Source organism: Scardinius erythrophthalmus, assembly GCF_964197995.2.
Source record: "Scardinius erythrophthalmus genome assembly, chromosome: 15".
NCBI classification, from domain to species: Eukaryota; Metazoa; Chordata; class Actinopteri; order Cypriniformes; family Leuciscidae; genus Scardinius; species Scardinius erythrophthalmus.
In genome coordinates this window covers 12,660,869-12,732,957 of record NC_138235.1, presented here as the reverse complement: position 1 = coordinate 12,732,957, position 72,089 = coordinate 12,660,869, and the positions used below count along the sequence as shown (strand labels likewise).

Sequence of the window (72,089 nt, the reverse complement as noted above, 5' to 3'; positions counted from 1 at the left end):
GTGAACAGTTTCTGGCTCGGCAGACGTGACGTGAACGGTCTCTGGCTCGGCAGGTACTGTAGGGTTTCAGGGTTCCTCGTCCGCCAAACCCACAGTTGAACCACTCAAGGAAAAGGAAAAGTCAATATAATGCTCAAGAGTCCAGCTAGGGTCATGTAATGGCATTACGGAGCTGACCGGCTCGGATAGTCCTCCACGAAAAAAGATCATAAGACATACCTTGTCCATACCAGTCAGGTGAGCCAGCTCTAAAAAGTCCATCACAAAGCTTTCAATGTGTCGATCCCTTTAACGGAGACGCATGATTTTCGCAGCTGGATACATTAACGAAGACGGCTAAAGCAGATGCAGAAGCAGGATCCAAGTGCAGCAGGTTTTATTAAAGAAACTCAAAAGATAGCAAACTCAGACAGAGACTCAGGAACAGGAACAGCCAACATACAACATTAATAACTCACAAAGACTGAAACAAGACACAGGGCTTAAATACACAGACAGACAAGCTAAACAAGATAACAAGAGGGCGTGGCTAATGAAAAACACCTGGAGAGACTAATCAACATAACGGGGAACTGCTAAACATAGGATGAGACAGGGGAACACAGGGGACAGGGGAACACAGGAAGGATCAAGTGAAAGAGGCCGAGGAACGCATCTCTTGAGTGGAGGATGAAATCGTTCAACAACGAGCTCACACGAACTCGCTTGAGTCACAAGTTAAAAAACTGACAGACAAGGTTGACGACATGGAAAACAGAAACAAAAAGAACAACCTAAGGTTGGTGGGTTTGCCGGAAAAAGAAGAAGGAAACGATGCGTGTGTGTTTTTAGAGGCCTGGGGCCTCATGTATCAATCTTGCGTACGCACTAAAACTTTGCGTACGCCAGCTTTCACGCTCACGGTCGTATGTACTAACAGTGAAATTAACGCGAGAATGTGCGTTCCTCCACGCCAATTTCATGTCTGGCGTACGTACATTTCTCATTGTTTTTGTCCGTTGGCGACTCTTACAGGCAATGAAGTGAAGTTGCAAACATTAAACAACAAATTGTTCTACAAGTCTAAGCATTGCTATAAATTTGCAATTTATAAAATAATTGACATATATTGTCACACAAGCCTTATGGGAAAATTCTATCAATTATGCAATTAAGTAAGAACATATAAAAGCATGCAAACTGATACAACCCTTAGTCTATGGTAATGTCCACCTTTATATCAGACCATTTCTTTTTAAGGTCATTTAGGGTGGACGGTGTACAGTTGAGACATGTGTACAGTTGAGACACCTTAAATAACTTGCGTTCGCAGCAAGCACAAGTTGTGATTTTTTGCTGTGCACGTGCGTATTAGTGTCCTCTTTGATCGTGGGAAATTTGAACAACGGACGCATTTCTCCGATCCAAAGATATCGGGAAAAATTTTTTTTTTTTTTTCTAAGATATGACGTTCACTTCACATGCACTCTCCACAATGAATAGCTTATTATCCTTATGTGACTGTTAAATGTAACTGGTATCACCACAAACGTTATTCTGTGCCCTAAAAACTGGCATATTTCATGACATTGTATCATGCAAGGTAATTGCAAAATTTAGAGAAATATGCTAGGTGGCCAGCGGGGGATAGTTGAGACCCATATCTAATAGAGAGTTCCGATAGAGTTCTATTAGGAAATACACTGTTTAGTTGTTCAGTGTTATGATAACAGGTTAAACGTCGTAATTAGCCAGCATAGGACGCAAATGAAAATAGAATTTGATATTTGTGATATTTAAACTGTGTATTATTAATAAATATTGTTTCAAATCTTGTTCCTGCTTTATATATTTTAACCAGTGCTAATTTAAATAAAATGAATGAATATAAATGGAGGAATAAACAAAAATTTTGCCCAACTGTTATTTTCTTTATTTGTCTTTATTTTTTATATTTACAATGAATGGTTAGTTACCTTTACATCATTAAAAATGGGTGTCTCAACTGTACCATGCACTGTCTCAACTGTACCACATATGGGTACAGTTGAGACAAAAAGCACCTTATTTTTATGAGATAATTGTGGAAAATATAAACTACTTGTGGGTATTATTGATTGATAATATCTTAGTCTACAAGCTAATGAAATGTCATGTGGCGTGTCATGTGGAAATTCACTTTTTTTCAGTGTCTAATTTTGTGTGAAAAATCAAAACGCAAAAAGTGTCTCAACTGTACTGTCTACTACAGTGCGACTTTCAGAGCCCATCGCATTGACGGCATCAGCCAAACTCTCCCACTATTTTTTTTTTCCTTTTGTTATTAATTCCGGAGGACAAAGTTCCAAAGTATTTTTTTGATTTTTTTCGTTTCTACCTCCGATAGTAGCACCTCCAATTCACTTTCTGTAAATTTTCGTTTCTTGCCGCCATTTTCTTACTGCTTTCTTTTGCCAAAGTGGACTCATTATTATTTAAATTAATTTAATTAAAGGGAGGAGACTGGGTGGGGCATTGTGCTCGTGCATATAAGCTAAATTTTACGTTAACTGGCATGTACAAAGAGAATATGCGTGGGATCCTTCGTACGCAGAGATACATACATCTGGTTTTTTTTGTGCGTACGCACATTTACAGCTTTGTCCGTACGCAATGTTTTAGTATGAATTCAACGCAAGTCTTTGTACATGAGGCCCCTGGATTCCAAAAATAATGCAAATGGACTCGAGCACATCTTTAGTCATAGAGCGCACACATAGAGTGCGTCCACAACGAAACCTAGGTGACCAGAACACAAGACGAGATGCCAGTACACCATCAAGAACACTAATAATGAAGTTCATGAACTAAAAGAACAGGTGCTGAGAGTGGCCAGGTCCAAGGGGACGGTTTCATATAAGGAGCACACTCTTCGTTTTCATCCAGATGTTTCTGCTGAAGTTCACATAGAGCTTATGATGGTGTGAGAGAGAGAGGAATCAGTAAACATAGGAGCATCTACCCTGCTCGTCTACTTGTTACACACCAGGAGAAATCAAGGGCGTTTGGCACACCGACTGCAGTGGAAAGCTTCATTGAAGAACTAGACAAAGAATAAGTGGGCTCAGTTCAGATGGACTATTATAAGTATGGACGTCTGTAAAGTAGGTTAAGATAATTCAGATTATAGGCTATTCCACAAATATCGTTATCATCTTTTTGTGGTGAGGACTGAATTAACAGTAATTTGTTTGATCTTGACTATAATTTAGCAGATTCAGTTGTTATTGTTCTATGGAGGTGTGAAAATATGTGTTTATACTTTAATATAAGTGAGAACAATTTTACAAAGAGGGTTGTGATAATAAATAGATATAAGTACCTGATGTTCCTCATGGTTGTGTGGACCAATCAAGGCCATATAAGGAGTGTAAGGGGTGGGGTTTAAATGCAGTAGCATGGACGCTACTGGGGAAAACGGGGATGTTGTTGGATGTGTAATAATAGTTGTTTTGTTCATGATTGTTTTTATTTGTGTTTTTTGCTTCTCAGTATTTAAAGCCACACCGCGGGAACTTTTGCGGGCGCTAGGGGCACTAGACCTGGAACTTTCACGTCTAGCGCCCCTAGAGGCCACAAGCGCCGCAGCACTGTCGCAAAAGTCTAGAAGACAGTATATCAGAGCCCATGGTCACGTGACGGCCGTAAAGCGATACGTTCTCCAGGTCACATGACCTGTTCAACGACGGTCCGTCTCCTCCAAACTTACATAGGCGGTATTTCAAGAGGGCAGCCCCGCTCGGAGCATTAATAGTGTCAAACGCTGTATATTGGCCTGAGGAATCATTTAAAATAACTCGTATGCGTCAACTCTTTAGGTCACAAAGTCCACGGTGTGGCTTTAAGGGTTGTGTGTCTATAAAAGGGAACTTGCCTCCTAATAGGAAATGTAAAAGATTATGGGGGAGTGTGAAATTTTTAACCTGTAATTGTAGAGGACTGGGTAATATTAATAATAATAATAAAGCAGGTAATGGACAGGATCAAACAATTACAGGCACAAATAGTTTTTCTTGAGGAAACCTACATGGTAAAAAGTGCATGCACATTCTAATGCATGAGGATTAATGACTTTAATTCATAAATCAGTCCCAATACAGGTTCAGAAGGTAACTAAAGATCCATTAGGAAGATATATTATGCTACAGTGTACCTTTTTTTTTTTTTTTTCAGAAAATATCAAATTAATAAATGTATATTATGGTCCAAATGATGACAACCCCAATTTTTTTAATCATTTGCTTTTGCTAACTCCTAGTTTGCCTGGATACTGGATCGCAGGGGAAAAGAATTGTGTACTAGATCCTACTAAAGATCGTTCCTCAGGGATTGATAAAACGCATACTAAAGCTAGGAAGTTGATACAGGAATTTATGAAAGACCTCAATTAGATGTTTGGAGGCATCTTAACCCAGCAGCAGTATCATATTCATGTTACTCTGGTATGCATCAGACATACTCACGTATAGATTATTTTCTAATATCGGTACAACTGCTTAACAAAATAACACTTAATAACACATAATATGGCCATATATGTACTTATATTTTAGATAGCATGACATATATCTATACATATCACAGTACATTACAGTACAGTACATTACACTGGTTTCTCGCATATATGGACAACATTAAGTATAAATATGTGACATACATATTTGTTTTCCACTTATTTAATAAATGTATGTAAACATACATGCATGTGATACTGATGCAGTTTTAAAGCTGTGGCATATGGTTATGGTACTTTGTGGATGTATTTGTCAAAAATGACAAAGAAAACACTGCATTATTGTATTGAAAATACTATATTTAAGTGAATAATACAGTAGTGAAAGTATGTACTATGGAAATAAGTACATATATGCATGTATACATATATGCGTCTTACATATTTATTTATATTTGAGTGCAAGTTCAAAATAAAACTCTATGACCCGCTCCATTGTTAACGTACGGAGCTTTCTGAAACACCGACAGCAGGACATTAAACAGGAAGTGTTTGTCCAAACTATAAACAGGTTTTGCGAGAGAACGCACAGTTTCTCGGGGGAATTCGCAAAAGTAATACAAATATTTTTTCCTTCCATAACATATTTTTTCCACCACCATGCTTTAGGGTCATGTTGTGAGTTTCAGGTACAGTTGGTTCCCGTTCCCGGGGTTCATTCTCTTGCCTGATGGTATCTGAATTGACACAGCCAAGGTTAAGGCAGTCGCTGATTGGCCAACTCCAGATACACGCAAATCAGTCCAGTGCTTCCTGGGGTTTGCCAATTTTTACTGGTGGTTCATTCAGAATTATGAGTCACTTTGTTTCAGCCCCTATTCTTTCTAATCCTGAGGTTGATGCATCAGAGGTGGTGGTAGGGGTCATTTTGTCCCAGAGATCTCCCTCGGATAGGAGGATACACCCCTGTGCTTTTTTTTCTCTGCTTTCTGCAATATTTCTATCTCTGCGAAGTGCCCAGGGGGCCTGTTATATGTTCGTGATCCAGTCCAAACATTAGATGTTATGAAACATTCTTTTTCATAAATAGTATTTTTATGCATTCATAGGTCCCACTTTATATTAAGTGTCTTTAACTACTATGTGCTTGCATTAACTTTAATCATTTGATACAATGCACTTTATGTGTGCGCACATGTTTTACATTATACTTATATATTAAAGAATATTTGCATGTATTTACAGCTTTAATTTTTTTTCATTCAGGTTTATGTTTTCTTTGGCATGATTTTAACCCATGCCTGTGTTGTCTTCCTGCAAAATGTCTGATACACTTTTTTGTTAACGGGCCTTAGTATGAGGCTGGATTGAACCTCCACAGGTCACGTGATGTGGTAACAAGCGGAGCATGCAACGTCTCGTGCCCTTGCAAATGTTTGTTCGTGTCTAAAACTTTAAACCTAACTTTTTCCTAAAAAAAAACAAATTCAAAGTGGTGAATCTAACTTTCTGGACTGCATGCTGCTGAGCTGATGTGACAATGCCAAAAGCTAAAGCCGTGCAAACCGACTCAAACGCCGAGGCGGTCACTATGACGTCCCTCACCCACTTGCTTGAGTCTCATCGAACCGCCATCTCCGAGGACTTCAAACAAACTTTTTCTGCTCTTGAGACCAAGTTGAATAGTGTCATAACTACTGTGACAGAACACGCTGAAAAACTTGAAATTCTTGAGAGTGAAGGTGATGTACGAGAGCAATGTCTGAAGGTTGCCAAGGAAGCTATCATCAAGCTCCAGACAGACCAGGCTAAACTAGTAACAAAAATCATCGATCTCGAATCACGCAGTCGGCGCATCAACATCAGGATTATCGGTGTACCTGAGTCTGTGGAGGAGCCACAACCGACAGCTTTCTTCGCCAAGATGCTTGATGAGGTATTCGGAGAGGTCCTTGATTCGCCTGTGGAGTGTGAACGGGCTCACAGAGCCTTGGCTCCCAAACCTCCACTCAACCAGCGACCAAGACCGGTCATCATTCGACTCCTTAGGTTCCAGGTAAAGGACAAAATCATCCGTCATGCACGGTCCATGAGGGGAAGGCTGAAATTCATGGACCATTCTATCCTTGTATTTGAGGATTATGCTCCAGAGGTTGTGGAGCAGCGGAAAGAGTTTAAGATGGTCATGTCGGAGCTGTACAAGCGAGGATTCAAGCCGGCCCTGCTCTACCCGGCCAGGCTTTACATCAAGATGGAGTCGGGAGGTAGGAAATACTTTCCCTCGGTAGCTGAGGCTGAAGCTTTCATTGACTCATTGCCTTCGCGGAACACCTAGACTATAGTTTAATTAAATTTACGACGAGGATGGCAGGCCACAGTTAACTATCATCTGAGTAACGTTTTAGAGTTGTATGCCGTTCTCTACATAGACTGTAAAAAAAGATGGACGACGCCCCTTCGCTCTCTTCCATTGATGAGAACTGAAGCCGCCAGAGTCCCGATATGGCGCTGACATATTGGAACTTGAGTCTGCGCAGTAGCGATCTCGGGACCAGACCTGCGCAGTAGTGAGCAGGAAGTAAAGCCGCGAAGTCAACGCTCCGCCCTCACTCTCGCAGGGAAAGTGCATTCTGCACACTTTTTTAAAAATTGATTGCAGTACGACAAGAGGCTTGTTAAAATAAAGTAAATACAATCTCCTCAGTCCTCCGAAGATCCCGAAAAAAATGTCCGTTGGTGCTTCAGTGACTACTTCGCTCGGAGAACCTGTCAATCACAGCTGTCAATCATGACGTTACACCACCGCATCACGTAACTAACTAAAAACCAACTTATTTTCGAAACAGACACTTGAACTTACATCAGCGTGATAAAAACGACAGCAAATGAAAGAAACCACCTTTGGAAAAAGATATTTGAAGTGTAATTTAATTGTTTAGTTGGTCTCGCGTCCCGTTGAATAACACGGGGAGGCGGGGCTTATGACCTATACTAGGACCAGTCACCGGGGGGCGATCGAGACGTTTTGGCTTCACTTTTCAGCGCTTGTGCGGCACGCTTGGTTCTCTATTGATAGCGGACAATGGTGATCGGTTTACCTCTACTTCTTCGGATCATGGCCGAGACTCCTTCTATAATGACTTCCCTTTAATAGCCTAACGTTACTCTTCCTTTTTTAGATGGAGAGGTGAGAGACTTTTTCCTTTTCATTTCTATGACACCATTTTATTTATTATTTTATTCCTTTTGCGAGTCGGCGCGGACGACTGCGGCGTAGTACAAAATGTTTTATACAATGTTACTGGATTACTTGTGTGTGTGTGTGTCTGTGTGTGTGTGTGTGTGTGTGTGTGTGTGTGTGTGTGTGTGTGTGTGTGAGAGTTGTGTATGCGCATGTGTTTGGTTGCTCAGAATGTTTTTGCGACTATTACCGTGTATCCCAGAAAAATCCATGATCAAACTTTACTGGGTATATTATGAGTTTTGATGATTCTAATATCGTTGGAGATTCTCAGTTTTTCATTGATATGGGCGGAAATACTACTTGTAATGCTTTTGATCCCGATGACCTAAAACCATTAAATGATAAATATAATCATTCACTGTTACATTTAAATATCAGAAGCCTAAACAAACATCACTCTGATTTAGCTTCCCTACTAACTGACTCAAGTTGTCACTTTGATGTAATTGGGTGTAGTGAAACCTGGCTCAATGAATTTTCAAATGTAGAGTTACTGAATCTGGATGGATACAATCTATATATTAAGAACAGACCAAATAGAACAGGTGGAGGGGTTTGCCTTTATGTTAAGAGTACTCTCCAGGTAAGAAAATGTGAATTTTTCTTAGAGGATGATGTTTGTGAGTCTTTATTCATTGAGATTACCAATTATGATTAAACATTTATTGTTGGTGTACTTTATCGTCCACCTGACTCTGCTCTTAACACATTTTTTTCTAAACTGGAAGATCTACTACATAAATTGATTAATCAAAAAAAGATTGTATACTTCTTGGGGATTATAACATTGATATTTTTAATGAAGATGGGGCAAAACATAACTTTATGAATACACTGCATTCCTCCTCTTTTTTCCCCACCATAAATAGATTCACCAGAGTAACATCTACATCGAAGACTATTATTGACAATATAATTACTAATATTCAAAATACTAAGCTGGTGACTGGGATCGTGCAGTCTGACATCACTGATCATTTTCCCATTGTAATTTTTTTTGGTTCTGGAAAATTAGTTTCTCCTCCACTTACTAAAATTAAAAATAAAATCATTAATGAGAGATCCTTAAAGCATTTAACTGCTAACTTACAGGTTAAGTCGTGGGCCTCTGTCTATGACAGCAGGACTCCGGATGCTGCATATGACAGTCTGATAAAAATCATTCAAGATTCCATTAAGGACACAATCCCTGAGAACACTGTCAAATGTTGCACTACTCTCCAGAACCCTTGGATTACATAGGGAATTTTGAAATCTATTAAATGTAAAAGTAGGCTTTATAAATTGTATATAAAAAATCCTTCTAGCTTAAATAAAGATAAATATATTACCTATAAAAATAAATTAACACAGATCATAAGAAAGACTAAAAGAAATCATTACACAGAACTTTTAAAAGCATCACAAGGGGACAGCAGGAGGTCATGGAATGTGTTAAATGAAGTTCTCAATAGGAGATATAAACAGACTGTTCTACCTGACCTGATTGATCCTAAAGATGATCTGGCACTGAGTTTTAATAATCATTTTGCCTCAATAGGTGTAAATCTGTCGAAAAATATGTCAACCGAAGAGTATCAACTTTAAGCATTTTCTCTCTGGAAACTACATTCATTCATTTTTTATGAGACCAACATATAGTACTGAACTCCTCAAGATCATTCTTGACTTAAGGAGCTCAAACACTACTGGTGCAGATGGAATATCTAGTAAGATTATGAAGGCCATTGCGAACATCATGGTAGAGCCAATGGCTCATTGTATTAACCTTTCTTTATCTACTGGTAAAATGTACCTAAAATGACAAAAATCGCTAAGATAATTCCAATTTATAAATCGGGCGATCGAAATGATATGAACAATTACCGGCCAATATCAATTCTACCCACTTTCTCTAAAGTATTTGAGAAGGTAGTATATAATAGATTAAGTGGCTATCTTGACAAATTTGATATTTTAGTTCAGTCTCAATATGGTTTCAGAAAAAAAGAGCACAACCTGTATGGCGATACTTGACCTTATTGAGCAAATTAATGACTATTGAAGAGGGAAAATGTGGTGTTGGCATTTTCTTGGACCTATCAAAAGCATTTGATACCATTGATTTTGATATATTATTGCACAAATTGTATCACTATGGTATCAGAGGTTTAGCACTTGAATGGTTCAGAAGTTATCTATATGAAAGAACACAGTATGTCTATGTCAATGATTGTAACTCTTCCTGTAAGCCTATAACCGTTGGGGTCCCCCAGGGCTCTATCCTGGGGCCACTCTTATTTATCTTATATATAAATGATTTTGTAAATTCATCTAAAATATTCCATAAAATCATCTTTGCGGATGATACTAATTTGTTTACATCACATAGTAATCTAATTATTCTTCAAAATATAATAAACTCAGAACTAATTAAAGTTGACACTTGGTTTAAATGCAATAAACTGTCATTAAATATTAGCAAAACTAACTATATAGTATTCAAATCGAACAATCATTTTCTTTTTAAAAACACTGATCTCTGCCTGATTAAAATAAATGAACAATTGATAAAAAGAGTGTCTTCCACTAAATTTCTGGGGGTCCTCATTGACGAATCTCTTACATTTGTTATCTTGTTAACAAACTTTCAAAGTATGTTGGCTTGTTTTATAAGATCAGACATTTTCTCCCTCTGTCTGCTCTTCTTGTGTTGTATAAAACTTTGTTTGAACCACATCTTAATTATTGTAATGTGATATGGTGCAACACATCTTAAAAAACTTATATCATTACAAAAGAAAGCCATACGGGCTCTTTCCTGGTCAGAGATAAATTCTTCTTCATACCATCTATTTTATCGATTTGAGTTATTAAGAGTAGTTGAGCTAAATAAATTTCATAATGCTTGCCTTATCTTCCAAATTGTAAATAATCTGAATTCTAGATTAAATGGTCTTATTCCTATCTACAGCCCCCAGCACACATACCAAACGAGAACTAAATCACTAATATATGGTAAATATCGCCGATATTTGCGCACTATATGAGTGTTGCATGTAGGGGGCCCCAGATCTGGAATGGGATCGATGATGACATTAAGGTGTTGCCCTCTATCTCCAACTTTAAAAAACAACTAAAAAAATTTTATTTATCAACTTATAGTTAATATATAACTGCATTCTCATGGACTACTGGGATGTAATAGTATGAATGTTTGTGTATGTATTGTATGTATGTCCTCATGCTTTTTTCTTCTGTGCTCGGTTATCATTGTCTGGTACCAGGTGGTGACCATGTACCTTTACTGTACTACCTTTCTCTTGTAAAATTAAGGGCCCCCACCCATAAGCTTTATTAGCTTCTTTGGGGGACCCATTCATTATACCTATTTTTGATTTTGTTTCAATGATTGCATTATTATTGTGCTTTTGGTAAAATGAAATGAAATAAATAATAAAATAATAATAAAATAATAAAAATAATAATAAAAAACCTGGTTAAGTGGCACTTTAAAGCTAGCACTAGATTATGTGAAGTGTTGTCAGCTTAGTGTCAGGGTGCGGTGCAGGCAGAAGAAGATGAGGAGTCAAACCCAGTGATAATGATCTAAACCCAGGTGATACAGATGAACTGATAATGATGATACACAACATGAAGACAAGCAGACAAGTCCATTGAAAACAAACTAAACAGAACACAACTGTGACATTACTCTGTCCTCGCACCGTAGATATACCAACTGCGGAGGGACGGGGGGGGGGGGACTCAGGAGGACGACGAAGAGCAGGAGGGACCAGGGCGGAGGAGGTTGTGGAGGCGGCCAGGGCGGAGCTGACAGAGGGGGGAGCCATGGAGGAGGCAGGGCTGACGACTCCAGGGGGCCGACTGATGGGGGCGAAGCAGGTGGGAGAGGAGACCAGGAGCAGGAGAGCCGACGAGTCCAGGTGACGCCGAGGAGGAACTGAAGGGAGTGAGAGGAGTCCAATGGAGCCGTTAGCTCCATTGGACTCGTTAGCTGTGCTCCTACGCCTAGTGAGAATATAGTTCCCAGTACCTTATACACTTAAAATCAATTTAAAGAATTAGTAATATTTAGTTTATTTTTATAAAGTGTACTTAAATACTACTTTTGGGAAAATTTAATTTTTCACTATTACATTTTGAATATATTTTAAGTAAAATCAATTTAATTTAAACTTATAATAGCTATCTAAAAGTGCACTAACAATGAACTATTTTTAATGTGTTAAAAATGTACTTGTAAGAAATACACTAATAAAACACTTCTGTGTATTTTTTCAATAGTATATCTTTTTTCTTATGCACTAAAAATACATTTAAAATATCAATGTTATTTAGTATAACTAGTTGTTATTTTATTTAGTTATTTATTATTAAGTACTACTTAAGTAAAAATATACTTTTAATTAGTGTATTTAGTGTATAATTTTTAAACTTTTCTTTAGCACAAAAAATAGGAATGTACTACAAATGTACTTTCTTGTATTTAAGTGTTTTTTTTAGTGCACTCAAGTACACTTTATTTTCACCTGGGTATTTATACGATTAAAAATGGTCTCTGTCTCTTATAGCCTTGTTATTTGTACACACTGTGACTTTACAGATCACAACATGAAAATAGGAAAATGTTTGCATTATTTTGTCACTTATTAGGATTAGTATGCTACCTTATCCATTTACATCCAGTCTTTGTGCTAAGCTAGGCTAGCGGTGGGTGCGTCAAATAACACTTACAGAACGCACAGAAATGAAAAAGGTATGTATGGACTTATCTAACTCTGGGGGATACTGTGAATAAGCTAAAGTCCCAAAAAGTCAGAGTGTTCCTTTAACAGAACACAGGTGATGTAGATGATGATGATGATGATGATGATGATTAACTAAACCCAGGTGATACAGATGAACTGATAATGATGATGATACATAACATGAAGACAGGCAGACAAGTCCAATTAAAACAAACTAAACAGAACACAACTGTGACATTTAGTGGTTAAAACACCCCCCTAAAGGTTAACAAGTGACAGGTTGGAAAAAAGCTGTAGGACAACGATAAGACGTACAAATATGAAGCGGTGACTGTGTGGCAAGTAAAAGTGCTGCATGTTGGGAATAAATAGGTTGAAAAACAGGTCAAGGGACTTGTAAAAATAAAACCTAACTTTTGCAGTTCCCAGGTTTTTGCATAACACAGTCACAGTAGATATTCTCTTCAAACATGTTTATCAGCAACAAAAACTGCATTATCACATCCGCCCATGTATTTTTATACATGAGTTATATTTCAGATAAAAGCATCACTGAATTTTTTTATTTTTATGTTAAATGTCAGCAATTATTTAAACATATTTAAGGTACAGACACAGGCCCGGCCCTAACCAATTTGGTGCCCTAGGCAAGATTTTAAGTGGCGCCCCCTTGCATCGCAGTACAGTACTTGCACTGTTAGTGTACATATACTCACAAGAAACTTAATAGCTTTGTTTTAGACATGCTTTTATTTAACTAAAACAATTGCACATTCAAAATACTAATTATAATAATAATAATTAAAGAAACAAATAAAAAAATTGAACTCAATATATGAAATACAATATAGATGGCTTACTTATTACATTTTAATACCCCCGAAATGAAAAGTGTAAACAAGTGACATTAACTTATATACAATAGAAACACTGTGCAAAATAAGACATTAGTACCTTATCTTATCTATCTTATATATCTTATCTATTTGTATCTTTAAGTAGGCACAGAAATACTACAAGGATTTGAATAAAAAAAATGAAAAGATGATCTTAAAAAGAGCTCTATTGGTGTTTTTGGTCCTGCCTTAAATTACTAATATTTACACATTTGTCAGAGGAAGGTACTCATATTACTATTTTCCATAATAATAGCGCTAGGCTTATCTGTTAGAACCATTGACTGTTAATATTTTGGTTAGAACTAGCAGATAGCGCTGGTTATTTATAGATTAACGTTAGCTAACCACCATGTATGCTAATGACTAATGGCATTATTGATCATCTTTCTGTAACATCAAAATAATATCATTAACATCATCTTTACTGTAACATTACCTTTGTCTTTGTCGCGTTTTTCCTCCTCTTCTTTTCTTTTTTTCCTCCCCTGGGCACCAGATAATTTGGGACGCTTTGACATATTAACTTTTTTTGACGCAATAAAAACAAAAATCGAATGGCGGCCACGGGTAAAAGAAGTCTGATTGGTGGAAGTGTATGATCCCTTCAACTCCCCCCTGGTCACGTTAAAGTAAGAATTTATAAGAGAAAGTCAATGCCATTAGAAAAATTTGATCACAAAAAAAAGAAAGAAAGAAAGAAAGAAAGAAAGAAAGAAAGAAAGAAAGAAAGAAAGAAAGAAAGAAAGAAAGAAAGTCAATGCCATGTAAATCCCATCATTGTTCCACTCGTTGCAGTGTTAATGAAGTACAATAAAAGCGGAAGTATAATCCTGCAGCCAATAGAAAACAAGACAAAACATTTTTTACACGGACCCAAAACCAAAAACCTGAGCTTACCTAAAACATTAATACTATTAAACAGTAGAAAAATCTTTGAAGACCCTCGTTCCATTTGTCCTGAATGTTAGACCCAGCATCGCTGATCATCCAATATTCTGTATCAATATTTTTGATTGAAATTTTTCATTCAGTATCTCGTTTTCAAAAAATCTGCAACACTTCTTGAGATAACTGTTACCTTTGCATTAGGTCAGGTCTGGAAATTATTGCTAGTTGACAGAACCTGTTGTCCAGATTGATAAGCATCTCTGGATGAAAGTCATTCTCTGGAATAGAGAGTGCATCCAGTTCAGCATTGTCCATAGCTTGTCCTTCATCCGCGTAGCAGTGCGGCTCATAAACAACAAACTCCTCATCACGGGTTTGGAGAGCAAGTAGTTTCTGAAGAGAAGAGAGGGGGGGAAATGAAAATGGTTGACCATCCTGTCAAACATTTGGACGTGTTTCTTATGATCTAAAGGTTCTAAAAGCTTCTAAATGATTAATGATAAAGAATGAGTAGATGTGTTCAATCCTCTGATTAGTAGTCTATGTTGAAAGAAGCATAAAATCACCTTGTTGATGATAACAGCAAGGCTGTTGCTCAGGTAAGCCGCATTGCCGTAAAAAGCACTTGATCTGATACTCGAACGCTGCTTAAAAAAACACAGATTATGATGTAAGAAAGGCTGAGCTGAGCCCATGTTTGCATATGTTATTAATTATTACTGTCACTTCATTCTTACTTTGAAATTTTCTCTGTATGATCTTGTGGAACTCTAGAAAACACACATAGCAGAAACAGTCCATCACAAAACCAATGAAATGACCAAAACATTGGTAACTTGCTGTGGTTGTAATACTCACCCTATGTATTGAGTGTATGATCATCTGGTCGGGGAAGTCTAGCTTTGGAGCCTCCAGTGTTTTATGTATCATCTGGAAATTTTGAAGCAAAAAGATATTTTTTTAAAAAGTTACATCTCCTGTTTATGATAGCAAACAGGATGCAGAATTTCACTTTAAAGGAGTAGAAATAAAATTGGACTGCTTTTAACTGAAAATATTTTTTTTCAGTTTGAATTACTCATGAACAATTAATCATACACATAACATGCATAATGGAAAAGGAAATGTTAGATGATATTATTTATGTTTGAAATAATTTTGAAAGATAAATATTATTTCCCAGAATGCTCTAATTAACCCCGAAGACAAACATGAGGAGTTTTATTGTTACTCACGGTTTGTGATGTGAGCTTGTGGCTTGAATTTACATTTGTAGACAACTTTAAGCTGGCATTTACGTTAGAGGAATCTGTTTTCTGAATGCCTATACTGGAAGGAACCTTTCTGAAGACATCCTGATGATTTAAATTAAAACAATCATCAACAAATGTTTTATATAAATATGAGTTACACTTATCAATATTTTACACTTTACAATAAGGTTTGGTTAATTATTATTTGTTAATGAAGTAGGTAGCATGTACTATGAACAATAGTTTTTACAGCATTTACAAATCTATAAAGTTAATGAGGTAACATTTTATTTTACAGTGTTTCTTACACATATCACGTTACTGTAATTATATTCTTCAAATAACAAGAACTATGCATAATTTCAATCTTGTCAAAAAATGTCACATCAAGTACATGTACTTTTCAAAAGTTTTGGGTTAATTTGAAAGAAATTACTACTTTTATTCAGCAAGGACATATTAAATTGACCAAAAATGACAAAAACCTTTACAATGTTACAAAATCTTTCTATCCAAATAAATGTTTTCTTTTCATTAACAAATAATATGTATTATTACATATTACATCCCACAATGCATTGATGTTTATTGAGCATCAAATCATCATATTAGAATGATTTCTGAAGGACCATGTGACACTGAAGACTGGAGTAATGATGCTGAAAATTCAGCTTTGATCACAGGAAAAAAATTACATATTAAAGTATATAGCAATAGAAAAGAAAAATGACCATTAAATGAACAAATGCTGTAAAAGACCGGTTCATTATTTCATGTTATTACATAATGTTGACACATAGAACCTTGTTGTAAAGTGTTTCCTAAAACTGAATAAAATGCACCAATTCAAATATTACTGAAGTGCCACTACTGTGGGTTGTGTGATGAAATTACCACGCAGTCTGTTCCTGGATTTTCCGTATTTGTTTTGATGAGACAACCAATGCCATCGTCCATTTCAATCATTTTTTTTTCTGCCTTGCAGGAGATCAGAAGGACCATCAAGCACATTGCTGAAAAACGAGAGAATTTCTGTTTACCTTGGTTCAACCGTGGTTCGATTAACAGTTAAAGACCACCAGAAATGGTTAGTCATAGTGGAAAGGTTGAGTGTTTATGGACTATACAGAGAATTTTGCATTGATTTAGTCAGTACCGGTGTCAGAGTTCTGTCACTTCTGTTTGGGTTACATCTTGGGTTGGTGACAGAGCTCTGGCATTCCCAGTTTGTCCTGTGTTTGTTTACTTTGGTTTATTGTGAGCACATGGCTTGTCTTGTATTCCTTGTGCCATGTGCTCTCATGTCCATTGTCTAGCCCCTCCCATCTCGTTACCTGATAATTGATTAATCTTCCCCACCTGCTTTGTTCATTACCCTCTTTTGTTTGCTCCCTATTTAGTCTCCCTGTGTTTGCAGTCCTGTGCTGGGGTGCGTTTCCCGAAAGCATCATTGGCTAACTATGGTCGCAAGTTCCGTCGTTACCAATAGAGTTCAATGGACATTGCGATGAACTTGCGACCATAGTTGGCCAACGATGCTTTCGGGAAACGCACCCCTGGTTCGTTGTCTATGTTCCCTCGTGTTTCTTGTTGGATGCCTTATGCCTGTCTTGTTTTTCCCCCACGGGGAGTTTTTGTTGTAGTTTTGTTTTATTTTTTTGTTGTAGTTTTGTGTTATATTTTATTTTTTTATATATATATATATTACTAAATAAAGCCTTATTTTTCTGCACTTGAGTCCTCACTACTTCCACCTACCCATTCCGTGACAACCGGAACCCCAAGGTCCATACACACAACTTCAGTCTCTCCGGAAATAGGTGCCATATTGTCCCATCCATCTGAGACAATAGGTCTCTAAACCAGCAATGGATGAGGTGGAGCAGTTGTAAGGGTTAACAGGAGACTGAAAAAATCATTGTTGGACAGTAGGAAGCTATTAGTATTAGCCTGTGCTGTCTCTCCTGTATGGGATGATTATAGTATCAAAAAGATTAACACGTGCAAGCACACTTATAAATGAACTTGATACATATTGCAGAATTTTTTTATCCATGCCTTTCAACTTGCGTGTGCAAAATTCAAAATTGAATGAATGTGAAGCAATTTGTACAAATAGAGACATTTTTGTGAATACAAATGTTTTCCTTTGTATTAGTGTATCATAATTTGCACATGCAACAAAGAAGATGTGCATGTGTGGATCAGGTGACACGTGCATGCATTCATTGACGTCTCCTCTGAGTCGATCTCATTTGATTCATTTGGATTTTGAGACTTTCTTTTCACGGTTTTTAAGCATTTCACAACCCACACACAAACAACTACAAATGAATAGGTCTGGTGCTAATTATTAATGTGTGCACAACTACCCATATATTTGTCAAATTCACAAATGTGCGTCACTACATTTAAACTAATACAATACAACTTGTGTGTGCAAAATCCAAAATCACATGAATGTGCAGCATTTTGAACAAATAGAGACATAGTTGTTAATACAAAACCTCGGTTTTGTATTAATGTAGGCCAGAATTTGGGCATGCAACAAGATGTGCATTTGTGGATGAGGTGACACGCGTGCATTCATTGACTCGTTTCTGAGTCGATCCTATTTGATTCATTTGGATTTTGAGACTTTCATTTTGCAGGTTTCGCCTTGCACGATCCACACAAAGCTGTCTGAGAAAACCTGCTACCACTAGATGGCAGTATTCTGCTAAAACAGACAACGGCAGCGTAATCAAGCGTTCTTCCCCGTTTAATAAAGCATACTTTATAGAGGCAAACAGATTAAATCAGATTATGAACAACACCCATAGAAAACCATTATAAACCGCTTAACGTGCAATCGATGCGTTGCATGTTCAATAAGGTGTATTGGCTACTGAGTTTAAATATCACCGTCTTACTGCATTGACGTTAAGCTTTTTCTTTATAATATGCTCTATGGGAGGAAAACTAGCCTACAGACAAGAGCCTATATGAACGCGACGCGCGGCGTTTCATGGTAATGGCATTTCCCTTTCCTTCCTGAGCCTGTTAAAAAGAAAAAGCTTAACATGAAATTCTGCAGTTGCGTTTAACTTTGCGTGTGTATGGGAGAGCAACAGGTCCGAGAGCGCAGTGAAGTAAGTTTTAGGTTTGATATTCGCCGCATTTTCTAAAGGGACCATCTGCAAATTCCACTCACAGTCAAAAAATATAAACGTCCAGTCATTCATTAAAATGAATACTTCCAAGGTTTTAGTAAATGCCTGGTGGGCAGACTGACTTAACCTACTGTATGTCCAGCCAATATCCCGATTGAACAGAAGGCTACAATTTTTTAAATTACTGTAAATTGTTTTTCTATTAATGTTCCAAAGGTTGTAGTACGTTCCTAGTGAGAGTCAGGTGAAATTTTGCATTATTCACCTGTAGTAAGTCACCAAAAACCCGTTTGGTTAATTACAGTAATTTTTGAATAAAATAATAATTGTTTACTGTAAATAGGCTACATGAAGGGAAGTATTGTCCAAATTTTACTTGCAAGTCAGTCTTAAAGGAACCTTCTACAAGCTTTGGGAATTTGAAAATGTCTGTTTTTAAATATTAAAAGTAATTTGAATTAAAACAAATTATACGTTTTAACGCAGTTAGTGAAATTGGCAGACGTTCCCTTGTGCATCACGAGCTGTGCTTAGCGCGTCAAAGCATTCTCATGTATAAATATGCAGCTACACACACATAGGGCCAGTTGATTTTCAATTAATATTTCATGTCGATATACAATATTGTTAAAACTCATCGTGCTATAGTAAGACTATAGCCTATAACAAATGGCTTAAGGGTCAAGGGAAAAAAAATCGTGCGAAAATCGTCTTTAACATTTAAAAACAGACATTTTCAAATTCCAAAGCTTGTATAGGCCTACTATGTGTAGTCAAATAAAAGTAATATGAACGCAACTGCGAAATTTCAACGTTTTTTTTTTACAGGGAGGAAAATGCCATTAACGTGAAACGCCACGCGTCGCGGTCATGTAGGCACTTGTATGCTATAGTTTTCCTCCCATAGAGCATATTATAAAGAAAAAGCTTAACTCAATGCAGTAAGACGGTGATATTTAAACTCAGTAGCCAATACACCTTATTGAACATGCAACGCATACTAACGATTGCACGTTAAGCGGTTTATAATGGTTTTCTATGGGTGTTGTTCATAATCTGATTTAATCTGTTTGCCTCTATAAAGTATGCTTTATTAATAAGGTAGGACTATATTGTGTACTAAATTTGGTGCTTCAATATCACTCTCATTAAGCGTCTTAAATGATGAAGAACGCTTGATTACGCTGCCATTGTCTTTTTTAGCAGAATACTGCCATCTAATGGTAGCAGGTTTTCTCAGACAGCTGTGTGTGGATCGTGCAAGGCGAAACCTGCGAAATGAAAGTCTCAAAATCCAAATGAATCAAATAGGATCGACTCAGAAATGAGTCATTGAATGCACGCGTGTCACCTGATCCACAGTCTTACTTGTTGCATGCACAAATTCTGGCCTACATTAACAAATATGTCTCTATTTGTACAAAATGCTGCACATTCATGTGATTTTGGATTTTGCACACACAAGTTGTATTGTATTAGTTTAAATTTAGTGACACACATTTGTGAATTTGTCAAATACATGGGTAGTTGTGCACACATTAATAATTAGCACCAGACCTATTCATTTGTAGTTGTTTGTGTGTGGGTTGTGAAATGCTTAAAAACCGCGAAAAGAAAGTCTCAAAATCCAAATGAATCAAATGAGATCGACTCAGAGGAGACGCATGAATGCATGCGTGTCACCTGATCCACACATGCACATCGTCTGTGTTGCATGTGCAAATTATGATACACTTATTCAAAGGAAAACATTTGTATTCACAAAATTGTCTCTATTTGTACAAATTGCTTCACATTCATTCAATTTGAATTTTGCACACGCAAGTTGAAAGGCATGGATAAAACATTTCTACAACATGTATCAAGTTCATTAATAAGTGTGCTTGCATGTGTTAATCTTTTTGATACTATAATCATCCCATACTCCTGCTCACGTCTCAGGACCGCCCAGGGCTGCACACACACAGAGAACTCATGCGCACAGAATGCCACTTCAGACAGCACGCTGCTGCATTGAGTACTCTTTGACGCTTGAACGGACAAAAACACACTAAAGTATGCCAAAATGTTCACTTTGTCAAGTATCTCGTAAGCACAGTATTAAATTACGTTTGATCTCGAGGGATTTTGCGAGATATTCTGTCTGACCTGGAAATGCTCGGGAGTCAAATCGGTTCGTGTGTGATGTGTTGATTTTGCCGTGTGGCTGCGCACCACACACTGTACGACCAAAACTGTTAGACCCGTGATTTTTTATCGCCGTGTGTGGGGTCTCTCTGGTTTGGAAAATTGGCCGACAATTTTAAAATCGTCCCGTGTGAACCAGGCTTAAGCCTAAGTAGTTCGTAAAAACGATCGTACGACTGATCTTAATATTATGGTCTGTTTCCCAAAAGCATCGTAACTTAAGTAGCACTTGAACTTTTTTATTGTACACTTTATTGTACTTGTTTTTTGTTTAAATGAATGTATGAATTAAATAATAAAAAAGGGAAGAAAAATACACATCTAAATTAAATGAATGAACAAAAAAAAAAAATCATAAAAGAACGAAGTAATGTGGGAAAATGCTTCAAAGACTGGGCAAAATATGGATGAATAAAAAAAAAAAAATCTGTCAATGACTTGCTGACGTGCACGAAAACCAGCCATGTATTGGGCATTTCTTGCAGACCACCTTCCCTGATCTTTGATAACCCCGGGTTGCAGTTAGTTTGCAATGTCCACCCAGATGTGTTTTTTTCTTATTTGTATGGTGTCCTTTAAATCTGTTAAAAATAACATCTTTGTTTCGCTCTATCTCCTCTAAAATTAGGCCTACATTAATTTCATCTTTTTGAAAGGTATCTTTTCTTGTTTGTTTTTTTGTTCATACATTTTGTCAGTAGGCTATCTCCGCCTGAATGTAGACTTTAGACTTGTCTCGATTGCTAATCCACAGATGACGATTATTAGGTTAAACCTAATAATTAAGGCTAAACGTTCAGAATACGATTCCATATAAGGTTTTATTTTAGCACTTCGCGAATGGACAGCGACTCTTAAGTAGCACGTAGAGAGCGTTCTTGCACGTTCACGTTAAGTGTATTTTTGGAAAACGCTCGTGGAATTGCTGCGAGCGTTTGTAACGTTGCACGTAGACTGCGCTCTTAAGAGCTAAGATACATCGTTATCGGAAAACCCGGCCCAGATCAGTGGAAGAGGAGGATAAGCATATAGCAGGAGATTGGGCTTGTAATTGAACAAGTACTTGATTCTGCTCAACTATAGGGAACAATGTGTTATTGTCCTGCTGGCAAAGAGGTCCACTGACACCATCACATATCTCTCCCAAATTGATCAAGCCACTGGTCTGTGGAGACACCTATCCACTGAGCTCAGGCTGCAGTGAGAAAGGGAATCCGCACTCTGACCAGGAATGTGCATTGCTCTAATTGACAGGAGGTGTCTGTCTGCAAGAAGCAAAAAATGCTGAAGATCGATGAGAAACACAAATGTGGTATTTTCTGTTTTCACTAGTACCTTCAGTGCTATTAACCAGCATTGAAATGGCTGCAGGTGTAACAACAGTAGATGAATGACTGCTGAGTAAGTAGTTCAGTCATGGGAATTCGATGTAAGATTTCTGGAAACTTAGAACCTTGCTACCACCTTTTGTTCACAGTGTGAGTTGCCCTCATTGAACTGGAATCCAGGTGAATACCCAGAACACACACTGACTGATGAATAACAAGACAGCTTTTCTGCAGATTCATCTTCAGCCCTGAGGCTGCAACATGCTTCAATAGGTGCAGTGTGTTGTTGTTGGCTGCTTGTCGATGTGTAGAATCAACAGGCCGTCCCACTGCATTGGTAACTTCCAATGCCACCTGAATACATTGTGTGATCACATACTGTATGGGGAGAGAGAAAGTCCAAAGGGAAGGACACAGTATTGGTCTGTTCTGCCCTGGAATGTCTGAATGTAATCTGGATGTGCAAATATGCATCCTTTAGGTTTAGAAGGTGAACCACATGCCAGGTTCAACAGCAGGCAATACATCTACCACACAACATAATATGCAGAAAGGAAGATGTTTGAGGTGACTGTTCAAGCATCTGAGGCCGAGGATTGGTCTGAAATTCCCATCCTGTTACTGAACAAGAAAGTATTTTGAATGGAAGCCCCTGGGGTGGATCTGAAGCAAGAGCCTGGCAAAGGTCCTAAACTACTGTGGACCAATACAGGTACACAACAGGGGTCTATTACTGACTTGATGACAATAACCGTTTTCTAGTGTATCGAGGAGCTGCACATTGTTTGTAATATCCCTCCAATGTTGTATATGAGACACTGAAAAATGGACTGTCACAGACCCAGCATCATCAACGGTGGCGAGGGGCAGTTCTCTTATATACATGAACACATGTGTTAGAAGGAACAAGAAACAAGAATCACCACTTGACATGAAGGTCCAAATGTTATCACCGCAACCAAACACAATACTCTGGTAAACCAGTGAGCGTTCTTAAGATTAGGCCTAGAAATCACATACAAACACCATGCGACCCAGTAAGATGGTAATGAGTACCCTGGTTGACTTATAAGTTCTACTAATATTCACCTCAATACTGTTGGATATTCCCCTGATGAGAGACCCTGAATAACCAATGAGTCCTTCAAGTCAGATTAATCCATGCAGATGAAACCCCGCTGGGATTGCCAAACAATCTGTGCACAATCGAGCAAGATCATTTTGTGAGCATGACAAAGCAGACAAAACAGACGGTTCAGTTTAGTCCCTTGTCGGTTATTATTTGTGTCTATGTTATAAACGCTATTGCGTCCTGTTCACCTGCCTGTGTACATTAAAGTTTTTATCATATTTTGGAATCAAGCTTTGTCCGTTTGCTTCGTCAGCCAAAGCGTGACAGGTATGTCATTGATAAGAGTCACATGTAACTGGATCAACGTGATTCTCATAAGTGTACGCTAGTGCACAAACTTTTCCACTAAAGCATATGTCATTCAAAAAACGGTTTCTATAGGTTTCCACAGCATTTTTTGTTGTTGTTTTACCACACCTTTAATGGTTGGATTGACTTGTACAGAATGAGGGGTTTTTAGTATTATGAAACTGTTTGCAAAATCCTTCATCATCTATAAGGACTGTTAATACCATCAACAAATTGTAAATCACTGCATTACCTATGAAGATCAGAACTGTAAGAACAACGATCCAGGCTGCAGCAGGTCCCATTTGAGCCATCCGAGTCATCCTGACATGGCAGTTGTGAGCTATAGAGCAGTCACACACTGTGACCGACAGGTTTTGGATGGAGGACAATCCCTGCTGGTCTGATATTTTGATCTGGAGGAGGTGATGACCTGAATACACACTGTGTTCCTTTACAAGACTCACCGTTATGCCTTCAAGAGAAAATATGTGTTAGTATTACTGCTAAAAGATACAGAAACACAACCTCAAAGAGATGGTGGAAGAGTGCTGTCTTTCTAAGAGATCTCTGGCATTATTTGACATTGAGTGAGGAATTGTGTAGGGTGGACTGGGATGAGTGAAGTAGAAGGTGACATTACCATGGGTTGGTTCAACTCTCCATTTGTCCTTAGCATCTCCTAAAAGCTCATAGTGGAAAGGTGAACTGTATGGAGGAAGGTCCAGGTCTACAGCTGTGATATTGGCCACTGTGGGCTCTGTATCCAGGCATATGCTGACTGTGTTCACTTCCAGCATTGGTTCGTTATCATTTTGATCATTCAGGTGAATAAATAGAGTTCCGGTGCCTGTCAGCGGTGGGACACCTGCCAATTTGAAACATGGGGTAAACAGAAATTAATTTGGAGTACAAAACACGATAATGCCATCCATGATCATTCATGAGCTTAGCTTTCTTCATTATGATAAGAGGACAGTTGTATCACCATAACATTTCTGACACTGACTTTGCCATTATCGTAAGTCTGGTTACACAAGACTAACTGGCTAGCTTCATTTTCCGCTAGACAGATGTTAATGTTCTGCTCTGTGAGGTTAATTACTTAATTAAATTTAATTTGTAAATAAGTTTGTAAATGAAGTAAAATAACTTCTTTGTCCAGGTATACTTCAGAATATGAGAATATCTATAATAGTAAGAGGTACATTACTGTTGAAAAGTTTGTGGTCAGTCAGATTTCTCTTAAGTCTGTTATGCTCACCAAGGCTACGTTTATTCGATCAGAAATACAGTAAAAGCAGTAGCATAAGCAATAATATTCCAATTTATCCATGTGATGCAACGCTGTAATTATAGCATCATTACTCCAGTCTTCAGTGTCACATGATCCTTCAGAAATCATTTTAATATGAAACATTTCTGATTATTATCAATGTTGAAAACCGTTGTGCTGCCTAATATTTTTGTGGAAACAGTGATAACTTTTTCAGGATTATTTGATGAAAAGTTCAAAAGAACAGCATTTATTTGAAATAGAAATCTTTTAGAAAACAACAAAAATGTATTTACTGTCACTTTGGATCAATTAAATGCATCTTTTCTGAATAAAAGTATTAATTTCTTTAAAAACCATCATCTTACCATCATCCACAGCATATAGGGTTGCTCTATAGGTGCTGTTTATCCCAAACAGCGACTCTCTGTCCAGAATTTTATTTGTGGATACTAGTCCAGTCTTTGCATCAACAGTTATCCATCCATCAATATCTTTACCTTTAACAAATCTGAGAACCAAACAAACACCAGATGAATTCACCTGTGTTTATATGTGATCCTGTACCTCCAATAAACTACAGTGGCATTAGTTTTACACATATTATAAGCTTCTCATACTTAAATGTGTTTGTATGGCTTCCATCCATGTCTTTAGCTGTGAAGGTTGTAAGACTTGTTCCTGCTGCTATGTTCTCCATTATGTGAACGTGTTTAACAGGGGGTATAAATACCGGAGGGTCGTTGACATCTTCAACATAAATGGTCACTGGAATGGTATTATAGAGGTTTTCAACACTCATGCCAGAGTTTTGGGGTATAACGTCGACCTCCCACTTGGCATTCTCTACTTGCTTTTTGACCTTACATGAAAAGTAAGGAAGTTCATTCTGCACACTGATGGATAGATTTTGGTATGTTTGCTCCTCGTAGTCCATTTGCTAGGTGTTTGGAATTAGCCGAAAAATAAAGAGAGTTCAGAGAAGTGTCAACATGAATGTATGCATACATATTTTCATATCTTTTTTTATGTCAAAATAGCTCCAATCCCAGCAGAGGCAACAATATAACGACAAGGTATTTCAGTGCAAACTGGTTCTGGCGCAATCGAAACATTTTCTCTGTTTGTTTGAGCATCATAACCAGCCTAAACCAGCAACACTGACTCAACCTTTGGGCACGCTGACTTACACAATAAAAACGTCAACCATATGCCTACCTTAACAACTGTTAAAACCCCCTCGTTTGTTTTAGGGTCTGTTTCAATTTTGAACTGCTCTTTTTTATCTCCATGGATAGTGTATTTGGCTTTCCAGGCTTTTGAACCACGGGTGTCTTTGTCTGTTACTTGCAGTCGCAGAACTTCAACCCCAGTTTCTCGCTCCTTGACCTTCCCAGGTCCCTGAAACACAAGTCAAATATTTGGTTGGGTTTTATAGAACAATATGTCTACCATTAAAAAGCATCAAAACTTGGAAACTTCCAGTCCAATATGAAACCTACTGTTTTGCCAGAGAACTCTGGAAGATTGTTGTTTTTGTCCAAAATATTGATTATCACTGTACTTGTACTTGATAATTGTATCTTTTCCCCTTTGTCCTTTGCTTCAACCAGGATTGTATATTTCTGAGCTTTCTGGAAAAGATTAATTTAGTAGAAGATTTCTTGTGTAGGAATTGTGACATGTTTATAAAGCACAAAAAGCAATGCATGTTCCATCTGAAAGGAATAACAGGTAAAGGTACAAAAGTAGCTTATTATTACCAATGAAAGAAATTAGTTCCCTTTCAGTTGCTCACGTTCGACGTAACTTCGACGTGACAACGTAATTGGGATCACTTCAGAGAGCCCTATCAACTTCGAGTATCTACAGAACAAGCCAATGAACGTTGGCGTGCGTGAACGCGTCACGCGCCCCCGCCCCGCCGTGCGGGTATAAACAGGAAGCGGGCGCACGCACACATTGTCTTTCACTTCGGAGCCGAGCTTTTGCTTTCACTTCCGAACTCTACAGGAAAAGACTGCCTTTGAAAACGAGAAGAGGACTCTCCTTGTGTTGGTGTGATGGCGCGATCAGCGGTGGCCGCGAGCACTGCAGCTCACAACTAATGTTTTCACAGCACTATTGTTCTGTGTTTGTGTGTGTGTATGTCGGTTCGGTGGGCGTTTCCCCGCGTGTTCATTCACACCGCGTCTTTTTCAAGATGTCATTCCGCTTGTGCGTTTCTGGATGCCGTCGTTCCCTGGCGCCAGCAGATGGCCACAGTAGTTGCCTCTCGTGTTTGGGCATTCAACACGCTGAGGCAGCTTTTTTGGATAGTTCATGTTCCTATTGCGGGAATATGACTATCGCAGCGCTTAGATCGAGACTCGCTTACCTCAAGGGAGGTGCAGTCCCCTCGCCTATGCCCCGATCTAGTGTCTATTCTACCCCGCAGAATAGACCTACTTCGGTGCATGACCAGGGTGATCTGAGGATTACCGTGAGGGCTTCCCCGTCGAGTCATCCTCCGCGGGCCCCTCATGCCTCACAAGCGCTGTCGCCATTGGGGCTCCTTAGTGAATGTCTTGGTCCTTCTCCGGAACGGCCAACCGTTTCCTTTGGGGCTCCAGCTGATGATCAGATGTCGATCGCAGCATCAGAGGGGGAGCTTCAGTCCTCTGGAGATGAAGACTCAGCTGCATTGCCCCCCTTGGGGTGTGTAGCGTTGTCCGAGACAGATCCAGAATAGACGGCTATGCTTTCCCGGGCCGCCGAGAAGGTTGGGCTTGCGTGGAACCCTCCACCACGTCCCGAACCTTCTCAGACGCAGAACAGCGGCCCCACTGAAACTGTTTCAGAGGCTCCTGGGGCATATGGCATCTGCAGCCGCGGTTACGCCGCTCGGATTGCTTCATATAAGGCCGCTCCAACACTGGCTCCACGATCGAGTCCCGAGATGGGCATGGCAGAGAGGCTCGTGCCGGGTCCAAGTGACTCCGCACTGTCGCCAAACTCTCAGCTTGTGGTCGGACCCTTCGTTCCTGCGGGCAGGTGTTCCCCTGGAACAAGTGTCCAGGCACTCTGTGGTCTCCACAAATGCCTCTACCACCGGCTGGGGGGCCACGTACAACGGGCATGCAGCTTCAGGTCTGTGGACGGGGCCTCAACTGCATTGGCACATCAACTGCCTCGAGTTGTTAGCAGTACATCTTGCACTGAGCGGTTGCAAAATGCTGCTACTAGGCAAGCACGTACTGGTCCGTATGGACAGCACTGCGACCGTTGCGTACATCAACCGCCAGGGTGGTCTACGCTCCCGCCGCATGTCACAACTCGCCCGCCATCTCCTCCTCTGGAGTCAGAAGCATCTGAGGTCGCTTCGTGCCGTGTACATTCCGGGCCTGCTCAATCGTGCAGCCGACGAGCTCTCACGACAGCAGGTGCTACCGGGAGAATGGCGACTCCATCCCCAGGTGGTCCAGACCTGTTTGCCGCCCCAGACACGTCTCACTGCCAGTTGTTCTATTCCCTGACCGAGGGGACCCTCGGCACGGATGCTCTGGCACACAGCTGGCCCCGGGGCCTTCAAGTATGCGTTTCCCCCAGTGAGCCTTCTTGCACAGACCTTGTGCAAAGTCAGGGAGGACGAGGAGCAGGTCTTGTTAGTTGCGCTGTATTGGCCCAACCGGACCTGGTTCCCGGAACTAGTGCTCCTCACGACAGCCCGTCCCTTAGTAGGGAGGTTAAGTGACTTTTGACTTCAAGTCATGATGCAAAGGTCCCCTTTGGTATGGAAGTACCTTAGGGCCATAGAAATAAATTTATCCTAAGACACACGTGAGATCACATTTTGTATCTTATATACGCACATTTTTTAAAAATGGCCGCCGACCATACTTGAGAGGCCCATATCTTTGCTTCTGTTATAGCTATAATGACAAATTTGGTATCAACGTGTACATTTTTGGGGTCAAGGAGTCCAATAAAATAGGTTCCAAGACTAAAAAACAATAATGTTGTCCTTACCATGACAATTGGAGGTGAAGTATGCAATTTTTTATTAAAAAACACATGCCAAACACACAGTGTTTCGTGGGAGGTGGGAGGTTTTTTCCTAAAATGTTTGATTTTGACATCTTAATTTCAAAAGGCTATATCTTAAAAGTGATAAAAGATAGAGACTTTCTGTAAATTAGAGAAATATTAAGGAAGACCCAAAGTTTATGTAGGGATTACATTTCCCCATCTAATTTGCATATTATGACGTCATTATGGTGGCGGCCATCTTGGATTATAGAATTCTCATGAAAAGTCACGTTTAAATGATAAAATGATCAAATGCAGCACTTCTTTCCCCCCAAAATGTCCCTCACCTTCTGTATGCTATATTGCACAATACTGAATGCTCAGGTAAATAGTAAGTAGTAAACAAACTGTGTAAATCATTACTAATAAATGGTAGAAACAAACCGAATGCAAGTAGCGGTTGGCCTTTTGCTGTAGAGATTTTCTATTTACTACATATAGTAAATCATCCTCATTGGCCAAGTACTCAAAAGCCGGCATTCCCATCAGCTTGCGATAGACTATGCATAATAGCCCCTCTGCCCAGTGTCACACCGTCTCTGCTCCTGCTGGGAGCAGCACGGCCAGATCTGCCTCGCGCACGCGCCGAGTGTGCACAGCTCGGACTACTGTCATTGTCATTGCGACTCCCCACCCTGCCTCCACCTTGCCCCCTAACTGTCCTATGAATACTTCGACCTCGTCTAACATACCCAGTGGCATTAGACAAACAAAGTCTCCACCACAATACTGTCGCCACGATTGTGGAGAGGCACACACGGTAAAAATCTCCCGCCTCGTTCCCCACAACACTAACACGCCTGCTAACTTCGCGATGAACACTCCGACCCCGAGAAACATTGTTCCCACCACTGACATTGGGTAAAGGACCATCTAAATTGGGCAAAGGATTCACCGTTTGTGCTTGGTGTAGGGCTATACTTTCACTTTCAGAATCAGGCAGATATTCCCCTTCATAATCAGGGTCCACGAATAGAAGACCCAACACTTCATTGCGGGTAAGCTTTATTGATGCCATTAGATATAATAATAATAATAATAATAATAATAATAATAATATAATGCAAATACTCGCTGACGTTGACAATATTGCTCTGATAAAATGGCTCACTCGCACACTAGCTCCGCTTTTGTTCGCACTGATTCAATGCACTCTAGCTCGAAGATTTTGTATAGAAGCATGACGTTTTTTTGAGTCGCGGATGAAGTATGACATGTCTGCCATCTAATGGAGGGTAGGTTGAACGAAATTTGACACCCTATTTGACAAAATCGGCCGTTTTATTCAGTGGACTGCCTGAGGTGGGACCACGACACCAATCTGCTCCTAGTGACTGATCACTGAATTCGCTATATCTATGCTAAATGTTTTCAAGTGGTCATATGACACACATTCCTCTTTTATGCATGGCCTCCACCAGATATCTACTACCACTTTGCTGGTGTAGTTTCATTGCCAGATATAGCGAAGCTGGTGTTTCCCTCTCTCTTATGTGACGAGGAACACTGCCATGTTTCTTGGATCTGCATCTTACAGAGTTGAAAATTATTTGCTGCCCAATGGATGTTGCAGCCTGGAACTTCTCAGGTCCAGGAGGTGGCTGATCAATACCTGATCCATCAAGAAGCATGTGTAAGAACGATCTCAGCATGGGAGGGATAGAATCAGCTTCACAGGAAGTTGAGAAGGCACCTGTAAAAGCATGCTTCATGGGGAGATACTCTTGCCGAAGGATTTTGGCTGCTTTGAAGATGATGGAGACATCGGTAGAAGTGTTGTTTTTCATGTTAGCAACAGCTTTGCTCAGGTCATCATCAAATACAATGGACCAGACACGATTTATTTGTACTGATCTGATGTCAGGAATCAGGCGTTCAATATCCTTCCGAAGGCGTGTGGTGTTGCATTTGATGTTTGGAAATCCAAGATCAGCAATGCGCTCGTCATAGAGGGCTGTCAAGTCAGACATTGCCAGTGATTCCCCTGAGCAACGATAGTCCATGATGTATTCGAGCAACTCATTGAGGACATGTGCTCTGATGACCTGAGTTGCATTACTTTCAGTTGAGTCACATCCAACAGTTTCTGCTTTTCTATAGAGCCTAGTCAGGCATGGACGATGATAAACAGCATTAATAGCAACCATGTCACCAGCAGCTAGTTCAGCCAATAGATGCCTGTCACCCACCACCTGAGCACATTCTTTCACTTTTCTATCCAAGCCAAGGGTGGCAGCCCTCCTCAGTTCCTTTTTTTTGCCCACTTCACCACAGAAGAGACACAGTTTATCAAATGGTTCACATGATGATGTTGAGGGTCTGGGTAAAGCGAGTGTGGTGGACTTGTCACTCATGCGCCATGTTTTTACTGGACTCACAGACTCTTCATGCTTTTCATGCCCGATAGGACTCCTTCTTCAGCTTGACGGCATCCCTTACTTCTGGTGTCCACCACCGGGTTCGGGGATTGCCTCCTCGACAGGCACCTGAGACCTTACAGCCACAGCTCCGAGCGGCCGCTTCGACAATGGAGGTGGAGAACATGGTCCACTCGGACTCAATATCTCCAGCCTCCCTCGGGATCCGGTCGAAGCTCCACCGGAGGTGGGAGTTGAAGATCTCTCTGACAGGAGACTCGGTCAAACGTTCCCAGCAGACAGTACGCTTGGGTCTGTCGAGTCTGTCCAGCTTCCTCCCCCGCCATCGGATCCAACTCACCACCAGGTGGTGATCAGTTGACAGCTCCACCCCTCTCTTTACCCTCTCTTGGAGTGTCCAAAACATACGGCCGCAGGTCAGATGAAATGACCACAAAGTCGATCATCGACCTACGGCCTAGGGTGTCCTGGTGCCACATGCACTGATGGACACCCTTATGCTTGAACATGGTGTTCGTTATGGACAAACTGTAACTAGCACAGAAGTCCAATAACTGAACACTGCTCGGGTTCAGATCAGGGGGGCCGTTCCTCCCAATCACGCCACTCCAGGTGTCACTGCCACTGCCCACGTGGGCATTGAAGTCCCCCAGTAGAACGACGGAGTCCCCAGTTGGAGCACTTTCCAGCACCCCTCCCAGAGACCCAAAGAAGGCCGGGTACTCTGCACTGCCGTTTGGCCCGTAGGCACACACGACAGTGAGAGACCTATCCCCGACCCGAAGGCGCAGGGAAACGACCCTCTCGTTCACCGGGGTGAACTCCAACACATGGCGGCTGAGCTGGGGGTCTATAAGCAAACCTACACCAGCCCGCCACCTCTCACCATGGGCAACTCCAGAGTGGTGAAGAGTCCATCCTCTCTCGAGGAGTGTGGTTCCAGAGCCCAAGCCGTGCGTAGAGGTGATCCCGACTATCTCTAGTCGGAACCTCTCAACCTCACGCACAATCTCAGGCTCCTTCCCCGCCAGTGAGGTGACGTTTCACGTCCCTAGAGCTAGCTTCCATGTCCAGGGATCGGGTTGTCGAGGCCCCCGCCTTCGACTGCCGCCCGATCCTCTCAGCACTGACCCCCTTGCGGTCCCTCCTGCAGGTGGTGAGCCCATGGGAAGGCGGCCCCACGTCACTCCTTCGGGTTGAGCCCGGCCGGACCCCGTGGGGGGAGGCCCGGCCACCAGGCGCTCGCATACGAGCCCCAACCCCGGGCCTGGCTCCAGGGTGGGGCCCCGGCTGCGCCATACCGTGCGACGTCACGGTCCTCGGTTTAAGAGGGATCTTTTTTCAATCTTTAGGGCGGACTGACATAGGAAGCATAAACTCCAGTCACGGCATTCCATTATGGCTAATATGAAAAAAGAAATTAAGTTGCTTTAACATCATAAGAGAGATAATATAAGCATTAACAAGCATTCGCAAAAGTAAAAAATATCAAATAATGAAGCTAGCTAACTAGCTAGCAACATGTAGGCTATGTGCTTGCTTCAATAAAAATGACACTAACTAGTCACTAGCTAGTTATGATGAAGCTAACTAGTTACTAGCGACCTAGTTATAATGAAGCTAACTAGTTACTAGCTAGCTAGTTACTAGTTATCTAACATTAAAAGCATTTTTCTATTTAATGAGGAAGTCATACGAACCTCAAAGTGTTAACCTGTCACCTCTGACCTTCAACAGCTGTCACAGCTCCTGGTGCAGATGGGATGTGTTGTTTGGGAAAGCATGACCTGATCGTCAGGTTCCTGAGGGGAGCGAGGAGACACCCACTCCTAGAACGCAAAGCCTCAGGACCTCAGATCAGCTCTTCGTCTGTTACGGAGGCCAGCAGAAAGGGAAGGCTGTCTCCAAGCAGAGGGAGGCCCACTGGATAGTGGATGCCATCGCCTTGGCTTACGAAGCCCAAGGCGTGCCCTGCCCGCCTGGGTTGAAAGCCCACTCCACTAGGAGTGTCGCTTCTTCCTGGGCGCTGGCACACGGCGCCTCGCTGACAGACATCTGTAGAGCTGCGGGCTGGGCGACACCTAACACGATCGCTAGGTTTTATAGCTTACGGGTTGAGCCGGTTTCTTCCTGTGTGCTCACTTCTACTAGCCGGTAACACCGAAGTTCCCACTCTAGTGTCGGCTTGCTGCGCCACTCCCTTCCTAGGAACGAATACGTGCGCTTTTTACTCCAGTCGAGTTCCCCATGGGCGAACCCTGTGAGTTCCTCCGCACCCCTTCGGCAGTCGGACGTTGCGGAGCGTCCGATGCCAGGCCTAGTGTTCGTATGCTTGTGTAACTTGTGCTAGGCTGGGTTCCATATGTGCGATCCCTGCGGCGATCCCATATGTGTATTCTTCCACGACCAGCTCCCTGCGGTGAGCCCGTGTCTTCCCTTGGCAGAGTCTGCTCTGCCGTCACTGTCCGGTGTGTCTCCCCCTTCTGGTGGAGCCACCCCAGTGACATTCCATATGTTGCACTGCCCCTTCAGCAACCGTGGCGTTATCCATGGGATCCCAATTACGTCGTCACGTCGACGTTACGTCGAACGTGAGCGACTGAAAGGGAACGTCTCGGTTACTAATAATAATTCATTACATTTATATAGCGCTTTTTCTCGGCACTCAAAGCGCTTTACATAAAAGGGGGGATCTCCTCAACCACCACCAATGTGCAGCATCCACCTGGATGATGCGACGGCAGCCATATTGCGCCAGAACGCCCACCACACACCAGCTTATTGGTGGAGAGGAGACAGAGTGATGAGAGTGATCCCCAATCAGTATTTGGGGATGATTAGGAGGCCATGATGGACAGAGGCCACTGGGCAAATTTGGCCAGGATGCCGGGGTTAACCCTCAGAGGTCGGAGATCACGCCGGCGTGATCTGCTCGCTTTTTTCCTTATGAGTTGAATTGAGACCCAAAATACTCTTTTGACTTTGATTTTACAAAACAAGTTTCATACATCAATCGATTCTGTTAAATGTGTATTATTTTTGTGTATACTCACAATAAAAACAAAGTGTTGTGCTTTTTGCCAAATAAAGAAAAATAAACGTGATGCGAGTTCTGCCTTCTATCTGCCAGTGTCGTCCATTCTGAAACGCGTCCGAAAATGAACAATAACTCAGCGAATACTCAGTCAAACAGGCATACAGTCACACAGGCATGAAGCTTGAATTCTCTTCTCTTAAATGAAGTAATTTATATAAAAAACAAATATTCTCATGTTGTGAAATCTGTATTAAAAGAGAGCGATTCCAGTCGACCTCATTAGAGCTAATTCAAATGTAATGTGACTCCGCCTACGGAGAGCGCGCACTATTCAAACGCAAATGAATGAGGCAATCCAAGCAAACCTGTGAACGCCCACATATCAGTTTATTCAGATCATTACTTTAACACCGTCTCAGCAGCGCTGTGAGCAATAACAATAATGAAAAAAGTACCTCAGAAGTGCGGGTATATCGAGGAGCGAGCTGAGGAATACTGTAAGTTTTTTTTTCTTCTCACGTGAATCGGGTTTCTGTTTTTAATGAATGAACGGCAGAGATGCGCGCTGTTTACCACAGCTCGCAAAAAGACAGTTTAAATTTAAATCGCGTTTGTGAATGAATGATGATGTTTTAGCAAACTGTATTACTATACTGAGATGAGTAAAAATCGACTGAAATATGTTGAAATAAAATGTAGGCTATTTGTATAAGCAATACGTATTAAACTGCAAATTAACATTTATATGCCCTAATATTTCATAAAAACAACGTTACAGTCAGGCGAAAAATGAAAGACAACATTTTGTTGACTAGATTTGAGTACAGTTTTTACTGTAGAATATACTGAATATATATATCAAATAAGCTTTTGTTTAGCAATTTTTATATATATATATATATAAAATAAAGTCATCAACTAAGATGTTAGCTGTTCCAATTTTGGCTATATTCAAACTAATGAATACATAGATAGGCCTAAAATGTAGGCCTATAATCTTTTTTTTTTTTTTTACAAAGAAAGAGTACACTTGAAATATTGTTGAAATTTTAATTATTGTTGTAATTGTAACCTTTTTAATAAAATAGCAAAACATATTTACAAGATAGATGTAAGCAAAATCTTAAATGGTCAATATAAGTCTTCTTCTAATTTTTTGTCCTTGCATTGTGGCTCAGTCAGTCAGAGTCACACCTGAATGAATGGCTAATTATGCAGAGTCATTATGCATAATGGCTGGGACATTTTGTATTCCAAGGTGTAAACCACTCCTCGTTCACGCCCACTCGCATAATGGCTTTCCAAGCAAAACCTGTTTTACATCAATTTAAATCAATGTATTGTTTTATCTGAACGATAAAGCAAGACTATTTTCACATAATTTTGAAGCCAGAACTCGAAGGAAGAACATCCATTTCTCAAAAGTCTTATTCATGCATATTTATTATGAGTTTTGAGGTCTTCTTTCAGCAACTTTCATTTTTAATTTTTTCAATAACCACGCATAAGCATTATTCTCTTAAAAATAAAAAAATATACATGCATGGTGATCACATATTTTGGTAGCCCTGTTTGTGCTATATAGAGTGAATTTACACCTTTGCCATTAACATGTTTATAAATAACTGAAAAAAGCACAAATGTCAGAGCATGTCAGAACACCTCCAGTGCCCAGAAAACACCTCAGACTCCAGAGGGTTAAACCCTACTCTTTCGAAAGACATCTTGGGATTTTTAATGACCACAGAGAGTCAGGACCTCGGTTTTACGTCTCATCCGAAGGACGGTGCTCTTTGACAGTATAGTGTCCCCGTCACTACACTGGGGCATTAGGACCCACACAGACCACAGGGTGAGCACCCCCTGCTGGCCTCACTAACACCTCTTCCAGCAGCAACCTGGTTTTCTCAGGAGGTCTCCCATCCAGGTACTGACCAGGCTCAGCCCTGCTTAGCTTCAGTGGGCAACCAGTCTTGGGCTACAGGGTGACATGGCTGCTGGCTATGTAACCCTCGTTCCCTGAAGGAGGGAAAGGCAGATGTAATGTCCCGTCGCCACCGTTGCTGACCATCACTGCATAGCCGTCACAAATCTCGGCTCCTCAGCGAAAAACAATGTGTGTGTGCGCCCGCTTCCTGTTTATACCCGCGCGGGGGCGCGTGACGCGTTCACACACGCCAACGTTCATTGGCTTGTTCTGTAGATACTCGAAGTTGATAGGGCTCTCTGAAGTGATCCCAATTACGTTGTCACGTCGACGTTACATCTCCCGTTCGCTCCTTCAGGGAACGAGGGTTACATTAGTAACCGAGACGTTTCTTACCTCATAGTTCAAACACCCATTAAAATAAACGTGCCCGAATTGTTGCTGTTGCTGATTTACATCTTTTTGCTGCTGAATATAAAATTTAACATTGTCTGGTGTTGGTGTGACAAACTTGATTGTTAAATCAAATGTTCCATTGTTTGTTCTTGAATCATCTTCATCAAATGCCAGTACTGTCACTACTGTTTCACCTAGAAAAAAAGTGCTAGATGAATGTAAAGTAGTTTCTTCACCCTCAAAGAATTTATTCAATATTTAAGAATATTTCACCCAGTCCTTATTTATTCACCCTTATGTTGTTTCAAACCTGTATGCTGTTTTTACTACTGTATTACAGAATCCGATCCTATCTGTTTAATAACCATGGTCATTTTTACTTAGAAAATAGAACTTTACACTTTATTATAAGTTTCTTTAACAATAGCTGGGCGTGAGAAACCGACCAAAATAAGTTGTTTAGGGGCTATTCATTAAAGGTGCCATTACATGGATTATTTTATTATTTTATAATGTTTCCTGAGGTGCCCTTATAATTTTAGTATGTTTTTTAGATCAAAAATTGTAATAATTTAGAAATAAAAAGCATATTTCCTTGCCTGATTTTAGCCTCTGGTTTGAACACTCTGTTTGAAGGGGCGTGTCTGTGTGAGACTTCAGTGTAAACACCCACTGCTATGATTGACTGCTGTGAGACTTAAGTGTAAACGCCCACTGCTGTGATTGGCTGACATGCTTGCATATGAAATATCTAGCATTATGTGAAACTATCTGGAAAACTTTTACCATTACAGCTATTATACGTTTTTACTATTACAGCTATCGGGATTAACGAATCGTGAGAAGTTTTTTAAGTATTTAGATCTATTCCCATCACATAAAAGGTTGCAGTGATGAGCATTGAGCAGATGACAGCCTGTTGATCGCGTGAAAAAAGATCTTATCATTGCAACACAGTTTCTGTACTCTCATTAATGCTTTCACCAATGCAAACATGAGGTAAGTACAGTAAGAGCTTTGTTGTGCAGTGTAACAGCGTCAGATTTCACAACGAGTTTTGGCAAGTGTCCAGATAAACTCGTGCTGTGTGATTGACAGCTTGGGCGATTGGAAAGGAATTGTTCTTTGATCACTTTCTGTATTTATATTAATCACAGTTTAAGTAAGATTATTTTCATCCTACTAAGAGAAACAATGTGAAGTTGATCGCTACTTCCGTAGTAAATCACTACTTATCGCTTGCTGGAATATAGGTGGAATTGCCCCCTTATTCAGTATGAGACGCTGAGAGAAGCCTGCTTGATATTGTCCCAGATTAGAAAAACAGTCCGTGGTGAAATGGGCAGAGCAAACTAACAACTTCGAATTAAACTGTTGCAGTATCCGATTATAGATAAACATTAACCACGCCTGTTGACAATTGACTGTTGACTGCGCAGTTCCTCCTGGCATTTAACATGGGCTGGTATATGCAAATTTTTGGAGGCGTACATATTAATGATCCCGACTGTGGGATGTTTTTCAAAAATGAGATTTAAATAGGAAGGAGAAAACAATGGTGTTTGAGACTCACTGTATGTCATGTCCATGTACTGAACTTTTGTTATTTAACTATGCCAAGATAAATTCAATTTCAAATAAATTCAATTTCAAATTCTAGGGCACCTTTAAAAATCTTGCTCCCATATCTTGTAATAACTTAAATAATAAGTAAAAAAAAAAAAAAAAAAAAAAAAAAATGTGTCATGTGTAACAATTCTAATTATTTGAAAGAGAAATTTTCTCTAATAAGGGAAAATATTATATAGTGGTCTGCAACGACATTAAAAAAAAAGTCGGTAACACTTTAAAATACGGATCCTTCGTTAATGAATAACTACACAGGAACAAATGAGTAACACAATATTAACAATCTAGTAACTACAATTAACTAACAAGTAACTCTGATTAACGAATTAGTAAGTAATAGCACACGGATTTAAGTGGTAGTTCACTATTATCTAATCAATAACTACTATTTTTTAATACTTCACAAAGAACTACTGAATTTTTTTTACAGATTTAAGTCGTAGTTCACTAATAACTTATCAATAACTACTATTTTTCAATACTTCCCAGAGAAATAATGAAAAAAAAAATCACAATTCATGCAAAACTAATTAATAACTAATGCAGGACAAATTACTAGCACTAGATTAACATTACTGCTAGATACTGTACAGCAATTATAAATATGTAATAGCGTAGTAGCAGACTTATGATTTGGGAAAGCTGTCAATAATTAGCCTATGCACTGCTGTCTTTTAGAGAACTATTCATAAACTAAATAATTTTTAAGAATTGTTTTTATAAATGCACTTGTCTGGAACACTTACCCTGTGGCCGATTTTCCGGCATTCCTCTGGACTGGCTTTGAATAACTAGACTCATCATGGTGAGTACTGGAACATACTGAGTCATCAGCCATCCAAATACCAGTTATTTTATTATTTAACCTACCTCTCAAAATTGTTTTTATGTCTCTTTGCTCATATGTAGATATGTATGTATGTATGTATGTATATATATATATATATATAAGTTGTGTGTGTGTGTGTGTGTGTGTGTGTGTGTGTGTGTGTGTGTGTGTATATATATATATCCTGTGAATGATTAGATGATTCTACCCTTTCGGGTTACCGTAACTACAGCATGGAATCACGATAAATAGTAATGGCTCAAGTGTTACTACATACCTCTATAGGAACTACTAATTATTTGGATCCGTATTCTAAAGTGAAGATCATGTTAACTAACTAGTAATGACTCAATGACAAATTAAGTAATGACAAAAATTGTAGTTATTGATTAGTTATTAGTGAACTACCACTTAAATCTGTAAAAAAATCATTAGTTCTCTGGGAAGTATTAAAAAAAATAGTAGATATTGATTAGTTAATAGTGAACTACCACTTAAATCTGTGTGCTACAGTATTACTTACTAATTCGTTAATCAGAGTTACTTGTTAGTTAACTGTAGTTACTAGATTGTTAACATTGTGTTACTCATTTGTTCCTGTGTAGTTATTCAGTAACGAAGGATCCGTATTTTAAAGTGTTACCAAAAAGTCAAATGCCTTGTTGTGGGTGAACTAATCATTTAATTTTACAATTTCATAAATAAATTAGTGAAGGGCAAACTAAACTGGGTTACCTTGAGAGTGTGACTCATCCACAGTCTCTTGATAGACCGACTGCTGAAATTTTGGAGCTTGATCATTTATGTCCAATATTTGGATATGAACCCCGAGCCTTGTATCCACTTCATTGGTTGATGTGTTTTTTGCTTCAAATGTTGACTGTAATTGAATCCAGCGCATGTCAATGTACAAGCCTTTTTTGCAGTGTATTTACGTGAATTTCAATGCGATTTGTTTATTAGGGAGTACTTACTCTGATAACTTTAATTCCTTGTTTATTTTCAAAGTCCACCTTTCCATGTACTAAAACATTACCTTCTGTATCAATACTGAGAATACCCTTTGGCTCTAAATCCACACCCTGACCTTTTAGATGGTATCTGACTAAATAAGACCTTTCAAGTTCAATCTGAAACACAAACAACATGCACACTTAAATGTTCACATAATCATGCTAGTCCAGTACTTGTACACATATGTAATGTGAAAAACGCTATAAAAATGAAATGGATTTGAACGACAAAAAAGGTAACTGTTTCTAACTCCGCTCACCTTGCCTAGGATATATGGAAATGGTCCAGGGTTTTCTTCCTCAATAGTCAAAGAGTCAATGATCCATGCGCGCTTCTGTCTTCCCCTGTCAGCCCACGCACACACGGTCCAGGTAAACTGAGTTAAACAGAAGAGAAAAAAGAAGTTATAAATAATGTTATGAAAGTTGTTATAAAGGTTATGTCAATGCGTGAATCTCACGAATTCCGGCCATAACATCCTATTTTACCTACATTTTCATTACAATTCAGTGCTGGGTAGATTACTTACAAATTGTAGTCCATCACTGAATACAAATTACATGAAATTTGTTTTTTAGTTAGTAACATAATCTATCACATTACACTTAATATAATCTGATTACTTTTAGGTTACTTTGGACCTAACTCGTTTATCACATTGATTTGAGTAAAATCCTTCATCATGCTGATAAAAAAAAAAAAAAAATACAAAGAGAAAGAAAAATTATTACATTTTCTGTTTTCAACAACATTAAGTGCATGAAACATTACATTACTGCAGGGTTTCCCAAACTATTTGTGAAGAAACTGCAGGGGGTCGTAAACTGATGAAAAGTTAATAACAAATTAAATCTTATGCTAAAATTAAAAGAAATAAAACATATTCAAATTAAAACAATCAAAATGAAGCACTAACTATATTTTATCTGCATTTTTTTCCGGACTCTCAAAAGTCCGTTTAATTATACTTGCCTGACTAGTGGCCTGTCTGTGTTTATTCTGTAAAACTGGAAGACTTTATGAACATAATAGCAATAGTTTTTTTTTTGGATAGGAAAAATTAAAAGATAAAAATAATAATCATAAGTATCACAGTAATCATATAATCAATAAAAAAGTAACTATTTTAAAATGCCATATAATCTAATCCTCTTCAAGGATTTCATTTTTGGAATCTGATTACATAAACCTTAATACAAATACATTCTCTCTCTCTCTCTCTCTCTCTCTCTCTCTCTCTCTCTCTCTCTCTCTCTCTCTCTCTCTCTCTCTCTCTCTCTCTCTCTCTCTCTCCCTTTTAAATTTGTAATGCAGTCCCCAAATTGCTTTGACTACTTTAAATATAAACATTTGGCTGAGAAGATTTTGACAAGCTTATTAAAATAATTTTCATTTATTGCAATAGTCATAGTAATTAAAATATAATTTGCACCAAAGGAGAACTTGTGAAGAGTAAATGATGTGCGCATGTGCTGAGTGAGTGGGCGGAGTTGGCGTCTGAGTGAGTGCGTTTCCAACGGAGTGTGTGAGTTCTCTCTAACTTTTCTATCAGTTGTTGTTGTTTATGGATTTTTGTTTTTTTCTTTTTCTTTATTTTTTGGTTTGTAGTATAAAGAAAGCTATTGAGAACAGTAGTTTTGTGGTACGTGGCCGCCTGCTTTTGCGGGCTGGCATGGCGGTACCGGCGTCGTCGGCTTTTGATAAGCTGAGTAGACGGCATGGGATTAAAGTACTCGTTGAGGCACAATGCTCGGTGGAGCAGTGTAGTTTAGCGGTGCAAAGATTAAAAAAGTCCCAATGCGGTGTAACTCTCCTAGTTTGCAGCATGTGGTATCTTTTAGACGACATTTGTTTATGATTTTAAATAATGAAAATGAAGAACTGAACCTTGTTATGAAATTCAAAGTTGAGAATTTTGATTATGTGATATGTGACTATGTGACTATGTGATTATGTGACGAGCGCGAGTGGGGATAGAGCGCACAATCCCAAACCCGCTGCGGAGAAACACGGTAGTGAAGTTGTGGAGATGATGGATGTGAATACTACAGTGCATGTCGATGTAAATACTGTGGTAAATGATGAGGTAAATACTGTGGTAAATGATGAGGTAAATAATGTGGTAAACGCGGTCGTAGATATTGTTTCAAATGGTGTAGGAAAAGATGAATCAGTAGGCCTACAGGAAAACAAGGTTGCTGCTGGTGTAGCTGAGGCGGGTGGTGATGATTTGGATGTGGTGGAGGATGAATCTTGCTTTAAAACTCCCGCAATTAAGAGAAAGACAAACAAAAGAGGAAAAGGGAAAAAAGCAAAGAAAATGGCAGATCACAGTGGTTTAAATGTTAAGGAGGTTGAGGTCGATTCGGAAACTAGTTGTCCTGATGAATCTGCTCCTGGAAGTGAGAGTGAGTCTTCAGACTCTTCTGTGGCTGTAAGGAGATCTGGAAGAACTGCTTATACGCTGGAGAAAATAAAGACTTTTCTACAGAACACTAAAGGAATGAAAGGGGTGAAAGTAGAAGGTTTTTTCCCAGATAGGCAAAGGCTCTTAGACTCAGCGAAAATTTTGATGAAGGATACAGGGGAGGGTGGATTTACAGAACAAGAAATTTTCAGATTAAAGAAAATACTGCATAAAATTAAACTAATTATGCTTAATGAAGAATTTGAGATTGCTTGAATTTTTTTTCTTCCTTGTTTTTCTTCTCTTTGTTTGTTGTCCTGTGCAGACACTTTCTTCTACTATTATGAGCAGAATTAAAGTAGGTACTTTGAATTTAAATGGAGCAAGGGACGTTCAAAAAAGGGCAATTCTTTTTCATTTGATAAAACAGAAAAAAATCGATGTTATGATGATTCAGGAAACTCATAGCGATTGTGCTAATGAAATTGAATGGAAGAAGGAATGGGAAGGTGAAATTATAATGAGCCATAAAACTGCAGTTAGTGGAAGAGTGGCTGTTCTCTTTCAGAAGAATTTTATGCCAATATCCTATAAAGTTGAAAATGTGGTGGATGGGCATTTAATGATTGTAAGGGCACAGTTTGAGAAGTTAAATTTAGTCTTTATTAACATCTATGCTCCTACTTTAGGGGTAAATAGAGTGGTTCTTTTGAATGAAATTGATACTATACTGTCAAATTGTCAGACTGAAGATTACATGTTTATGGGTGGGGATTTTAATTGTACTGAAAATTACAATTTAGATCGAAATCATTCAGAGCCACACATGCCGTCACAGAGAGCGATGATCAAGCTGAGTAATGCACATGACCTGTGTGATATTTGGAGAGTCTTTAATGGGAATGAGAGGCAATATACCTGGGCACAGACAAGAGAAGATTCTATTTCATTGGCCAGGCTTGACAGATTTTATTGTTTTAAACATCAATTTAATATTGTTAAAAGTTGTGATATTAAATCAGTATGTTTCTCTGATCATTCTATTGTCATTTTTACTGGTTTTATTGCCATTATAAAATCTAAAAGTGCGTATTGGCATCTTAATGTTTCTCTTCTGGAAGATAATTTTTTTAAGGAGGTTTTTTCTGAGTTTTGGAAAACCTTTAAAGTTAAGAAAAAATTGTATACCTCGATTCAACAATGGTGGGATTGTGGGAAAATTAAAATACAGCAACTGTGCCAACAATACACATTCAGTGTATCCCGGGATATTGTAAGATCACTGGAAGAATTAGAGGTTGAAATTGTGAAATTACAAAGTTTAGTAGATTCTACAAGGAATCCAAGATGGTTTGATGCTCTTAAATCCAAGAGAGTAATGAATGATCTGTTAGGTATTCAAGCGCAGGGAGCGTTGATTCGTTCACGCTTTCAAAGTGTTGTGCAAATGGATTCCCCTACTAAGTATTTTTTTTGTTTAGAAAAAAAGAGTGGCCAAAGTAGGTATATTCATACTCTCCTTTCAGATAGTGGACAGGAGCTAACAGTTTTGAGTGAGATTAGAAAAAGGGCTAGACTGTTTTATACTGATTTGTATAAAAGTGAGTACAAGGAAGTGGATGATTTGAATAAAGTCTTCCTCGAAGATTTGCCTAAAGTTTCAGAAGATGCAAATACTAAATTAAAGAGGCCTTTATCTAAAGGAGAACTTTACGCAGCTCTAAAGAGTATGGAAAATGGTAAAACACCTGGGATTGATGGTCTCCCAGTTGATTTTTATAAAAAATATTGGGATGTTTTGGGAGAAGATTTACTGGAAGTGTTTAACAATAGCCTAGCTGAAGGTCACCTGCCAGTTAGTTGCAGGAGGGCTGTCATCACTCTCTTGCCAAAAAAAAGGTGATCTAAGAGAGATTAAAAATTGGCGGCCTGTTTCACTATTATGTGCTGATTTTAAGATTCTCTCAAAGACACTGGCGAATAGAGTTAGAGAAGTAATTGGGGATATTATCCATATTGATCAAACATACTGTATACCTAACAGATCTATATTTGATAATGTTTATTTGATTAAGAATATTTTGGATGTTTCTAGTCTTTTGAACATAGATACTGGATTGATCTCTTTAGATCAGGAAAAAGGATTCGATAGGGTTGAGCATCCTTACCTTTGGAATATGCTGGAAGGATTTGGTTTTGATAAGAGTTTTATTGACATTATTAAAGTTTATTGAAAGTGTTTTAAAGGTTAATGGTGGTTTGAGTGGACCTTTTTAAAATTTCACGTGGAATTAGACAGGGTTGTGCTTTGTCAGGCATGTTATATGCTATGTCAATTGAACCTCTATTAGTAAGAATGAGAAATCAAATTGAGGGTTGGGATTTGCCTTTTTCTGGATTGTCCTTAAAATTATGTGCTTATGCAGATGACATTGTTGTCTTAATAAAGGGTCGAAAAGATTTAGAAGTTTTACAGTCAATTATTAAAGATTTTAGTTTGATTTCATCTGCTAAAGTAAATTGGACAAAGAGTGAAGCAATTGCATTTGGAGATTGGGAAAAAGGTCTACCCACATTACCTGCTGGGTTATCATGGAATAAAAAAGGTTTTAAATACCATGGAGTTTATTTAGGTAACAATGAAATGTTGCAGAAAAACTGGGAAGGTTCTTTGGAGAAAATGCAAGGTCGACTTGAAAAATGGAGGTGGCTCCTTCCAAAATTGTCTTACAGAGGAAGAACTTTAATAATAAACAATTTAGTAGCTTCTGCTCTGTGGCATCGTCTGGCTTGCGTTGATCCCCCTGCTGTTTTTTTTTGAAAAATTGCAGTCAATTCTGGTGAACTTCTTTTGGGACAAATTACACTGGGTTCCACAAAGTGTGCTATTCCTCCAAAAGGAAGAAGGAGGACAAGGGCTTGTTCACCTGGCAAGTAGAGGTGCAACATTTCATCTACAATACATCCAAAGGTATTTAACTGGACCAAAAAACCTTGTCTGGAGAGATGTAACCAGCATAATCTTAAAGCAGGCTTGAGGATTAGGACTGGATTCTACATTGTTTTTAATGGACTGTAACAAAGTGCCAGTAAATGGACTACCTCCTTTTTACAAAGGACTTTTTAAAGTCTGGAGTTTTTTTATAAAACAAAGGTTGGAATCAAATGACTCACTTTTTTGGTTATTAGAAGAGCCTTTAATAGGTGGAGCTCGTTTTGATGTGTCTTGTGAATCCATGCCTGGAATAAGTTACATGTTGAGGGCTAAACAAATTATGAAGTTAAGACAACTTGTGGATATTAGTGGAGTTGATTTTAACAATGTTAAAGAATTGGCCTCACATGTGGGTATGGTGTCTCTTCGAAAGGTCAATATGTTTGTGGATCTGATTAAACAGAGATTGACTGTTGAGGAAAGAGCATTTCTTAGAGACTATTGGAGTGGACAAAGTACTCCAACAGAGATTGACTCTTACCCTGATATGTATCTTACACCTGATTTTCAAGGATTTCCTGGACCTTTGTTAATGTTGAATGGACTACATGATTTAACTTTATTTGGAGTGAAAGGGAAACAATTATATAAATGTTTTGTCAAGGTTCTAAATAAAAAGGTGTTAAATGGAAGAGTGGACAATGTATGGAAAGACAAATTGGGAGTGGAAGAAGATTGTAAACCAAATTGGAGAGTGATATACAAACCACCATTAACAAAAAAAGTAGGAGATATTCAGTGGAAGATTTTACATGGCACAGTTGCTGTTAATGCCTTTGTTTCTGTCATTAATCATAATGTGCAGAGTGTTTGTCCTTTTTGTAATATGAGAGAAACTGTTTTTCATTGTTTTATGGAATGTGAAACTGTTTTTGTGATATGAGAGAAACTGTTTTTCATTGTTTTATGGAATGTGACAGATTAGTCGACTTATTTAGTGTACTTACGGGGTTGTTTTTTAAATTTGGAGAAGTGTTCTCATTTAAGAGCTTTATTTTTGGACCAAAATACTACTTTTCGATTAGAAAGAAAAGTCAGCTTTTAAATTTTTTGGTGGGTCAAGCTAAACTGGCTATTTATATTAGCAGAAAGAATAAGACTGAAAGTATGACAGGACAAGAAGCACTATTAATGTTTAAAGAGTTTGTGAAGGCCAGAATTCTGGTTGATTATAAATTCTATAAAGCTATGAATAATTGTGAGTTTTTTCTGGATCAGTGGTGTTATAATGAGACTCTTTGTACACTATTTGAAGGCAACCTAATCTTTATGCCAACGTTGGAATGATCTGATCTATGTTTTAGTATAATAGTTTTTCTGTAATTGCTGTAATGATACTGTTTTTTTTTGTATAACTGTATATTTTTTTGTGGATGATTGAATGAACAAATACAGTTCTGTTGAAAATCAAAAATCTCTCTCTCTCTCTCTCTCTCTCTCTCTCTCTCTCTCTCTCTCTCTCTCTCTCTCTCTCTCTCTCTCTCTCTCTCTCCTTTTAAATTTGTAATGCAGTCCCCAAATTGCTTTGACTACTTTAAATATAAACATTTGGCTGAGAAGATTTTGACAAGCTTATTAAAATAATTTTAATTTATTGCCATAGCCATAGTAATTAAAATATAATTTGCACTAAAGGAGAACTTGTGAAGAGTAAATGATGTTGCATAAAGGATTCTTTATTATGTCAAGTTGAAAGTCCCTTCATATAGTTTGGCAGGGATCTTATTTATAATTTAACTTTTTTTGGCCAGCGTTCACATTAATAAATCAAACTTTCTGTGATGTTTCCCTTTCTAACATTGCTTGAGGACATATACGCTTGCACTGCTTGACATTCCCTTAATGACATGTCAAAACTTCAAAATTAAGCTCACACCTGTACAGATTATACAGAATAGTCTACTAAACAGATAAATCCAATGCACATTTGACTGAATTCACATAATTTTTAGTTTTACTAATAAGCATATTTGAGAGTACCTTAAGGCATGAACTTAAAATTCAAACCATTCTTGGTCCATGTAGTTTTGCGTCCATTCGTTTTTCCTTTTCTAACACGTAATTGAAAAACGAAAAATGAACAGTTGTTGTATTTTTAAAATGCAAAGTTTAACACCAAAATTTGAATTTGAACTGTACACACCACATGCTGCGCAATAAAATTAATATTGGCGATTGTCTCTGGAACAGAGAGGTGAATTATAGGCTAATGATGATGTGTATGAAAAAATAATGAACCATTTTAATTGTTTATTAACAAACTAGTGTTTTCTAAATCAGTGTCGGCTGCAAAAATATCTCCATCTCCGCTGTAAAGCGGATGCGCCTTTGCCTTTAGAGAGAAATGCACCTTACGGATTACATAATAAGTCGGTATTTTCTTTCAATACGATTTTGGTCGTTTAAAACTGGACATTTCAAGCTTTATGTAGGTATAGGTTATCTTTTGTTTCAGTTCATTTTTGAGACGCGCTTCAGTTCACGGAGATCATGAAAGCGCATTTGATTGTTTTCTTTTATTTTACAAAAGCACAACGTTTTCTTGTTATTGTGAGTTTCCACAAATAAAAGTAGTTGTGAATGATGTATTATTCTTTTCTGTATGACCAAAAATGATAGAGTATATTTTAAGTTGTTTCCACTGTTGATTGGAAAGCGCCGGCGCCTCCGTGCCATGTAGTGTGTGCTCCAGCACAAACCCTTGGATATGCGTCAAACTCTTGTGTTTATCTGTGATCATTTTAGCCCTGTATTATTATTGTCTAACCTACTGACATTTGACGAATTGCTTTGTTCCTTTATTGGATAAAAGCGTCTTCAAATAGGTAGCCAAAATAATAATAATTAGGAATTAGGAACTCGTGGATACAGTTTATTAATCTGTGCCCACGATTTGTTAAACCGAGGGAACAGTTTAAGAATTCGTGAGTATAGGCAATGAGACTTCTGGTGTTATCTCGACAAAGCTGTATGCATCACGGTGGTAGTCATTGTCATTTTCGGGTGTGACATGTCCCTACTAAATGCAACTCTCATGAATTGAATTAATTAATTACATAAAATCATTATCCAGAAGTTAAAAATATATAGCTTACTGTATATCAGCAGTTGATGCTGTGCTTTTGCGTCATATTTTTCTCATGATATAGCCATGGACATGCATTTTAATGTTTCTGCTTTGAGTCTCATAAATAGCAAAAATCTAATTTTCAGTGCACAAAAAAAAATAATATATATATATATATATATATATATATATATATATATATATATATATATATATATATATATATATATATATAACAGAATAATCTGGCCATTATGGACCCAGCGAGCAGCAACCCCTTTCAGGCAGCTGTTGAACTCCAAGGCACGATGCTGGGCCGACATCAGGAGGAGCTCTCTGCCGCTAGACAGGCTGTCGAGTCCCTGTCTTCTCAGGTGTCGGACCTCTCTTCTCGTGTACATCATCTGTGTCCTGAAGCACCTGCTACCCAGGATCATCGTGAGTTGCCTGAGCCACGGATAAACAATCCTCCATGTTACTCCGGTGAGCCCACTCAATGTCACGCCTTCCTGGCGCAATGTGAAGTTGTCTTCTCTCTCCAGCCCTCGACCTACGCTACTGATCGTGCTCGAGTCGCCTTTGTTGTTTCTCTCCTGGCCGGACGAGCCCGTGAATGGGGAGCTGCTAACTGGGAGGTTGACGCGGACTGTGTGTTTAATTTTTCCCAGTTTAAGGCAGAGATGATCCGAGTTTTTGATCGCTCGGCTTATGGAGAGGAGGCTTCCCGATTACCGTCTACTCTTCGCCAGACTCTCCGCTCTCCAAACTCCCTTCTGCAAAGGAGACGGCTCAGATCATGGTTGATCACGTTTTTAAATTACACGGTCTGCCCACTGATATTGTCTCTGATAGGGGACCACAGTTTGCCTCACAATTCTGGAGGGAATTCTGTCGTCTCATTGGAGCCTCCGCTAGCCTTTCGTCCAGGTTTCACCCACAGACTAGCGGTCAGGCCGAACAGGCCAATCAAATTGCCATCCGCATTCTCCGCAGTCTGGCTCTTCGTAATCCTTCGTCGTGGTCAGAGCAGCTCGCCTGGGCTGAATACGCACATGACTCGCTCCCCTCGTCATCTACGGGTCTCTCTCCTTTTTCCTGCTGCTTGGGTTATCAACCCCCGTTATTTTCCTCGTAGGATTCGGAATCAAATGTTCCGTCCGTTCAGGCGTTTATCGATTTAAGCGCACTTGGAGAACGGTAAGATCAGCTCTTTGTCGCTCAAGGAGACGCATGAGCACCACTGCCAACAAGCATCGCGTAAAAAGCCCCCGCTACGTTTACGGCCAGAAGGTTTGGCTTTCTTCGTCTGATTTGCCACTCCACTCTGAGTCTCGTAAATTGGTCCCTCGCTTCATCGGACCATTTCGCATTTGTAAGATCATTAGTCCTGTCGTAGTCAAGCTGTCGCTTCCACCTTCGTCGCATACACCCCGTTTTCCATGTCTCTTGCATTAAACCATCGATTTGTGCGCCCTCACGCCCCTCTATTCCTCCTATTCGTGTCGAGGGGTCTCCAGTGTACAAGGTCCGTCGACACTTGGACATGCGTCGCCGAGGTCGTGGACATCAATTATTAGTGGACTGGGAGGGGTACGGCCCGGAGGAGAGGTGTCTGCCCGGGACATCCTGGACCCTTCGCTGGTCGATGATTTTCTTCGGTCTCGTCAGTCTCCTTCCTTGGGAACGCCAGGGGGGCGCTCGTTGAGAGAGGGGTACGGTCATGATCCTGGTTCTTCCTTTACTTTGTCTCCCCCCTCTGGTCACACACATTCACACACACACATACACACACACACACATTTGCGCTCACACATCCCTGATTACTTCATTGGTCATTACGCACACACATCGCTTTCTTCCCAGGTGTTCTCTTTCATTACTTATTATCCTCATCATCAGTTCCACACCAGTCATCGCTTTCCCTAATTATCTTCTCTTTTTCTAGCCTTGTTTTCCCCTGTCTCTTTGCCAGATTATTTCAGAAGCTATGCGTATGAATTCTCTGCCAAACTTCCTGCCGTGTCGAAGTCCTGTCCTGTCCTGTCATGTCTGTTCTGTGCACTTAAGAGGATTGTTCTACTACTGTGAATTGCTACTAAGCTATACTTGTAACAGAGTACCTGTGACTGCGCTCGTTGCTTTCTGATCACCTGGAGATCCCGGAGTCGGCTGGCTTTCTCACGGTACCCTCTAATACCAGAGACGCCCCGCTGCTTAGACGGAGGATTTGAGTTTAAGTTCCCGGCATCAGTTTACCGGAAGATTTTCGTTGTCAATTATTTTATGCTGAAGATTTCTGTTCTTACCTCTGGACATTCTGACTCTGTTAAATAAAGACTGCTTTGCTGCATTTCGCTCTTGGGTCATCTTTCTCTCCACATATAACATATATATATATATATATATATATATATATATATATATATATATATATTCTTGAATAATGATCATTAACTGCCGGATGGCAGTTTTAAACATATCTGATTACACCGTAACCAGAGCACGCAGACGTTAGTATATCGCGCATCTTATTTTGTTCACACTGACAGTTAAATGCAGTAGCATTCAAAGATCTGCCTCTGCTTAAAAACACAGATTGAACCATGGCTTGTCTGACTGTTGTAGTCCACATACACCCGGTTTCACAGATAAGGCTTAAGCTAGTCCCAGACTAAATTGCATGTTTTAACTGAAAGCAACTTGCACTGGAGATATCTTGAGTCAGATAGAGACTTGAGATATTTTGTCTCAAGATGCAAACCAGTAATGTTTTTTTTTTTTCAAAGGCATGTTTAAAAAAGCTACTTACATGTCCTAATTGAACTAAGGCCTAATTTTGTCTGTGAAACCAGGCCATTGTGTTCCAGTTAATTTGGAACCTGCTGGGATTGTGTCTCACCACTCTGCAGGCAGGACCAACCTCGTAAGTTGATGACCGGTTAATTGGCAGCAAAGGGAACTCGAGACGCAGAAAGTCGGGTTGGAGGAGCCCTCCGGACAATACATCGACCATACCATGAAATGCGCAAATAAAATGCAGGAATCAAATTTCGCATTTTTGTAAAACGGAAAATAAGTTGTATGTCAATTATTTGATTTTCAATTAAATAAGCATTGTATATAAGGAAAATAAGTTTGTATGTGAATATTTTTTCACCTGTCTAAAAACGAATAAAGAAGAAAGCATGTTTTTCGTTTTTCAATTACGAGTTAAAAAAGGAAAAAGGAATGGGTGCAAAATTACACAGACCATTCTTGAAGTGCATGCTCATGTTCATGTGTCATGATCTCAAAGACATACAGGAATGAAAGACACTTTTCATCCACACAACATGTGTCCAAGTCAACAGAACTAATTAAATAAGCATGCTCTATACAGTTTTTACTATAAGACACACGGCAAATAATCACATCAGCTAATAATTCACTGGAAATCAAACATTATTCAGCTCATTGTACATAAACCTAGATTTCACCTGACTTTATACAGTGTGCTAGACTTAGTTTCTGCAACATAAACACATAGCTAAAGCTGTATCACATCACACAGACCTTGAACTCACCAGCAATAGGAGCAAACTGACAGGAAGGGTCTTCATGTTGAAGCAGATCGTCAAGCAATCCAGTGTGAAGGAGTCTTGAGTTTCCTTCTTTCTCACAGAGCAATAGTGTTCACCGCTGCTCATATAACTGATGGAAGAGGGGAGGGGATATTCAAATCAGGGAGAGCAGGGACTGGCTCAGTGCCATTTTACTATCATTGATATACTATTATAGTTTTAGTTCATAATTTGAATTATTTGTGTGTGTGTTTATATGTCTATAGTTTTATTGAGTTTTAGTTTATTTAGTTTTAGTTATTTTTGTAGGCTACTTTAACTTAAACTAAACCAAAATGAGAAATATTACTTTAGCAACTATAGCTGAAATTAAATATGTTTAAAACATTCTGCAAATGTTTTGTACTTTATACAGTAGTCAACATCTGAAGTGGATCAAAACCTTTCAGTTATACATGAAGTTTGAACAATACCTGTTCTTGTCTTAGGACAACTTTGACAAACTTGTCCTAAGACAAGAACAGATATTGTTTAAATTTCATGTAACTTTAATGAAAGGTTTTGATCCTTCAAATGTTGACTACTGTACCATACCAGAAAAGTATGAATAATGACTTCAAAATTAAGAGCAAATTCGACCAAATAAAAATATATATATATTTGTCATACTGATTATCCAATACGGAGCCCCGCACTTGACATGCGGAAGAAAAAACATACATCTGTCACGGAACAGAGACTCCAAACAATAATGGTAGAGGTGAGAAACAGGTTTATTGACAATATGAAGCAAATATAGCAGTAGAGGGAACCTTTAAAGGTAAATGTCTATGAGTAATGACGAACGGAGATACTGACAGTCTTTTCTGTTTAGATGGTTGAGGAAGTCGTGGATGATGGAGCGGAGGATGGTGAAAGCACACACCGGTGTGGGAAGAGAAGTGATTGCATGACGACGAAGAAGACGACAACGAAGGCATTGGAGACTAGGAGAGACTATTGTGATGTTAAATTTGACACTGAAACTTCAAAGTGTGGGAGGCTGGATGGGACGTGTGTTCACATTAGACTTGCGCAGACGTGAAACACTTGCACTTGTCACGGGGTGACAAATAAGCCTGGGTGAGTGCCTGTCGCTATGGTAACCTAGTGGCGGATTGACAGCAGGTGTGGGTAATTTGCGCTGAGCGTTTGAATGGGGCCACACTAGCTCATGAGAGGATAAAAAGTCAGAGGAAGTGAAAGTGAGTGTGGTTCTTCCCCGCGGGGGTTGTGAGAGAGAGACGCGCAGCACGTGAGCGGCCGTGGCCGTGGCGGGAGGCCGCGGGAGAGAGAGGCACGAGCAGAGGGGGACACGACGAGAATGAGAGGTGAGACGCGCAGCACGTGAGCGGCCGTGGCGGCGGTCGCGGCGGGAGGCCGCGGGAGAGAGAGGACGAGAGGATGAGAGAGAGACAGACGAGAGAGACAGATGAGAGAGCCAGAGAGAACTTCGGCTGGATGGCGGGCGGAGGCCTTGGCGCACTGTGGGTCTGTTGAGTTGCAGTTTTATTGTGGAAATGAGCACGAGTGAAACCTTGCAGTGTGTGGTGGAAATGTGAGTGTGGGATTTGTTTCTGCTGTTCACTCGCAATCACAGCTGTCCATTCCTCTCTCTGCCTGAGCTCAAGGAAGAGCCTGCTAATGCTGGAAGAACCTGCTAATGCTGTGAGTTATACATATTCTCCTCCCTCTGTCTGAGTCCAGTGAAGAGCCTGCTAATGCTTGAAGAGCCTGCTAATGCTGTGAGTTACACGTGTCTGTTCCTCCCTCTGTCTGAGTCCAGTGAAGAGCCTGCTAATGCTGGAAGAGCCTGCTAATGCTGTGAGTTACACGTGTCTATTCCTCCCCCTGTCTGAGTCCAGTGAAGAGCCTGCTAATGCTGTGAGTTACACGTGTCTATTCCTCTCTCTGTCTGAGTCCAGCGAAGAGCCGGCTAATGCTTGAAGAGCCTGCTAATGCTGTGAGTTACACATGTTTATTCCTCTCTCTGTCTGAGTCCAGTGAAGAGCCGGCTAATGCTTGAAGAGCCTGCTAATGCTGGAAGAGCCTGCTAATGCCGTGAGTTACACGTGTCTATTCCTCCCTCTGTCTGAGTCCAGTGGAGAGCCTGCTAATGCTGTGCTGAGAAACGCGAAGAGAATGCAGAAGCTGTGGATTATGTCCATTCCTCTCTCTGTCCGAAGGTGCTGAGAAACGCGAAGAGAGCGCTGAAGAGAATGCGGAAGCTGTGGATTATGTCCATTCCTCTCTCTGTCCGAAGGTGCTGAGAAACGCGAAGAGAACGCTGAAGAGAATGCGGAAGCTGTGGATTATGTCCATTCCTCTCTCTGTCCGAAGGTGCTGAGAAACGCGAAGAGAATGCGGAAGCTGTGGATTATGTCCATTCCTCTCTCTGTCCGAAGGTGCTGAGAAACGCGAAGAGAATGCGGAAGCTGTGGATTATGTCCATTCCTCTCTCTGTCCGAAGGTGCTGAGAAATGCGAAGAGAGCGCTGAAGAGAATGCGGAAGCTGTGGATTATGTCCATTCCTCTCTCTGTCCGAAGGTGCTGAGAAACGCGAAGAGAATGCGGAAGCTGTGGATTATGTCCATTCCTCTCTCTGTCCGAAGGTGCTGAGAAACGCGAAGAGAATGCGGAAGCTGTGGATTATGTCCATTCCTCTCTCTGTCCGAAGGTGCTGAGAAACGCGAGGAGAATGCGGAAGCTGTGGATTATGTCCATTCCTCTCTCTGTCCGAAGGTGCTGAGAAATGCGAAGAGAGCGCTGAAGAGCCTGCTAATGCTGTGAGTTACACATGTTTATTCCTCTCTCTGTCTGAGTCCAGTGAAGAGCCGGCTAATGCTTGAAGAGCCTGCTAATGCTGGTAGAGCCTGTTAATGCCGTGAGTTACACGTGTCTATTCCTCCCTCTGTCTGAGTCCAGTGGAGAGCCTGCTAATGCTGTGCTGAGAAACGCGAAGAGAATGCGGAAGCTGTGGATTATGTCCATTCCTCTCTCTGTCCGAAGGTGCTGAGAAACGCGAAGAGAGCGCTGAAGAGAATGCGGAAGCTGTGGATTATGTCCATTCCTCTCTCTGTCCGAAGGTGCTGAGAAACGCGAAGAGAACGCTGAAGAGAATGCGGAAGCTGTGGATTATGTCCATTCCTCTCTCTGTCCGAAGGTGCTGAGAAACGCGAAGAGAATGCGGAAGCTGTGGATTATGTCCATTCCTCTCTCTGTCCGAAGGTGCTGAGAAATGCGAAGAGAGCGCTGAAGAGAATGCGGAAGCTGTGGATTATGTCCATTCCTCTCTCTGTCCGAAGGTGCTGAGAAACGCGAAGAGAACGCTGAAGAGAATGCGGAAGCTGTGGATTATGTCCATTCCTCTCTCTGTCCGAAGGTGCTGAGAAATGTGAAGAGATACATGAAGAGAACCTGAACTGAAGAGACTTTTAATATTGTTTTTATTATTTAATAAAAAAGTATATTTATTTTGAATTCTGTGTCTGCCTGTCTCCTTCGTGCCCACGGCCAGCTCCTCAGGGGCGGCACGCAAGCGAAGGGGTGGGCGGCCCGCTGGCGCTCCACCCCGACCTGTGACATAAAATGGCGTAGTCGGCAGGGTGCCGCCCTGAGTTGAGCAACCGTGGGCCGAAGGTATGGCGACCAGTTTTTTTCCCTTTTTTTGTTTATTTTTGCTTGTTTCTTTTTTTTCTTTTTCTTTTTTTTCTCTCCTTTTTTTTCCCCCCTTCCCTTTTCTTCGGCGTTGGTGGGGGGGTATGTCACGGGGTGACAAATAAGCCTGGGTGAGTGCCTGTCGCTATGGTAACCTAGTGGCGGATTGACAGCAGGTGTGGGTAATTTGCGCTGAGCGTTTGAATGGGGCCACACTAGCTCATGAGAGGATAAAAAGTCAGAGGAAGAGAAAGTGAGTGTGGTTCTTCCCCGCGGGGGTTGTGAGAGAGAGACGCGCAGCACGTGAGCGGCCGTGGCCGTGGCGGGAGGCTGCGGGAGAGAGAGGCACGAGCAGAGGGGGACACGACGAGAATGAGAGGTGAGACGCGCAGCACGTGAACGGCCGTGGCCGCGGGAGAGAGAGGACGAGAGGACGAGAGAGAGACAGACGAGAGAGACAGATGAGAGAGCCAGAGAGAACTTCGGCTGGATGGCGGGCGGAGGCCTTGGCGCACTGTGGGTCTGTTGAGTTGCAGTTTTATTGTGGAAATGAGCACGAGTGAAACCTTGCAGTGTGTGGTGGAAATGTGAGTGTGGGATTTGTTTCTGCTGTTCACTCGCAATCACAGCTGTCCATTCCTCTCTCTGCCTGAGCTCAAGGAAGAGCCTGCTAATGCTGGAAGAACCTGCTAATGCTGTGAGTTATACATATTCTCCTCCCTCTGTCTGAGTCCAGTGAAGAGCCTGCTAATGCTTGAAGAGCCTGCTAATGCTGTGAGTTACACGTGTCTGTTCCTCCCTCTGTCTGAGTCCAGTGAAGAGCCTGCTAATGCTGGAAGAGCCTGCTAATGCTGTGAGTTACACGTGTCTATTCCTCCCCCTGTCTGAGTCCAGTGAAGAGCCTGCTAATGCTGTGATTTACACGTGTCTATTCCTCCCCCTGTCTGAGTCCAGTGAAGAACCTGCTAATGCTGTGAGTTATACATATTCTCCTCCCTCTGTCTGAGTCCAGTGAAGAGCCTGCTAATGCTTGAAGAGCCTGCTAATGCTGTGAGTTACACGTGTCTGTTCCTCCCTCTGTCTGAGTCCAGTGAAGAGCCTGCTAATGCTGGAAGAGCCTGCTAATGCTGTGAGTTACACGTGTCTATTCCTCCCCCTGTCTGAGTCCAGTGAAGAGCCTGCTAATGCTGTGAGTTACACGTGTCTATTCCTCTCTCTGTCTGAGTCCAGCGAAGAGCCGGCTAATGCTTGAAGAGCCTGCTAATGCTGTGAGTTACACATGTTTATTCCTCTCTCTGTCTGAGTCCAGTGAAGAGCCGGCTAATGCTTGAAGAGCCTGCTAATGCTGGAAGAGCCTGCTAATGCCGTGAGTTACACGTGTCTATTCCTCCCTCTGTATGAGTCCAGTGGAGAGCCTGCTAATGCTGTGCTGAGAAACGCGAAGAGAATGCGGAAGCTGTGGATTATGTCCATTCCTCTCTCTGTCCGAAGGTGCTGAGAAACGCGAAGAGAGCGCTGAAGAGAATGCGGAAGCTGTGGATTATGTCCATTCCTCTCTCTGTCCGAAGGTGCTGAGAAACGCGAAGAGAACGCTGAAGAGAATGCGGAAGCTGTGGATTATGTCCATTCCTCTCTCTGTCCGAAGGTGCTGAGAAACGCGAAGAGAATGCGGAAGCTGTGGATTATGTCCATTCCTCTCTCTGTCCGAAGGTGCTGAGAAACGCGAAGAGAATGCGGAAGCTGTGGATTATGTCCATTCCTCTCTCTGTCCGAAGGTGCTGAGAAACGCGAAGAGAGCGCTGAAGAGAATGCGGAAGCTGTGGATTATGTCCATTCCTCTCTCTGTCCGAAGGTGCTGAGAAACGCGAAGAGAACGCTGAAGAGAATGCGGAAGCTGTGGATTATGTCCATTCCTCTCTCTGTCCGAAGGTGCTGAGAAATGTGAAGAGATACATGAAGAGAACCTGAACTGAAGAGACTTTTAATATTGTTTTTATTATTTAATAAAAAAAGTATATTTATTTTGAATTCTGTGTCTGCCTGTCTCCTTCGTGCCCACGGCCGGCTCCTCAGGGGCGGCACGCAAGCGAAGGGGTGGGCGGCCCGCTGGCGCTCCACCCCGACCTGTGACACACGTACAAACGTATATTTGCACTGTAGCCTACATGAAACTACGGTGTTGCATTGCTGCCACATACATATTATTTTTTCCACTCAAAAAACATAATGTATGTTTATTTTATAGGCTACTTAGCCTATATTTTTCATTTTGTTTTTCACTGAATACCATTTAAAGGATAGTTGTGGAAACCACTATGCCATCCTCCCATAGAAAGCCATGTTAAGCGTTGTTTCTATGGGATGAAAACGCTTAAAGGGGCTATATGCTTTTTTCTGAAATTTAAACTCGCGACTGACACCTGTGGCCAAAAAACGGAACTGCTCTTCCTTCCTGCTCGCTCTCGTACGTGCACACTTCACAAGTCATCCGCTGCAAAGAAGTCAACATTATGTTTACAAAGGTAAGAACAGTCAAATACATATATTGTTTGAGAAACTAAGTTTGTTTGCTGACTAGCGGTGGTGGCAGAGTGATCTGAAACGTTTAACATGAACGCGCTTGACGTCACATCCGCAGACAGCGCACGAAAAATCCGACCCGACAGAAAATAGGAAAAATAGGATACAGGCTTATAGGTGCACCCACTGTGAGCGGACAAGGTATCAGTATGCTCATCAGGAGATGTTTGAGTCATACATGGTCAAATAAAAAGGCTATTGTTACGTTTATTTTGGGGAAACAGTTGCATATAGCCCCTTTAGCGTGTAATTAAATGCGTTGCATTCATATTCTGGGCTCATCTACTTTTATGTACATAGTATGGTTTATTAATTAGGTGTGTACAGAATTTGATCTTTTAATATCACATTTTTAATGTCTCATTAATGTTGGTCTGAAGATGCATGGAGAAGACAATGAGGTGAGTCCTTACTCATGTACGAGACCGGACAAAGTGACAGAGTGAGGTGTGTGCTTATAAGTGTTTGTGGTGATGAGCATATGACATAAATAAAGCCATAAATTAAGAATTCCATCTTTTCAGTTGGATCATTGTCACATTGTACTAATTAATGCCCTCATTTTAATTTAGTAAAAAATAAAATAAATAACAAATAATGGACACAGTTTAACTAAATTAAAATTAGAAGACAAATTAGTTCAATATGGCAGATTACAAATTCATAATTCATGCTTCCTAATCCAACAACAATCTAGCAACAATTACTAAAGCAAAGCATGCATGTGAAATACCTATATTAATGTTTTACCCCTTGGTGCGGAGGTCTTAATTTCTTAATTTCACCATAAACAAAAGCTAAATTAGCTATAATATGAAAGTAGACTTTTCACTGAAGTGAAAATTAAATTTAGTTTCATTTAATTTATTTTACCATAATGACAAGTTCGAAAAAAAAAATGCTTTTTAGATTATGCATCTTATTTTCTGTTATTTTATAAAATAAATAAATAAAATAAAAAAACGCCAGAAAAAAAAGTCCCCACAGCAGTCAGCATAAGCTAGTCAGCATGTGTTCTGCTCATGTACACAAGTGAAAGTGAAAATTAAACAAAACTGAGCAAAACAGATTTAAACCTGAAACTGACTTTCTTTTTTAGTTTATTACTACAGTATTAATTAGTAAAATGTGCTGTTGTTAACTTGAGGAGCTGGTTAATAAGAATTCTTTGGAAACATTGTCGAACAGTAAATAATGAAAATGATCTGACAAAAAGCACACCTAATTCCCAACAATGAGCAGACAATGTTATCAGAGGGTGTCATCAGAGCATTGCCTGCACTTTTACTGCACATCATTGCATGGTTCCTGAGAACAGAACAGGCTTGGCAAGTTAGCACATGCTAAGTGAGTCTATGTTAGCCCATTATTTGTATTTTACAAATTTGACCTTAGCTGTCCTTATTTGGTCAACTGTGTGATGTTACAGTATGTCAGTTGTTGAGATGTAACATTAATAAAAAAACATGGATATTGGTAAGTGAAATTGTAAAACATGCTATTAAAACTTAGCAGACAGTTTTGAAAAAACTTTACAAAACAAATTAAACAAGAATCTAATGATTCAGTTGATACACGTTTTTAATTTGACATCCATTAATCTGTAACACTTATGTTAGATTTTCGTTCTTTTTGGTGGACATTTAGGCCAGGGTACATTTACATGACAATGACGTACTAAAAATGGAAAATAATTAATTTTTAATTTTTCATGTACAGACAATAATGTTGTCAAAATGATCCACGTTCACACGGATCCACGAAAACAATTAAAAATGCTGTGTTACTCATGCCAGGCCAGTAGATGACGATATCACTTTGTAAAGAAACACTTCGTGCCTATAGACTGAATACGTAATACACATGCACATGACGTCACCGTTTTCACAAATTCTTGTTTTTGTAGTTTACATGGAGACTGTAAAAATATAGTTTTCAAAAAAGGCCCCCAAAATGCCCCTGTCCAGTAAATGAATGTCCAAACCGCATTAAAAGTTTTCCGTTTTTGTTGAAAATGGTGTTATGTAAACAGCCTCTTAGGTAGTTGAATATTTTTCATATGATTTCATGTGATTTTTGTGACCCTTGTTTGTCTCCATAGTAACCTGTGATTTTCACCTGTGCCTTGTTTATTTCCTTGTATGCCTGTGTGTATATATTGTGTATACATACTGTGTGTATCTAGTCTCAGTTTCGTTAGTTGATTACCGGGTGGTTTTTGTTCCTGTGACTATTAGTGTTTATTTACTTATTTATCTTCTTCGTGAGCTGCTACCACCACATTGTAACATATGACTCTTTCAGTCTACATTTTATGTACTTCTCAGAAATATACGCAAATATAAATTGCACTTCAGTGTACTTGACTTATACTGAGAGAAAAGTATATTTGGCCTGTACTTGTACTCAATCTTTTGATCGAGATATACTTAAAAGTATAATTAAGTATTCAAAGTATACTTGGCTTGTAGTTGTGTTAACCCTTTTGATTGAGTAGCGTTACAACTTACATTGTTTGGAAATATTGATAAAACAGATATGTTTCTAATTCTGCGTTTCTGAATTTTTGTGTAAGCTCTAATTCTACTCTTTCCCCACCCATTGACTGAATTTTCCAGCTATCTGTGTTGTCACTGTTATACGGTATGGGGCACTATAGGACACATCTTCTAGTACAGAATCTCTGGATCAAAACACAGGAGAAGAAGAAGCTGAAACAAGTGATAGTAGATTGCTCACGCAAATGTAAAATAATGTGATCATCAAACGTTAAACAGCGTGTAAATCAAAACTGCTTAATATTACCAAATGAAATGAAGCGTAACCCATGAAGAGAAAACGACTGTGAAGCTTTGTTGGTGTTGGACTCGATCTCCTCCATCTGTGTTTGGATCATCGTTCTGAATCTGATCAAGGCGTAGTCTTTGACAAAAAATGATTTTCTCAACTTTTTTGTTTTAAAATGTTGCCTTTCTTTATGAAACTTCTTTATGTAGTTTACTGAGAGTGTACTTCAGTGTGTACTTTCATAAACTAAAAAATGTACTACCTGTATTAATATAAAACGTAGTAAACTACTAGTATACTTATAAGTTCACTTATAATACAGATGCATTACAAATGAGAAACCTAGTTGTGTACTTAGTTTACTACTCTTAACACTTATAGTACACTTAAACGTATAATTTTATATACTAAGAGTGGGCCAATTGAGTCCCAAGCAGTATTCAAATAGTACACTTACAAGTTTACTACAAGTACACATTGATATTAGTATACTTAAAGTATAAAAATACTTGAACATTACTTATGTATACTTCATAAAATGAACTTGATGTATACTTCTTTTTCATAAGGATGTCATTAACCAGTAACACAGATTATATTTCAAAATGTTACTTGACTAATGTGGATAAACCCACAGCACTTAAATGTGTTGTAACATATGACACAGTATTATGAGGTGCCCCTAGGGACATTATTCAGAATTACCATGCATAGTAGATTATTCGCGCTAAATGAATGGTTAATGTCATGGTGCACTGAGCAGAAACTGCTCTTTGTAAATAATTGGAATCTGTTTTGGGAGCGTCCTAGGCTTTACCGTGCTGATGGCTTACACCCAAGCAGATTCGGATCGGATCTTCTGTCAGATAACATCTCCAAAACGTTAAATACCTTTTGACTAGTAACCAAAAGTCCAAATCATAGTCTCTGCTGCACCAATTTAACTGATATAAATAGTGTTGAACATTGCATAAAATCTGTGTCTATTCCTCGTTTAGTGAGATCAAATAATAAATCTACTGCAGGATCTAGAAAAAATCTAATTGTTATTAAAACAGAAAATGTTGCTTTTAGTAATCAAAAACAATTTCTAAAGCTAGGTCTTCTAAACATTAGATCACTCACACCTAAGGCAGTTATTGTAAATGAAATAGTCACAGATAATAGCTTCGATGTACTTTGACTTACTGAAACCTGGCTTAAACCAAATTATTATTTCGGTCTAAATGAGTCTACTCCATCAGGATACTCCTATAAGCACGAAGCCCGTCTGATTGGTCGTGGCGGCGGTGTTGCAACAATCTATAGAGATATTCTCAATGTTACTCAGAAAACGGGCTATAAGTTTATTTCGTTTGAAGTACTTGTACTAAATGTTACGCTCTTAGATGTTAGAAAAACATCCCTATTATCTCTAGCTTTGGCTACCGTATATAGACCACCTGGGCCTTACGCTGATTTCCTAAAAGAGTTTGCAGATTTTCTCTCAGACCTATTAGTTAATTTCGATAAAGTATTAATTGTTGGAGACTTTAATATCCACGTAGATAATTCAAATGATGCGCTAGGGGCTGCGTTTACAGATTTATTAAATTCCTTTGGGATTAAGCAAAACGTTACTGGACCAACTCATCGTTTTAATCATACACTCGATTTAATTATATCACATGGAACCGATCCAACCGATATAGATATCATTCCACAAAGTGAAGATGTCACTGACCATTACATGGCAACTTGCATATTACGTACCCCTGTAATATATCATGCTGCGCCGCGTTATCGATTAGGCAGAACAATCCTTCCATCCACCATAGATCATTTTTCAAATAGCTTATCTGATTTGTCTCAGCTGCTCAGTGAACCCAAACAAACAGATGAACTTGAGGAATTAACTAGCACTATGAGCACCATTCTCTCTGGTACATTGGATATTGTTGCACCCATTAGACTAAAAAAGGTCAGAGAGAAAAGTAAAGCACCATGGTACAACAATACTACGCATGTTCTAAAGAGAGAAACCCGTAATTTAGAGCGTAAATGGAAAAAAACTAACTTAGAGGTCTTTAGAATCGCATGGAAAGACAGTATGTCACGTTATAAAAAGGCCCTAAAAGAGGCCAGGGTTGAGCATCTCCGCAATCTAATAGAAAACAACCATAACAATCCTAGGTTCTTATTTAACACCGTGGCTAGACTAACAAATAAACATATGTCTCCTGAACAAAATATTCTGTTACAGTTTAGTAGTAATGATTTCATGAAGTTCTTCACTGAGAAAATAGAAAACATCAGAACCACAATTGTAAACGTTCAATCCTCAATCGCGCCTTATAATTCGGCCTCAATTATCACCCCGCAAGAACAATTACAGTGCTTTACAACTATAGAACAAAAAGAGTTAAATAAACTTATCATTTCATCTAAAACAACAACATGTTTATTAGATCCTATACCAACTAAACTATTGAAAGAAGTGTTACCTGTAGTGGAAGAGCCTCTCCTCAATATTATTAACTCATCTTTATCATTAGGTTATGTTCCAAGAACATTTAAACTGGCGGTTATAAAACCTCTCATTAAGAAACCACAATTAGATCCACATAATCTAGCAAATTATAGACCCATTTCAAATCTACCTTTTATGTCTAAAATACTTGAAAAAGTTGTGTCCTCTCAACTGGGCTCTTTCTTGCAAGAAAATTACATCTATGAAAAGTTTCAGTCTGGGTTCAGGCCGCATCATAGCACTGAAACTGCGCTCGTTAAAATCACAAATGATTTACTTTTAGCTTCTGACCAAGGCTGTATTTCAATACTAGTTTTACTTGATCTTAGTGCTGCGTTCGATACTATAGATCATACAATACTCTTAGATCGACTACAAAATTATACTGGTGTTCAAGGACAAGCATTAAGCTGGTTTAGATCGTATTTATCTGACCGCTACCATTTTGTTTATTTAAATGGAGAAAAATCGATCATAACTCCAGTAAACTATGGAGTGCCGCAGGGATCTGTCTTAGGCCCTCTATTATTCTCAATATATATGCTGCCACTTGGAAATATTATAAGGAAACATGGAATTAGTTTCCATTGTTATGCTGATGACACTCAAATATATATTTCATCACGGCCGGATGAAAACGCTAAATTATCCAAATTGACAGAGTGTGTTAAAGATATAAAAGATTGGATGACGCGCAATTTCCTTTTATTGAATCCAGACAAGACAGAGGTAATACTTATCGGTTCAAAAAACCACCCACAAACCTCTCACAATACAACTTTAACATAGTAGGATGTCCTGTTACTTCATCCTCTACAGTAAAAGACCTGGGTGTTATACTAGACTGCAACCTGTCTTTTGAAAATCATATTTCATATGTTACAAAAACGGCCTTTTTCCACCTTAGAAACATTGCTAAGCTACGTAATATGCTATCTGTTTCTGATGCAGAAAAGTTAGTTCATGCATTCATGACCTCGAGACTAGATTACTGTAATGCTTTATTAGCTGGTTGTCCTGCATCCTCAATAAACAAGCTACAGTTAGTTCAAAATGCCGCCGCTAGAGTTCTAACTAGATCAAGAAAATATGATCATATAACACCAATTTTATCATCACTACATTGGTTACCTATAAAGTCACGTATTAATTACAAGGTATTGCTACTGACTTATAAAGCCCTAAACGGCTTAGCTCCAGTCTATTTAACCGATCTTCTATCGCCCTATAATCCATCGCGCTCTTTAAGATCACTAAATTTGAGGCTTTTGGTCATACCTAGGATATCCAGATCCACCAAAGGAGGGAGAGCATTTTCACATTTAGCTCCAAAACTCTGGAATAGTCTTCCGGATACTGTTCGTTGCTCAGACTCGCTCTCCCAGTTTAAAACTAGATTAAAGACGCATCTCTTCAGCCAGGCATTTATATAATACTTTTAATCTTACAGTTAAATCCGGTCTCTAGCTCATAAACGCCAGAGGAGAACTGACCCCCGACTGAGCCCGGGTTCTCCCAAGGTTTTTTTTTCTCCATTAGGTCACCTGATGGAGTTTTTCGGTTCCTTGCCACTGTTGCCTTTGGCTTGCTCAGTTGGGGATATTTGGGGATATTTAATTGAATTAATCAATCAACGATACCATTGATCAGCATTACCAAACGTGGACGTTCCACTAGAAACAAACATTGATGTATTGTTTTAATTTATTACTGTGAAGCTGCTTTGATACAACCTATGTTGTGAAAAGCGCTATATAAATAAACTTGACTTGACTTGACTTGACATATACATGTACTTTTCCTCTCACATACATACACATATGAAACCAAATTCATTCACATACTATAATGAAATGCTCACACACATACAAGTGAAATGCTTTTACTAACACAACTGAAACGCTCTCATTCACACAACTGAAAAGCATTTCAGTATGTTGTATGCAAGCATTTCAGTTGAAACGTTAGGTGGTTAAAGTCCCCACTCCTGTCCAGTTGGTGGCAGTAGTGCACCTCAAGACGAAGAACTAGAAGCTGATGAAAGAAAGCATGCTAAACTAGCGCAGTAAAGTTGGCAATAAAGAGGCAGATCCGAAGGGACTGTCTGCAAAGTGCAAAACCCAAAATCAATGCTTTGGAGAATGAGGCAAAACCGCAGCGAAGCCAGGGTAGAGGCTGAGGACTGAGGCAGAGCTGGTGGGATAAGAGATCCCTGTAGAGCAGGCATGGAGGGATGCTGTCCTGCAGAGTTTAGCTCCAACCCAAATCGAACACACCTAAAACAGCTAATCAATGTCTTCAGGATTACTAGAAGGCTACAGGCAGGTGAGTTTAATCAGGGCTGGAGCTAAACTCTGCAGGACAGCGACCCTCCAGGGGCGAGTTTGCCCATGCCTGCTGTAGAGCCATAAGTACGATGATCCTAGGTGGAGCCGATGGAGGGTGGAGCCAAGGTGAAGCCGACAGGTCGACAAGCCGAGATGGAGCAATGGACCCTACAGCTGGAAGCAGAGCCAGGGGATCCTCTTGATTAGGTGGAGCTGGTGACTGGAAGACCCAAGACAGATCCGCGGAGCAGAGTGAAGTAAACCAAGGAGGAGCAGAGGATCTGGCAGGAACCAACGAATGCGGGGCAGACGGGAATCCGTTGTTCACCAGCACCCACTCCACAAATGCGGTGAAATCCTCTCTGGACTGTTCACTGTAAGGCGTATCTTGGACCAGTCCGGGTAGGGAGTAAAGCACACCAGATCTATGTGTAGGTGGGTGATTAGGTAGGAGGGTGGGTTGGTGGGTAGGTAGGTGGGTTGGTTGGTGGGTAGGTCGGGGGGTGGGTAGGTAGCAGTGGCGGCTGCTGGTCTTTCAAAGAGGGGAAGCTCATTTTCGGCCTACATCATAAAAATTTTCCATTTATTTATACGTAAATTCTGCCCTACGTTCCTTAGAAACCAGGCATCTTTTCCAGTGACTTGACCAGTGTACTTTCAATGGCCAGCAGAGTTATGTATAATTGTATAAATGTAATAATATAATTATAATATAAAAAATACAATTTATAAATATATATATAAAAAATATATAAAAAAAATTTATTATATTAAGTAATAATATAATAAAGATGCATATTTGTGTGAAATGTATTATGAAAATTGGCTAGCAATTTCGACAAGCAAATACCAAGAAATAGGTTGCAGCAGATTGTTTTTCGACTACATTTGCAAAATCCGCGATGGGACTGAGCTCGAATAGCTTTAGCATCAGCGAATTTTTATTGTATGAAATCGCTGTCAATCAGAAGGAGATGCAGCCTTTCAACAGACCCTCAAATCATCACGCAGAAGCCCGGAGTCCAGGCCAGCCCACTCCTCATTCACCCCCAGAGACGCTGAGTGTCCGTGGGCGGGACATAATCACAGCATTTATCCAATGACCGTCTAGTTTCGAAGCACTGAAAAAAACTGTTCAAAGCAGCCCCACTGAAGTCAATGGACGCTGGGCTTCAACCGGGAAATGCACTATGGCTTTAGGGGAATGTATGAGAAGGAAATCAAGTCAGCCGACCTGCTATATGTAGCTGATTCTGAACGAACTCCTCTTTGAGATGAACGTGTTCTAATGCATTTTTAGTCAAAAAATTTTTATTGTTACTAACAGAATAGTACATATTTGACCATTACTTTTTTTACATTATAGGGGAAGCCAAGCATCCCTTGCAGTCTTAAAGAAATCCCCACTGGTAGGTAGGTAATCCAATACTTCAGGGTCCTAGTCATAGACCAGACAGTGATGATGTGTGTGTTGCATGCTTTTATATTGTGGAACAGATGAGGGTGATTGCTGGCAGGTGCGGGTGATTGTGGGTGGGTGGGTAGGTAGGTAGCTAATCCAATACTTCAGGGTCCTAGTCTTAGACCAGACTGTGATGATGTGTGTGTTGCATGTTTTTATATTGTGGAACTGTAAGAATTGAGAAATTACAAAATGCCGGACAGTCTGTTTCGGGGGCGACCAGACCCTGAGAGGACAAAAGGACCTCTCTGGAGATTACCATTTGAACTGGCCCTTGTGCACCATCGAGACAAAAGTCTCACCTCTGAGTCATCCTAATGTACATCTCCTTCCCTCTCCCTTCACCCCCTCTCTCTCATGCTCAGATGATCACCTGATTTCACCCAAGAAAATGTATTCTTTAATGTGAATGATTATCACAGAGTATTTTTCATGTTTGGTATCATTTAAAATGTCACAGTGCGACTGGTACAAATGTCTCATTTCCAATAAGTAAAACAAAAGGTAATAAGGTTTTTAAGAGTTTAAAGATAACTGACTTACAAAGGAAGGTGGTCTCTCAAGACAAATGGTCACACACCCCCAAAAGGTGCAACCTCTGAATGCAAATTTATTTTGTTAGTACATGTTTCCATGTGAAAGGTTTGTCTATATAATGAAATGCAGCAGGGAGTTCGAGGCCTTTTCTGTACTTCAGATTCGTCCGTGAGGCTGAGAGAGAGAGATCTCTTAGCCTCACGTATTTATTAATGTTGAGTATGCATCTCTTTTCTTTATTCCAGAGAATTTGATGTTTTGTATCGATTATCTTTGAATTGATTATGAAATTGGCATGATACATTTACCTGACATAATAAATTGTTTTTTGTTCTAATTGACTTTGACATTATTTTCATTAAAGAGTTAAAAGGAATAGACAAACATTCGCTCACAATTAATGATCCACAGATATCAATAAAACCTTTTCATTTATGGAGTCAGATGAAATAACGAGAGAATACATATTCAAATGTATTGCATTTAATCAAAAAAATACTTTGCCTCGAGAAAAGACAGTAACACTTAGAGACCTTCCGCGCTGGTCGGATGCCGGACTTTGGGCCGATCGAGTGCGAGCTTACAGAACTGTAGTGCAGAAGTGACAGGTGAATCATGACAAAAACAGAACAAAACAAAACATACACGTTACAATCACTAACTTCAACTAAAAAGTGGTTTGAATCCATTTTAAAGTCCAGCTACAAAGTAAAATGCTTACCATGTCAGTTCAAATTGCATCATATGACAAAATAATAAATTTTAAAATAAAAACAATAAAAATAATACACTTACAAAATAGATATAAATAATTTATGAATATCCATGAATATTCAAATTAGCTTCGCCTCTCAGCAGCTTAGAGATGCACTTGGTAAACTATTAATATGATAATTAATATGATAATATTAAACATAAGTAGTATGATTAGCCTTTTGCTTAAAACCCCTTACCAGTCAGCCCCAATCTTGGCAAGTGACACATACATGACAAACCCAAAATAAAAAGGTTGCTGCTCATAAGTCATTCTGAATAGACACATAGCCAACATTTATTTAGAAAGCCAACCCTTGAGAGTTTACAGTTCAAGACCCAAAATTAATCAGACTGTATTAGCTTTGAGATATATAAGCTCAAACATAAAAACAAACACTGCAAAAAATGCTTTTCTTACTTAGTATTTTTGTGTTGTTTCCAGTCCAAAAATCTAAAAAATTCTTAAATCAAGAAGCATTTACTAGAGAAGTAAAACTACATAAGAAATTCTATTTTGTTTTCAGATAAACAGAAAGTATCTTAAGTGATTTTTGCTTAAAACAAGCTAAATTATCTGCCAGTGCAGTAAGGAAAATAATCTTGTTTTAAGATTATGTTTTTATTAAGTTTTTTTGAATTAAGTTTTTTTTTCTTACTGCACTGGCAGATAATTTAGCTTGTTTTAAGCAAAAAATACTTAAGTTACTTACTGTTTATCTGAAAACAAAAAAGAATTTCTTATGTAGTTTTACTTCTCTAGTAAATGCTTCTTGATTTAAGAATTTTTAGATTTTTGGACTGGAAACAACACAAAAATACTAAGTAAGAACAGCATTTTTTGCAGTGAAAACAACAAATATTAAGAATATATTTATTAAAATATTGTGTGAATTAGGGATGAGCGAGTACAGCATTATCTGTATCTGTTAACCATATGAATTATCTGTATCTGTATCTGTACTCGGACTGGGCGGGGCCTAACCCGGAAGTGGACGGGATTTAACCCGGAAGTGGGTCGGGTTGTCTTGAAATGGGCGGGGCTTTAATCGGTATGTTATTTTAAGCATGCAAGTGATATGGGTTGATCAGAAATTGTAATATTTATTGCTGATTAGAAAACTATTTACTTGACAGCATCAGCATTGAGCTTCAGATCAATGGTTTTGATCACGATAACAAACGAACTATACTGTATACAGAACAAGTTTTGCAACAATGAATACAACACATGCGGTTGCAATTATGAAGTAAAACGTAATGAACAAGAGTTTTCATCTCAACTAGGGCTGGGTGATATGGACCAAAAGTCATATCCCGATATATTTAGGCTGAATATCGATATACGATATATATCCCGATATTTGTTCCGCAAAGTGAGAGCAAATGTTCAGTCAAAGTCAAAGCCAAATATGACATGTCACAAGTAGTTTTATTGAAACCGTCTCTTTTATTGAACATTTCCAAAATCAAATGAATAAATAATAAACAGGTTTCTTCACCTTAGGGCTTCACGATTATGACAAAAATCATAATTGCCGATTATTCCCTTGGAATTGTAATTGCGATTTATTAATTATGATTATCAAAATTTACATTGAATATATATATATATAAAAAATGGTGTAAACGTGTTATAATTTGCCTATATATAGAGAATATTATTAGGCAAATTATAACACGTTTACACAAAATTTGTTAACACACACACACAAGTACTGTCCCCCTTTACTTAAAGGGGGGGGGGGGGGGTACAATGGTGTTTCATGTATTCAGAGTTGTTTACAGTGTTAAAGAGATGGATTCTCATGCATAACATGGCCAAAGTTTTTAAAAAATATTTTGACCGAATATTTCTGGAGAATTTCTGTGCCAAAAATCTTACTTCCAGGTTGGTACAAGTTTCGGCTGGGTTTTTTTTCGACCATGGATCTAATGACATAGACCACTCCTTATATGAGCATTTATCCCGGAAATACGCGGCCGCGCACACGTCGACCAGAGGAGAGCGAGACCGCGCACATCAACGCGCTTCAACAGGAAATCATCGGCAGCCAGTGCTGCACAGTGTCTCCAAAGTGTGTTTTTGGATGTGAGGGAAAGCTTCCCAAAGAACCCAGCGTTAGGAACAGTGGATGCAGATTGTTGTGTAGACTGTTTGTTCCCTGCATTTCGACGATGAATGTTTTATAAACAAAGCCCAGATCGACGGATTCTCTCTATGGCTCTGGCTTCGCCCACACGGCCTACCTCCAGACGCTCGAGTTTTTCCGGAAAGACTCGGTACAGCCTATCTTTAAACTAAAGAAACTAATAAAACTAAAGACTTTTTGGAGATATGAAGGATGCAATACTACTCTATAGGTACTCAAGATTAACAGGAGATTGAGTGAAAATGAGCATTTCACCCCCCCTTTAACATAAATTGTAAGAATATGACTAATAGTAAAGACTAGTACTAATAAATAAACATTAGGCCTATGCGAAAGCTATTAAATAGCAGTCCCAAACTAGTTTTTGATGTTTTTACAATGTTGGTATGAGCCACCACAGTCATTTAAAAATATAAAAAATAACACAAAGAAAAATAGTGGCATTTTGGGGTTAATATATTAGAAACGACAGTTACCATGGTGAATACACAATATTAAACAAAATAAAGAAGTGTGAAGTCCGCACACTGAAAATTACTGCTCCAAAAGAGTTTATTCAAGCTATTCAAGCTCAAGCAACGTTTCGACCCTCAGGTCTTCATCAGGCTCAATGTTAATGTAATAGTGAAGTCAACTTAAAATAGACACAGGTGATCACCTTAATCAGGCACACCCAAGAAATCATCAATACACAATATTAACAAGAACTGTTAATGAAACATGGAAACTGCTCCTGGTGAATACAATGAAAATCATACCTGCATTACTTTTATTTTGTGTAATTTACAATGTAACGGCGTTGCATGCTCGTAGTTTCCTTTGCAGCGCAGAGAGCTCCGGGTCAGCAGCTTGCTTGGAGCAAGGATCACAGCGCAAATTGAACTATATCGATATATGCGATATGGTCTAATTCCATATCGCATTTAAAAAATATATCGATATATATTCTTTATATCGATATATCACCCAGCCCTAAAACATAACTTTCTTTTTTATTTCAATCCGAGCACAGATATTGACTCGTATTACTCGTATAATACTCGTACTCGACAAAAGTGCTTTATCCGTACCGGATACTCGTTTCAGCCGAGTATCCGGCTCAACTCTAG

At 39.5% G+C, this 72,089-nt stretch overlaps 1 protein-coding gene across 5 annotated transcripts; it reads right to left on the bottom strand.

Moving 5' to 3' along the window:
• Positions 1-13,197: 13,197 nt before the first annotated feature.
• On the bottom strand, positions 13,198-52,256 carry cdh26.2 (cadherin 26, tandem duplicate 2). Of its 5 annotated transcripts, none has more exons than XM_081385793.1 (17): positions 52,180-52,256; positions 40,407-40,523; positions 40,108-40,263; positions 39,869-40,013; positions 36,676-36,869; positions 26,372-26,503; positions 26,088-26,270; positions 25,490-25,809; positions 25,238-25,380; positions 24,237-24,461; positions 23,847-24,068; positions 16,401-16,519; positions 15,489-15,608; positions 15,112-15,183; positions 14,991-15,023; positions 14,820-14,900; positions 13,198-14,646 (listed from the first exon to the last, which is right to left on the bottom strand). In XM_081385793.1, exons 1-17 carry the CDS (start codon positions 52,213-52,215, stop codon positions 14,440-14,442), a joined length of 2,505 nt encoding a protein of 834 aa, XP_081241919.1. In that variant the 5' UTR covers positions 52,216-52,256; the 3' UTR covers positions 13,198-14,439. The 5 variants fall into 5 exon arrangements, with proteins under 5 accessions (XP_081241919.1, XP_081241920.1, XP_081241921.1 ...); XM_081385794.1 differs by having other exon boundaries at positions 14,820-14,897; XM_081385795.1 differs by lacking the exon at positions 36,676-36,869 and having other exon boundaries at positions 26,372-26,499.
• Positions 52,257-72,089: the final 19,833 nt, after the last annotated feature.

Bases quoted from the DNA above. Each gene is read 5' to 3' on its own strand.
- cdh26.2 (XM_081385793.1), bottom strand. From the start codon at position 52,215: ATGAAGACCCTTCCTGTCAGTTTGCTCCTATTGCTG. The intron at 25,381-25,489 runs GTATGAGAAGCT...TTTGGTTCTCAG, and splicing joins AGCCATACAAACACATTTAA to ATTTGTTAAAGGTAAAGATA. The intron at 16,520-23,846 runs GTAATGCAGTGA...CTCGTTTTTCAG, and splicing joins TACAGTTCTGATCTTCATAG to CAATGTGCTTGATGGTCCTT.